Source organism: Pongo pygmaeus, chromosome 8 (assembly GCF_028885625.2).
Source record: "Pongo pygmaeus isolate AG05252 chromosome 8, NHGRI_mPonPyg2-v2.0_pri, whole genome shotgun sequence".
NCBI lineage: Eukaryota > Metazoa > Chordata > Mammalia > Primates > Hominidae > Pongo > Pongo pygmaeus.
The window spans coordinates 38536191-38608279 of NC_072381.2; the positions used below are offsets into that span (position 1 = coordinate 38536191).

Below are 72089 nucleotides of genomic sequence, written 5' to 3' on the forward strand. Positions count from 1 at the left end.
TTTGTCTGGCATCTCTCTCTAATGACAGTTCATCCTGCAACTGATGAACCCTTGCCTGTGCTGTGAGCAGAGCCTCCCTGGCTGCTTAGAGCGCAGTTGGAAGTTGCCAGCCAACCACGGCTCCTTCCACTCTAGTATCTGACACTTGCTCAGTCAAATACCCACCCTGAAAAAACTCTTCCAGATCCTTCAGCATTGTCAGGGTGTCCCTGTACTTATGCAGTGGGGCCCATCCTTCAAGGATAGCGGCTATTTTGCTCAACAACAAAGTGGATGGACAGCCTGGGATTTCTCCCATGGATTTCCCCTTCCCTGATCTTAGTTTTATTGTGTTCATAGGCTACTTGTTGTGCCAAACTCCTATTAACTTCAATAGGGAAGGAACCAGGTTCAAGTAACCAAAGAAGAGTCTCAGAGCCAGCAAAAGAGATATGAGGTTTAACAGAAGTTTAAATATAGAGGTAAGAGTTCAGAGGTGGCAGGCTGGAGCAGAGCCAACTTATGTACAGAAAAGGTTCAGTGGCAGCAGGCTAAACATTGCCTTACATACAGTCCAGTGGCAGTGGGCTGGACAAAATCTTCACCTGATAGGGTGCTGGGCTGGACAAGATAACAAGATAACTGCACTGCCCAGTGGTGGTGGGCAGGAAAGGACAGTGACACCTTCTGGTACACACCATGTCCTTTTTGTAGCCTTTTATGTAAATGATGCTCTTCACACCCATGTGAGCCTCCTCAGGGTGCTTTCTTTCATTAGCAGAATCTTACCCAGGGTACTGCACTTCTGTTTTTGCCATTTCATGGAAAGAAATGGGTCATAGTGTTGCCTCCACTTACTCTTGGGAGCTTTTTCAGTTTTCTTCTCTTATTTTACCTGCTGTGAAATTCTCTCAATTGACACCCTCAGAAATATGTTAAGGAAATATTTACTGCCTATTCAGTAGTAGGTGAAATGATCTCTGTAAACTTCTCAACCCATATCTAAATGCAGTTCACAAACTATAAATCGAATTGAGAACTTTTATTTTTAGGCAATATTTGTTTGCATTTTAAATTACTTTCTTTTGTTAGTTTTGATTTCTTGGAGATGTTTTAAAACTGAATTATTCCCTTACAAAATAAATTATAATCTATTATTTAGTCTGTAATCAATTTTGACATTGTATCTGTTTAAACTTTGTGAAAAAATAAAACATGCAGGCCCAGCGCGGTAGCTCACACCTGTAATCCCAGCACTTTGGGAGGCCGAGGCAGGCGGATCATGAGGTCAGGAGTTTGAGACCAGCCTGGCCAATATGTTGAAACCCCATCTCTACTAAAAATTAGCTGCGTGTGGCAGTGCGCACCAGTAGTCCCAGCTACTAGGGAGGCTGAGGCATGAGAATCACTTGAACCCGGGAGCCAGATGTTGCAGTGAGCTGAGATTGTGCCATTGCGCTCCAGCCTGAGTGACAGAGTGAGGTTCCATTTCAAAAACAAACAAACAAACATACAAATATGTTTTTATTACTATTCTAAGTTGCACTTATGTTTTATTTTATATTATAAAAAGCCTTTTCAATTATTACATAAAATTGTCATGCTTCATTTTGGCGTTTTTAGATGTGTTATTTGTATTTAAATAAGTTATTTATGCATCTGTAGTAATGTTTTTTAAACCTTATTTGTGAAGGCTCTGTGGCTTATGCCTGTAATCCCAGCATTTTGAGAGGCTGAGGCGGGTGGATCACCTGAGGGCGGGAGTTTGTTACCAACCTGGCCAACATGGTGAAACCCCATCTCTACTAAAAATTAAAAAAAAGCTAGGCTTGGTGGCAGGTGCCTGTAATCCCAGCTACTTGGGAGGCTGAGGCAGGAAAATCACTTGAACCTGGGAGGCAGAGATTGCAGTGAGCTGAGATTGCACCACTGCATTCCAGCCTGGGCAACAAAAGCATGAAACTCTGTTTCAAAAAAAAAAAAAAATCATTTAAGGGCTATTTTTGTTCTTAAACAAGATGATGAATCTAATCACTTTCTATGTTTAGCTTTAGTATAACAATATAATAAACAAATTGTACAAATCTAAAAATAGAAAGCGATTTTACTTAATTATCTTGTCCAGTGCACTGCCCTTGGACTGCATGTATATTCTTGTGCATCTGTGATGAGTGTTCTGAATATGACAGGTTTATCATGACACCCTGTTCCAGTGCAGAAGCTGGTGGCCTTTTTGTCAGATCTTGTGAAACAGTGCAAGTAACAACAGCCATACTCATGCATGTTCTCTTGTGTTCTTCTATGAGTCAGAGAATTTTCTCTGCATAGGGTGGCCACATAATAGAGTTTCAATCAACGTGATTTAAAGAGAAAAAACACCTGGGGAGAATGTAATCTGAACTAAAAAGCAATGGTTTCTATTCAAATGTTCTATGTCCTCTTGGCTTGACATTTCCTCTTTGCTGCTGTGTGGAATGTGGTTTGATACCTGTTGGTGAAGCAGCCAACATGGGGTTCTAAAAAATTAAGTGTGAGCACAGTGACTAAGTACACACATAATCAGAGAGAAAACAGAAAAACTAACTGGTACCTTGTAAGGTCATTGGGCTATTTTATCAGCCCGGAGTTGCTACTATTCACAGTGTACATAAGACAAAATACAAATAATATTTTCTGACACTGTACACCAGTCTTTTTTTATATCTATGAACAAAAAGTAATAGAAACAGAAAAAGATAAATTATTATATTTTAGTTGCACCAATGTGAAATGTGTGAGCATAACCTATTACCCAACTTTAAAAAAATCTGTTTCCACAATGGACACTTTACTGTCCACTGTAGACAGGCTGCATAAAAACAGAGCATGGGCTGTGAAAGAACCTAGGGATTTCTCACCTAAAGACAGGGTGGAGTGAGTGCAGTTGAAATGCTCATCACATCTGACTGGTTAACTGTTTCCCAACCTTTCCCAGTGCTTCTCATAGAATAAGGGTCATGTGATTAGATTTATCAAAAAACTGCATGGGAGTGAGGGAGATCCCTGCCACCTGTTGAGGAGAGAGGCCTTTTCTCCTGAGGTTAAAGATTAACCCCCCACTCTAACCACATGTGCTATCTATAGATCTTAATCTATCATGACCCTTTCACGTAGATCCGTTAGATTTGTAAGCCCTTAAAAGGGCCAAGAACTCTTTCTTTGGAGAGCTTGGTTCTTATGACGCAAGTCTGCCAATGCTTCCAGTTGAATAAAGCCTCTTCCTTCTTTAACCCGGTGTCTGAGGGGTTTTGTCTGTGGCTAGTCCTGCTATATTTCTTGGTTCCCTGATCAGGAAGCAAAGTGATTAATGGACAGTCGAGGCAGCTCCTTAGGTGGCTTAGGCCTGCCCTGTGGAGCATCCTTGCAGGGGACTCAGGCCAGCTTGAGTGATGCGGATCCTGAGAGTGCTCCCAGGTAGGCATTTGCCCCGGTGGAACCCTTTGTCAGAGCAGTGCACAGTAAGCCCCTGTGGAGGATCAGTGCAGTGGCTGAACACCAGGAAGGAACCAGCGCTTGGAGTCTGGACATCTGGAATCCAGTAGGACCGGTCCTGGGAACTTGCCCACTCCATTTGAATGGAAGGATGGCCTGATCACTCACGATGTGCCCTTATTGGTACTTTGGTCTCAGTATTGATTTTGATTTGGCTTGACTTGTTTACAAAAAGGAAAGTGAAGGTGAGTGAGTGCTTGAGTTTGAGATGAGTGAGGTGAGTGAGTGACCCCTTAACCCTTTCCTTCTTGTGGTGTGAGTATTGTTTTGTCTCAGGAGGAAGATGGGTGGAACACAAAGTAAGCCCACTCTGCTAGGAACTATGTTGAAAAATTTCAAGAAAGGATTTATTGGAGACTGTGGAGTTACTATGACCCCAGGAAAACTTAGAACTTTGTGTGAGATAGACTGGCTGGCATTAGAAGTGGGTTGGCCATCTGAAGGAAGCCTAGACAGGTCCCTTTCAAAGGTTTCAAAGGTAAGGCACAAGGTAACTCATAAGCCAGGACACCCAGACCAGTTTCTGTACATAGACACTTGGTTACAGCTGGTTTTAGACCCCCCACAGTGGTTAAGAGGACAGGCAGCAGTAGTACTAATAGCAAAGAGACAGATAGCCAAAGAAGAATCCCCCTCCACCTGCCAAGGGGAGTCAGCTCCTAAAGTCCTGTCCAACCCAACATCAGAGGATTCACGGCAAGAAAAGGTGCCAGTGTTCCCCCACTTTCACCAAAAAGGAAGGCCTCCCACTCCTGAGCCCACTGTGCCTGAGCTTCCACAAGGCCTACATAACCCTAGGCCACCCAGAGTGGAAAAGAAAGGATGCAAGACCTCGGGAGAAACCCCTCCCTTGGCAGCCCATTGGAGGCCTAGAACTGGGATAAAAATGCCTCTGAGAGAGCAACGGTATACTGGGGTAGACGAGGATGGGCATATGGTGGAAAGGCATGCCTTGGTGTACCAACCCTTGGCCTCTGCTGATCTCCTCAATTGGATAAACAATACCCCATGCTATACCTAAAAGCCTTAAGCTATAATTGATTTGCTCCAAAGTATTATCCAGACCCACAACCCCACCTGGGCTGATTGCCACCAGTTGCTCATGTACCTCTTTAACACAGAGAAAAGGCAGAGAGTGCTCCAAGCAGCAACTAAGTGGCTGGAAGAACATGTTCCAGCTGATTACCAAAACCCCAAGAGTATGTGAGGATCCAATTATCAGGAACAGACCCCCAGTGGGACCCAAATGAAAGACAGGGTATGCAAAGTCTAAACCGGTACAGGGAAGCCTTTCTGGAAGGGTTAAAGGAGGGAGACTGTAAGGAAATAGGATATTGGAAGGACAAGTGCCCCCAGTTGAAAGGGAAACAAGGTGACTCTGAGCAGGAAGCTTAGACAAGGATGAAGGGGCCTAGTTCAATCTGGCAGAAAGGTTACTGGACTGAGGGGGACAGGGCTCATGTGCCCCCAAAGAGCCCATGGTCAGGATGAGAGTCGGGGGCAAGGACATTGAGTTTCTTGTTGATACTGGTGCTGAACATTCAGTAGTAACCACTCCAGTTGCCCCCTTAACCAAAAAGACTATTGATGTAATCAGAGCCACAGGGATTTCAGCAAAGTAAGCTTTCTGTTTGCCCCAGACCTGCACTGTTAGGGGGCATGAAGTGATTCACCAGTTTCTGTACATGTCTGACTGCCCCTTGACTTTGCTAGGAAGGGACTTACTTAGTAAGCTGATAGCCACCATCTCTTTTACAAAGCACAGCTCTTTATAGCTAAAGCTACCTGGAACGGGAGTCATCATGGTCCTTATGGTTCCTTGGGAGGAGGAATGGAAACTCTTCTTAACTGAGCCAGGCCAAGAGATAGGACCAACTCTGGCTAAGTGGTCCAAAGGTGGGTGGAAGACAACACTCCAGGGTTGGCAATCAACCAGGCCCCCGTACTCATAGAATTTAAGCCTGGGGCCTAGCCTGTCTGGCAAAAACAGTAGCCAGTTCCCAGAGAAGCTCTTGAAGGTATCCAGGTCCATCTCAAGCACCTGAGGGCCTTTGGAATTATAGTCCCTTGTCAGTCTCCATGGAACACTCCCCTCCTGCTTGTTCCCAAGCCAGGAACCAAGGACTATAGGCTGGTACAGGATTTGCACTTGGTCAACCAAGCTATAGTGACTTTGCACCCAATGGCACCTAACCTGTACACGTTGTCGTGGTTGCTGCCAGCTGAGGAGAGCTGGTTCACCTGCCTAGACCTGAAGGGCACTTTCTTTAGCATCAGAATAGCTCCTGAGAGCCAGAAACTGCTCACCTTTCAGTGGGAGGACCTGGGGTCAGGTGTCACCACTCAGTACACTTGGACCTGGCTTTCCCAAGGGTTCAAGAACTCCCCCACCATCTTTGGGGAGGTGCTGGCTCGAGACCACCAGAAGTTTCCCGTTAGAGACCTAGGCTATGTGTCGCTCCAGTACGTTGACAACCTCCTGCTGGGACACCCCACAACAGTCAGGTGTGCCAAGGGAATGGATACCCTGCTGTGGCACCTGGTGGACTGTGGGTATAAGGTGTCCAGGAAGAAAGCTCAGATCTGCAGACAGCAGGTACATTACCTGGGATTTACTATCTGACAGGGAGAGCGCAGCCTGGGATCAGAAAGAAAGCAGGCATTTGCAACCTACTGGAGCCTAAGACCAGAAGGCAGCTGAGAGAATTCTTAGGAGCTGTGGGGTTCTGCAGGTTATGGATCCCAAACTTTGCAGTACTGGCCAGGCCCCCGTATGGAGTCACAAAAGGGGGTGACAAGGAACCTTTCAAATGGGGTTCCCAACAGCAACGAGCTTTTCATGAGTTAAAAGAGAAACTCATGTCGGCCCCAGCCCTGGGGCTGTCTGACCTGACAAAGCCATTTACGGTACATGTGTCAGAGAGAGAAAAGATGGCAGTTGGAGTTTTGACCCAGACTGTGGGGCCCTGGCCGAGGCAGGTGGTCTACCTCCCTAAACAACTAGACAGGGTTTCTAAAGGTTGGCCTCTGTGTTTGAGGGCCTTGGCAGCAACTGCCTTGCTAGCACAAGAAGTGGATAAGCTGACTCTTGGGTCAAACCTGAACATAAAGGCCCCCCATGCTGTGGTGACTTTAAAGAATACCAAAGGACATCACTGGCTAACGAATGCTAGACTTTGTACCAAAGCTTGCTTTGTGAAAATCCTTGCATAACCATTGAAGTTGGCAACAACTTGAGCCCCGCCACCCTACTCCCCGTATCAGAGAGCTCAGTTGAACATAACTGCATAGAAGTGTTGGACTCAGTTTATTCTAGCAGGCCCAACCTCAGAGACCATCTTTGGACATTAGCAGACTGGGAGCTGTTTGTGGACGGGATCTCCTTCATCAACCCACAAGGAGAGAGGTGTGCAGGATATGCAGTGGTAACCCTGGACACTGTCATTGAAGCCAAATTGTTGCCCCAGGGCACTTCAGCCCAGAAGGTCGAGTTCATTGCTTTAATTCAGGCCTTGGAGCTAAGTGAAGGTAAGACTGTAAATATTTACACTGATTCTCAGTATGCCTTCTTAACCCTCCAAGTGCATGGGGTCTTATATAAAGAAAAAGGCCTATTGAACTCTGGGGGAAAGGACATAGTGTCAGCAAGAGATCCTGCAATTATTAGAGGCAGAGTGGAAGCCCCAAAAGGTGGTAGTCATGCACTGCAGAGGACACCAGCGAGCTTCCATCTCGATTGACTTGGGGAACTCTTGAGCTGACTCAGAGACTCAAAAAGCAGTGTCCACCCCCTACTGGGCATCAGTCACAGCCCGCCTGTTCCCTCAGCCACCTTAGTTCATCAAAAGACTTCAGCACAAGTGTATTACATGAATCACTATCGATCTGTCTCACAGGAAGACCTAGGTAGTGAAGATGAGAGTGAGAACTCTTACTAGTGAGTGAGGTTCTCAAAGGGGGGAATGGAGAGAGAGAGAGAGAGAGAGAGAGAGAGAGAGAGAGAGAGAGAGAGAGAGAGAGAAAGAGAGAGAGAGAGAGGCCATTTCTCCTGAGGTTAAAGATTTACCCCCCACTCTAACCACAGGTGCTATCCATAGATCCCAATCTATCACGACCCTTTCATGTGGACCCCTTAGAGTTGTAAGCCCTTAAAATGCCCAGGAACTCTTTCTTTGGAGAGCTCGGTTCTTGAGAAGCAAGTCTGCTGATGCTCCTGGCCGAATAAAGCCTCTTCCTTCTTTAACCCTGTGTCTGAGGGGTTTTGTCTGTGGCTTGTCCTGCTACACTGTGGGTCAGCTTCCCTGGAAGGTCACTCACCCACAGTGGATCACTATACATTGGTGTTATATTTCATTTGCAGTCCCTGGTAAACTGGGGTGGGTGGGGGGTGCTGTCAGGATGCTAGTGGGACCATGATAGTAACATGGAGGTAGCCTTGGACACAGGCACAGAGTGAGGTGGCAAAGATTCTCTCTGGTCACCAGGGAGTGGCTGGACAGCTGTGGGTGAAGGCTCAGGTTTGACTCCCTAAGGGGCACTCCAGTTCTCTCCGACCCTGCCCTGGGGCTGGACAGCCCCCATATTCCTGTTGGTGGTGCCAACTTCATGCCATCGGCTGCCACCCCTTTGAAGTTCCCCCTTTTAAAAGCCTTGTTCACTGCAGAAGAATTGGAACATATAGGGAGATGAAAAGGATGAAAATGAAAGAATATAGCTCCTCCTGTTCCCATCAGAAGACACTGCCAGAAGCCTCAAGGTGTGTGTGCCATTTGGGGTCTGGCCTGGGATTAAGCGCCATGGTCTTAGCCTGTGGGCTGCCTGCCATCCCAGCTCCTCTGTGCCTTTGATATGATTTGGATGTTTGTCCCCTCCAAATCTCATGTGGAAATGTGACTTCCAGTGTTGGAGGTGGGCCTGGTGGGAGGTGAATGGATCATGGGGCCAGATCCCTCATGAATGGTTGGTTTAGTGTCATCCCCTTGGTGATGAGTGAGTTCTCTCAAGCTTTAGTTGTTTAAAAGTCTGGGACTTCCCCATTCTCTTGCTCCCTCTCTTGCCATGTGACATGCTGACACCCCTTGCCTTCCACCATGATTATAAGCTTCCTGAGGCCTCACTAGAAGCAGACTCTGGTACCTGTACAGCTTACAGAGCCAGGAGCCAAAATAAACCTCTTTTCCTTAAAACATGTTTTTAAACACCATGTTTGCAAATGAGTACGATTTGACTTCTTCCTTATTATGATAGATGTTTGTATTTATTTTTCTTGCCCGATTGCTCTGTCTACATCTTATAGTGCTATGTTGAATAAAAGTGGTTAAACATGACTATCCTTGCCTTGTTCCAGATCTTATGGAGAAAGTTTTCACCTTTTTTCTGTTCAGTATAATGTTCACTTTGGGTTTGTTATATGTGGTCTTTATTATGTTGAAGTACTTTCCTTCTATAACTAATTTCTTGAGAGTTTTTTTTTCATAAAGAAATGTTGGATTTTATCATTTGTTTTATCTGCATCTATTGAGATGATCATATGATTTTTATCCATTATTCTGTTGACGTGATGTATTACATTTGTTGATTTGCAAGTGTGACAACATCCTTGCAGCTCTGGGATGAATTCTACTTGATCTTGGTAAATAATCTTGTTGATGCACTGTTAGATTTAGTTTGCTAGCATTTTGTGGGGATTTTTGCATCTATGTTGATCAAGAAGCCTGTAGTTTTCTTTTTTGGTTGTTTCCTGGTCTGGTTTTGGTATATTTTCAAGCAGCCTGTCTTGGAGCTCACTGATTCTCTTTTCTATTTGATTTATGCTGTTGTCGATGCCTCCTATTGCATTTTCCATTTGGTCCATTGTGGGGTTTTTTTAGCTTAGGATTTATTTATATTTTTAAATTATTTCAATCTCTCTTAACTTTCATTGATAAATTTATGAATTATCAATCTGTGATTTTTGCAGTTCATTGAGCTTCCTTAAAACATCTATCTTGACTTCTCTGTGAGATTACACATCTTCTTTTCTTTGGAGTCAGTCTCTGGTGCTTTATGTTCTTGATTTCTTGAAGTCATCGTTTCCTAAATGTTCTTGATCCTAGTGGGCATATGACAATGCCTGTGCATTGAAGGATTCAGTATTTATTTCAATTTTGCATTCCTACTTTCTTTGTACTCATTCTCCTAGAGATCCTGAGCAGGCTGATTATGATGTCCCATGTGTCTGTGGTCACCGGTGCCCTAAGCCAAGGTTTGCCACAGGTCCCTAGTTGGCATATTGCACTTTTTCAGCATTAGAGGACACTGAGACCAGGTTTGCCCCTGACCACATCTTCTGTTTCCTTCTGGCCCAGTGGAACCAGAGAAAGTCCTAAAGATGATAGTCCTTCCTATTGGTTCTGCAAGTTTCTCCCTGGGACAAGAGAAAGTCCAGAAGTTTTGTCAGTGGTCACCAGCCTGAGAGGCACCACGGGGTTGTGACCAGTGCAGTGCCTCACCATGGCAGGCCCAGCACTGGGCTCCAAAGCAGTGTCTTCTGCTTGCTTCTTTTTCCTTCTTTCAAGCAGACAATGTCTCTCCCCATGCTGTGCTGCCTGAGGTTGAGGGAGGAATAGGCCTGTGGCCACCAAAGCCAGCATAACACTCTGTCAACTCAAAGCCCATAGCCCCAGAAACAAGCACATCCTAGGGGTCAGTTAAGATCCACACTGTTACATGTTGCCTGCTACTGAGGTCTATTCCTACCTGAGGCTGTGGCTTCAGAAGGTCAGTGGTGATGTGGATTGGCACCTGAAACTGAGCCACTGGGGCTGTGGGGCACCACCTGTTGCTCCAGTGGATCCAGCTGCTCTGTCTATGAGCAACGGACTGGGGCCAGGGGATATCAGACTTTGGCCATGTTTGGTTTCACCATTGTGTTCCTGCACTGAGTTTCAAGGAAAATTCTCTCCTTCCCCCAGCAGATGGAGCCACTCTGCACTGTGCTGCCTAGGCTTGCGGGAAGAATGATGAAGGCAGTGCCTTGGACGCCAAAGCTGAAGCTAATCAGGGTCACACTCAAAGCCCAGCTGCCAGGACCAGGGCAGCCCTTGAACAGTCCCCAGGCCCACACTGTCAGGGCCTGCCTGCCGCTGAGGTTCATTCCTGGGCTGATGCCACTGTAGAAAGTCAGCAGTGGTGTAAGCTGGAACACAAGGCAATCCCTCTGGGGCTGAATGTTTCTGCCCAGCACTGGCATGCGCCTGGAGGCTCCATCTCTAGGCCCTGGCTCAACAATATGGAAACATCATTATTACCTTCTGGTGGGACAGGACTTTATAAAACGCCTGGGGAAATTCTCATTAAAAATGATATTTTAAAAATCTGTATTAGCAAGCAGTCCACCAGCTGAAAGATTTGCACTATGTGGTAATATTATGCATGTTAGAACTCTAAGAGAGTTAATAGAACAATTTAAAACTTTAAATAAAATCAACTCAGAAAAGCAGCAGTTGTCTTTTGTAGCACAGTTTACTCAAAATTTCTTAAAAACTAAAAGTCCAAAATACTAAAACAAAGCTAAGATTAGGAGATGGGATTCAGACAAGTCATTAATGTCCAATCCTGATCTGAGGACCAGGTGACAAAATTTCAAACATTTTCAACAGAGATTATATTTTTAAGGTCTCAGACAGAATTTTAAAACTACCAACACAGTTTTCAAGGTTATAGTCCAAACAGGCAAAATAATTGGAACCACCTACAAGACAAAGGAAATGGAGACAAAACAATAACCAGATTACACAAAATAATTCATTTAGACAACAACCTAACTCACAACAATAATAAATGATTCGAGACACTCAAACACCCAGGTATCAAAAGAGACAAACAGAATATATACCCAAACAAAGGATATAATACAAGCTGTTCTGACAATCATGGGGTGGTCATGGTCTCCACGATATAGAGGTCCAATAGGAGGATAATTATCCTTCTATATATTAGTCATTAATAAAGAAAATGATACCAATATAGATAATACTACTAATTTCTGTACCTTTCTTATAGATATTGGTGCTCAGCTTTCTTTTTTCTTTTTTTTAATCTTTTTTTGTTTTTTTTTTTTGAGATGGAGTCTCACTCTGTCGCCCAGGCTGGAGTGCAGTGGGGCAACCTCAGTTCACTGCAAGCTCCGCCTCCTGGGTTCATGCCATTCTCCTGCCTCAGCCTCCTGAGTAGCTGGCACTACAGGTGCCCGCCACCACGCCCAGCTAATTTTTTTTGTATTTTTAGTAGAGACGGGGTTTCACTGTGTTAACCAGGATGGTCTCTTATCTCCTGACCTCATGATCTACCCGCCTCAGCCTCCCAAAGTGCTGGGATTACAGGCGTGAGCCACTGCACCCGGCCGGTGCTCAGCTTTCTATACTTAAATTTGCTTTCTCTCCTATATCCAGTGACAATAAGGATAAAATAAAGGTTGTGGGATTGGACAGCTCTGTGGTAGACGGAGAAATAACTGCACTTTCTATTTGAAAGATGCGACAGAACACCATCACAGATAACAATGACTTACTACCTGTACTAGAAAACATATTGAGAATGGACTGGATTTCTTTTATAATGCATTTACTCAAGACAGACCAATTAGGAGAAATAAAATTTAAGTGTTATTTTACTTCAATAGACACTACAACCTTACCAAAATCATTCAAAGTGACTTTTATACCACAATCCCCTTTGAAGGTAGGACATACTAAGATAAGACAAAAAATAATGAATTACTTGAGGAGAAAATGACTGAACCTGCATTTTCTCCATACACTTTCCTGATCTGGCCAGCTAGGAAATCTGACCGACTCTACGGATTCACAGGATACTTATTTGCATGACAAGGAAAATTGTATCAATTCACTAGTTTACCATAAGGACCCCTAAATAGCCCTGTAATTGAACACAGTATGCTCACAAATCACTTCAGTGATTTAAAACTTAATCCTCAGGTGATTTTGTATATTGATGTATTGATGACACTATCTTGATAAACATAAATTAAAACAATTGGTAGAAGACAAATTAAAACTTATCAAATTTTTTATCTTTCATCCTTCAGAGGGCCATAATATTCCTAAAAATTTGACTGATGTGTCTGGAACTGGAGAAAGTACAAGGTCCAGAGACATCAGTCAAAATTTTAGGAATATTATGGTCCTTTGAGGGATGAAAGATACCACACTCTATCATGAATAAGATTTTAGGAATAACAGAAGCTACTACTAAAGAAGAACATCTCAGATTAATTGTACTTTTTGTGTATTTGTTTGTCTTTTTTTTTTAATAGAGAAGAGGTTTCTCCACATTGCCCAGGCTGTTGTTGAACACCTGGCTTCAAGGGATCCTCCTGCCTTGGCCTCCTAGAGTGCTGGGATTAGAATCGTGAGCCACCACACCCAGTCCCTTAATTGTACTTTTGGGATATTGTACTTTTGGGATATTGTACTCTTTGGAGACAACAGATGCCACACTTAGAGATTGCTTTGCAACTTCTTTATAGGACAACTAGGAATTTGTCACAATGTCAATGGGAACAGAACAATCACAACCTTTTCAATAGCTTAAAGATACTGTTAGGCAATTTCAGAGTCTTATAAAGTGTACTGAGGCAATAATTATAGATTAGAGGTGTTCTACACAAGATTATGCCTCTTGGTCACTTTGGACAAAAATTAATGGTAAAGATATACCAATGGATTATTTATAAAGAAACCTCTTATTCTACATACAAATATTCTACTTTAGAAAAATTGGAATGGGTAGCTTATGAGCCCTTTGGCATACGGAACCTATTACAGGCAAAGCAGGCATCACAATAGGAACTCCAACACTTCTATTGCCATTGGTGCAGTTAACACCTGAAAGTATTGCAGGTGCAGCTATTGATGCAAAAACACTTACATGGTACATTGAATGGTACATTCAGAGAGAGATGGGAAACCTGATGGCAGGTGAAGCTTCTTCACTGAAAGAATTTCAGAACTTTCTGTGGTAGACTTCCAGAGATATCACTGAGGGAGGAACAAATCCAGTATCTAACAGGGCAATGGGGGTTCCTCCTGGTCACCTGAAGTGTCTAACACTTGGTTTACAGATGCATCAGCCTCTGCAGCCTCAGGATACACCCTCAGGAAGGCAGGAGCTGTCAGGCCAGCTGAAGGACCTTGTGGCAGTTCTGTCAGCAATCAGAAAATCATCAGGAGAAAGGCAATCTGATAAACACGTATATGCTGACTCATGGGTAGTGGTCAGTGGGATAGCTCTATAGGCATCTAAGCAGAAAATTAATGATTGGAACATGAATGGAAGACTTTTATGGTCTGTAGAACTATAGAAAGAATTAGAACAGCCTTCATGCCACTTAAAGACATATGTCACCTATACAGATGCACACTAAAAGGAAGAAAATCCAGAATCCAAATTTCATAATAGGCTTGGCATGGTGTGGCTCATACCTATAATCCCAGGACTTTGGGAGGCTGAGGTGGGCAGATCACATGAGGCCAAGAGTTCGGGACCAGCCTGGCCAACATGATGAAACTGTCTCTACCAAAAAATATGAAAAATCAGTTAGGTGTGGTGGCGCATGACTGTAATCCCAGCTACTTGGGAGGCTGAAGCAGGAGAATTGCTTGAACCTGGGAGGTGCAGGTTTTCAGTGAGCCAAGATTGCACCACTGCACTGCAGCCTGGGGGACAGAGTGAGATTCCATCTCAAAAACAACAACAAACAAACAAACAACTCTCATAATAAAGTAGATGCGTTGACACACAAAATTACAATTAAGATAGTAAATGACTCTTAGCAAATAAAAAATAAAATATATCCAAGAGACCAGTTTGCTCTTCATCAGCATTCAGGATGTCAGGGCATCATTGCCACAAACGGTTAGTTCAAAAAGCACAATATACAAATTAATACTAAAGAACTTTAAGAGTTAATTAATCCATGAATCACACACAAAACTGGTAAAAAAAAAATACCACAAAATTTATCATCTAATGACAAAGACAAACCTATGTACACTAACCAAATTGTACAGATTGATCTCATAGGCTGTGCCTAAATCAAATAGCAATCAATATTTTTTTGTACGATAGTAGATACATAGGATGAGGATTGGCAATCTCATCACCACATCCAGATGCAAAAAATACTTGTAACAGTTTACATATTTGGGTGGCACTTTTTGGTCCCCAGTAATTGTAGAATTAGTCAAGGATCCCACTTTACAGTTTGTGAAACACAGTTACATGCTAGAAATCGACATATGATCTAACTTTTACTTACTCTATAATCTAACTGCATCAATCTACATAGAAAGATTTAATGGATTATTAAAATAGCTCACAATATTAACTAAAGACCATGATTGAAAAGGATGTCATAATACATTATGAGAAGCATTGGTATTTGTCAGCAGCAAAGAGAAAGCAAATACTCCACCCCTTACTAACTATATAATAAGGGAGAGATATATATGATACAACATACACTTATCACCTCCAATTTACCAATAAGGAAATATAAATATATTGCTAAAGGCAAGATACCTAGAAAGATGGAGGCATTAGCCTACTCCCACCCAAACACCCTATGTGTGAATGGAGGATAGGGTGATGATCATAACCGGAGTTATCTTCTCCCCTTCCCCGAGGAAGAAGGAGCAACACCCGACGAGGGTCAGAATGAACTGGCTGATTTATGGGACTGGGAAATGATTACAAAACTTAGTATATAATTTTGTAGCACTTTATTAAAAGGGTATGGGAGATTGGGTGGGTGGGGATGAGTTCTTGGATTATTCTCTTAAGAGAGAAAATGGTAGGATTAATGGACTGTGGATCTGGACAAGGTAGAATGCTCAAAATGGAGGTGTTTGTACAAGTCATCGAACAGAATAGGACGGCCCACTCAGTCACTTTGCCAATAATTCAGTGGAAAAAGTGTAGTAGCTCAGACTCAGGCCTTCTAAGAAATAGGGGTAGAGACAAGCTCAGCTGCGGTTATCATAGCAACTGATACCTTAATAGTAACAGTGTTCTTAGAAGAGCTTATTTGTCTGAGTGTGCACCACCTTCAGCCCCAGACAGTGACTGTTGTCCTGTCTGCCATTGTCCCTGCCCCATCCTCATGCCCATGCTCATACCCAAACTTCCCTGATTTTATCTCATTCAGAATCTTATGGGAAAGATCCATGAGGAAAAGTGTATAGAGGGCAGTCCCAGGACAAGTCTAATCTCATACTCAGATATCTTACCATTGTAAACACTTTGCCTAAGATACTAACTCAGTGTTACTCATACAAGATTTCCTGTGGATCAGCGGCCTGGTTTACTCTAAGATGAAGGCCCTAGCCTTAGTCCCTAAATCCACTAGCCAGGTTGATGTATTCGGGTGCACTCGACTCAGTCATGTCATTCAAATGCAGAAATCTGTTGTAAAGATGGAGCATCTGACAGAGGCTCAGGCATCTCTCCATTAAAGGGCTTTCTTCTACTCCCCCATCACCAGGCTGCAGCTTCCAAACTGCAGGAAGATGTCTAAAACCCCTCCTGTTGGGAGCAAAAACAGTATCCTACACTCCCTATGAAGAAAACCTTTCTAAAACAAACGCTTTGAGAATCTTTGACTTGGAGGCTGACATTTTACCTTATGTCTTTCTCCTGGGGGTGGCCCAGTCAAAGGAAGATAGTACACAGGGTATTTGGTGTCTTGGAGTTCATAGTTCAAAGGCAAGACTGAAGAAGTAACTGAGGCTTAGTGGGTGGTTTTGACCCTTCAGCCCTGGATTATGGGTCCAGCACCCTCCTGTCATGCAAGCTTTTACCATGCATCCTCATGGTCCATTCTTCCACCTGCTTCCCAGGGAAATCCTCGGTCAGATACCACACACCCATGGCAGTAGCCTGGTCTAGTGACTTAATATACTGCCTATTGTCCCAAAGGAATGAGGCTGAGGAACAAAATGTGATGTAAAGAGTTTACTTGAGCCAAAATGAGGACAGCTCCCTGGAACCCAGACCTAATGTAACCTTGGATATGAGCTTTCTTAAACCCTTGTTACAAGCAGGCTTGTAAAGGCAAAAAAGGGGGACAGGAAGTGCACTGATGCAAAGTGGTTTGTTATGGATTTTCAGCTGGATTTGGTAGCTAATGCCTGTAATGCCAGCACTTTGGGTGGCCAGGGCAGGAGGGTCACTTAAGTCCAGGTGTTTGAGATCAAGCTGGGCAACATAGTGGGACTCTGGTCTCTACCATTAAATAAATAATTAAAAAATTAGCTGGGCATGGTGGCATGTGCCCCTGTGGGGGCAGTTTTATTAACATGGCAGTGATATGAATATACCTAATGCCACTAAAATGTATGCTTGAATATGATGAAAAATGGTAAATTCTATATGATGTATATTTTACCACAATTAAAAACAAACCAAAGAAACACCCTCTCTTTGACTTGGAGTAAAGGAGTTTTGGGGTTTGTTGAAGAGGGTCACACACAGTGTGATAAATCCGTTAGCAATTCAGAATATCTTCCTCTTCTCAAGGGACCAAGAAAAAAGTGAATAGAAATTGTGAGTAACAATAGTTTCTGTGATTAAGAATGAAAGGTAGGGAGAAGGTTAGCTAACAGCACACCCTGTTCACCATTCACTGCATTTGCACTCTGAGTTAGTGTGAGTTCTGGAGTCAGCTGTCTTCTTGAGTCAGTGTTTTTTGGGTAGTGGGGGGTTAGAAACATTTCTGAGCAACTGAAGCTGTTACTACATCTGTTGGAGGGGCCTGGTAGACTGTGTGTGACCCCAAGGGTGTGCAGAATCGCACCGAATGTAAACATTTTGGTGCTGATGGGGTTCATGACATGTGACCCCAAAACATTGCCCCTTGGAATTTGAGAGCACAGCAGAAGTGGTAAGGTCACTCTCACCCTCCCCTCACCTTTCTTCCCTGAAGCAGATCATAAAACTTGGTAAACACACTTCCAAAATAACTTGAGGAAGTGCTCCTCTATAGTGTTTATAAGTCAGTTCTATTACTTTTAAATTCAGAGATTATACTATAAATAGCAGATGTCAATTGACTACATAAAGTGATTAAAATGATACATTTTATGGGATGTATATTTGACCACATTTAAACATGTTTTCATTGTGGTAAAACAAAACAAAACAAAAAACACATCCCATGAAATGTGCCATCTGGGGGCTCTGGGTGAATGGGAGAGTGAGTAGTACCCGGTGCTGCGGCGGGAGCCGCATGAATGAGAGAGCCTGGCCCAGGGAGATGTGGTGCAACCGGTCAGGGAGCCGTGGGAACGCGGCGGGGCTGAGACTCAGCGCCGTAGGACTGCTCTAAGAGGAGCCTCGCCGTGCAGGAGCGTGTGGCAGCGGGACGAGCATGGAGTTTGCTGAGGCCTGCGCTGCTTGGGCGGTGACAACCATGGCGGTGAGGACGGGCACCGCACTGGGGGTGAAGCTCCATAGCCCAGCTGAACTCTAAGGCTCAAGATTGAAGAAAGATAAGGGACATGGACTAATCTGGAAATAAGGACATCTTTGGAAACTGTTTTCATCCACAGTAATCATGTAAAGTGTCAAGTGGAATTGATTTCTTCATCTTATTCTGCTTCTTGGGAAGAATATGGCTTCAAGGATTTTAAGTTCCCTTTAGTTTTACATGAACCCGATAGGAAGCAGAGCCCCTAAAGGGCTTGGGAATAACAAGAAGCGATTGAGGACAGGGAAACTTGCCCTCTGTTTTCCTTCCCCCTTCAAACAAAAGGATTTACAACTCCAATTATAACAGCTGTCGTTCAGCTGTAGCCATCAAGAGAAAAATGAATTAAATCACCATTGCCAGACTCTAAGCCCTGGTAAAGTTGGGGTGCGGGGGTGGCCGCATTGAGAAGCCTGCCTGAAAGAGACAAAGACTGCAGGAAATGCGGCTTCTCTCTAAAGTTGGAAGGGACCTCAGGTTCCTTCTTGGATTGACATAGAAACACAGGGCATACCTCTTTTAGGCACAGCTCACATTTTGTGGAGTGTTGTTGAGAAGGGAGTGTAGTCTCTGCAGAAGAATTTTTCCTTGCCTAAAGTTTTCTGCCAAATCCTGATATTCTCCACTTCTTTCAGAGACCTGCCTGCATCCAAGAGCTGTCCCTTGATCTTCCTGACTGTCTGTGTTCTCCACCTGCAGCCATTTGCATGGGTACAGCCTACTACTTGTCTCCATGTTTTAAACTGTACAAGTTGTGTTTCCTAGTTTCCCTTTTTGCCTTGTTCTGCGGATATGGTTTTCCATCATTTGGAATCTCCTTTCCTCCTCCCATGTGCTTTCCTTCATTTGAGTTCTGTCAACTTTTTTGGCTTTATCTGGGAGGGGCAAGGGTGATCGTTTGAAATTTTCTGTGTCCCTGGTTTCCTTCTGCATTCCTCTCTGTTTCTTCTGTCATCCCATTTTCTTGTCTGTTCTGCTGCTGTGAGGGCCTGGGCTATGTGGCAGGGCAGATCTCCCTTCAGAGCTCCAATGTGCCTGCAGAGATTCCAACCCAACAAGTATGTTCTGGTCTCAGCAGCCACTATGGTCCTAGTGGGAGCTATGACACTCTTCTTTGCCTTTATGTGTCCAGGACTAAGCCTCTGTGTGTCACCTGCAGTGCCCATCTACAGTGCAATTTTGCTTCTCTGTGTGCTGGCCAACGTCAGCATGGCCACCTTCATGGACCCAGGGATTTTCCCCCTAGCTGAGGAAGATAAGGACAAGGAAGATGATTTCCCAGCTCCCTTTTACAAAACAGTGGAGATCAAGGGCATCCAGGCACACATGAAATGGTGTGCCACCTGCCACTTCTACCATCCCCCTCAATGCTTCCCCTGCAGTGTCCATGACAACCGTGTGGAGGAATTTGATCATCACTTCCCTGGGTGTACAACTGTATTGGTCACTGAAACTACCATTATTTCTTCCTCTTCCTCCTTTCCCTGGCAGCTCACACTGTGGGTGTGTTTGCTTTTGGCCTCCGTTATTTCCTCTACCACACAGAGGAACTCTCAGGGGTCTGCACGGCTGTCACAATGGCAGTAATGTGTGTGGCTGGCTTATTCTTCATCCCTGTAGCTGGCCTCAAGGGATTTTACATGGTGCTGGTGAATAGGGTACATAGAACCAACCAACAGGTTGTGGGTAAATTCCAGGGAGGTGTGAACCCCTTCACCAGGGCTGCTGTAACAATGTTAGCTGTGTTCTCTGCAGTTCTCCAGCACCAAGGTATTTGGGGGGACCAAAGAAAGAGAAGATAATTGTAGTCAGGCCTCCCTTCCTTCAACCAGAAGCTTTCAGATGGGCAGACAGCTGTGAAGATCATGGATAATGGCCTCTAGGGAGAGCTGAGTAAAACTAAGTGTAAGCGAAGCCTGGAAATAACAGAGAGCAAATCTGCAGATGCTGAACCTCCATCTCCTTCTAAGCCAGATCTGAGCTGTCACATGGGGCTGCCACCACACCTCAGGCTAGCTACTAATGAGGATAGCAGCTTACTGGGCACAGACAGCTCCCTAGCACCTACCATGTCCAAGTATCGGCCAGCTAACAGTAGCAGCAGTACATCAGCTGCATTGCCACATTCTTGCAGTGCCAAGTTGAGTTGTGGGGATGGCTTGAAGGAGCCAACCTCAATTGTAGAGAGTAGTGGTCATCCCAGCTACTGCTCAGAGCCCAGTGTGGAGCCAGAGAGCTTCTGTTCTACTGTTGCAAATGTTTTCACTTCAATCCACTATCCAGTGGCTCATGGTCCTCCAGCCTCAAGTCGGCCCAGGGGTCAGGCTTTGAGCTGGGCCAGTTGCAGTCCATTTGTTGAGAGGGCATAACCTCCACTTCCTATAAGAGCTTGGCCAACCAGACACGCAGTGGAAACCCACCTTACGACAGCTTGCTCGTACCTTCAGACAGCCCTGGTTTTGAGTCAGAGAAGGCAGGGCTTGAACCAGACCCACCTTTAGGCTATACCTTTTCCTTCCTGTCAACCAACCTGGCCCTGCGACAGGATGCTGAGAGGCACCCACATTTGGTGCCAACTGACCCAACACACCGAGCACCTTCCCCAGTCCATTACAGCAACGTCAGGCCACATTGCAGTTTCCTCCAGGAACAAGAGAAGCTGCCGTGCCAGTCACCCCCACTCCCAGGCCGTGAAGAAAAACCAGGCTTGGGGCACTCAGCCATTCAGTCAAACCAGGCTCAGGCCATGCCCCTCGTACTAGTTCCTCCTTAGATGATTCAAAGAGATCACCTTTGGGCAAGACTCCACTGGGACACCAAACTGTCCCCCATTTTGGCAAGCCAGATGGGCTAAGGTGCCGAGGACTACGGTCCCCTGAACCAGGCCCAGTGGCCCCATACCTGGGCCGATATTTGTCTTACAGCAGCCAAAAAGCCCCACCTTATGTTTCTGAGACGAAGAGGTAGCCTTGCAGACATGACTGACACCCAAAGATGAAGTAAAGCTAAAGACTGCCTACAGCAAATCCAATGGGCAGCCAAAGAGCACAGGATCATCTTCCCCTGGCCCAGGCCAGCCACCTCTCAGTAGACCCACGAGGGGAGGAGTCAAGAAGATATCAGGGGTTGGTGGGACCACCTACGAGATTTCTGCAAGAGCATTCAGTGCCTCCCCTCCCAACCCCTCTGGGCCAGGGGGCCACCTTCCTTCCCTCAAGGGGCTCCCCTCCCCACATGGGCATTTTTTAAACCACCGATTCCCAAGAGGATGAGGATACTGGGGTAGCAATCCCCCTTTTATCTTTTAAGATCTTCCCTCCCTTAATCCCTGGACCAGACTCAGTGGATATTTGTGCAATTGCTTGCCCTGGAGGGAACCAGATCTTTTTTTTTTTTTGAGACAGAGTTTCGCTCTTGTTGTTCAGGCTGTCAGGCTGGAATGCAGTGGTGCCATCACAGCTCACTGCAACCTCCGCCTTCTGGTTTCAAGCAATTCTCCTGTCTCAGCCTCCCAAGTAGCTGGGATTACAGGTGCCTGCCACCACGTTCGGCTAATTTTTGTATTTTTAGTACAGACGGGGTTTCACCATGTTGGCCAGGCTGGTCTTCAACTCCTGACCTCGTGATCCGCCTGCCTCAGCCTCCCAAAGTGCTGGGATTATAGGAGTGATCCACCGTGCCCAGCCGGAACCAGATAATTTTTAAACCTGAAATAATTTTTTATTATTGTTACAGATCCTATTTTTTTCCTCTTCTGCATTACCTGGTGCGTGTGTACATATATATAAAATACAAATCAAAGAACTTGTATATCTATCCGGGGATGGGAAAATGACTGAGGTATGTGAATACGGAGGGATCTTACTCTTCCCACTCCTCAGACCAGCAGGAAAAGAGGAGAGACATCAAAGTCTCCCTTTTCCCCATGGTTTCCTCTCATTTGTCCCAGTTACCAACCAAGGAAATAGCATCCCCTGTTGGTGCTAAGTGTGATTAAGAAAGAATCCTGGGGAGAGGTGAGTCTGGGATCTTGAAAAGGAGAGGGAAGGACTTGGAGAGGACAGTTAATTTTCTAGGCTCATTGGCCTTTAGTTTCTCCAGGAAAGGAGTCAAAACTTCAAGACACTGGTGGTAGTGTGGGGAGATCAGGAAAAGAACTTGGCTAGCTCAAACAATATTGGATAATCCCCTCCTTCTGGGAGAAGGATTAGAATGGGCTTCTTCAGCTAGCACATCTAAGCCTCCCCTAGCTTACACAGTTTACTTGATTTTAAAATTTAAGGCCAGGAGAGAAGAATCCAAAAAGCACTATTTCTCATCACATGCCAAAAACTGGCAATAGAGAGAAGGAGTGGAAGGTCCTGGCCCCTCCAACTGTCCCTTGGGGGTTACTCCTTAGCCCACCTCACTACGGTGCTAGGTAGAGGAGATACCTGGGTTCTAACCTCTAAATAGGGGAGACCCCAGTCTCCACAAAGAGGCTCTTTTATTTTTTATTCTGGTTAGCCATTTTAAACCAACAAGGAATAAACAGAAACCCCAGAAAAAAATGTGTCATCTTAGCCATTCATAAGCATAGAGTTGAGTGGCATTGCGTGTATTCACATTACTGTGCAGCCAATCTCCAGAGCTCCTTTCATCTTGCAAATGAAACTCTATACCCGCTGACCCACTGAACTAACAATTCCCCATTTCCCCTTTCCCCCAGCCCCTGGAAAACACATTCTACTTTCCTTTCCCCAACTTGGGAGGCCCTAAGAAGCACAATGACTTGTCCAGGGTCACATAACTAAACAGTTGGAGGAGCTGGAATCCAGCTCTGTATCCTTAAGGCTGAGCCTTGGCTGCACCCAGACCTTTTTCAGGGTCTGTGGGGTGGGCTGTGTTGCTCTGACTATGTTCAGGTGTGGACAAGGCATTGGTGGGGGGAGTGTGCACTGTTGGGAGCCCACAGAGGGCTTTGGAGAGGTCTTGTGTGAGGAGGAATCTCAGGAATGTGAACCCTGAGAAGTAAACTCGCTTCCTTGATAATAGGCTCTGAACAGAGTATGGAATCCTGGTAACCAGGCATCCACATTCCAGAGACAGCCCCCTATCCAGCTCACATGGCCAAAGATACTCAAAGGAGGCAGATCATTTTTCTGCTCTTTCTCAACTGTCCAAGGCCCTCGACTCAGGAAATCCTAGAGAGAGGGTTTTTTTCTAACGATGCAGATGTTTTCTTGGGGCTCAGGCATTTTGCCAGAAAGAACCCTAATGTAACACCAGATGGCAAAGGGTGGTCTAAGCTAGACAAGGCCACGGCCACTCTGATTCCTCCTGGACAGCCACACATTCACACATTCCATTCTTCTGTGTGTGTTTTGGGGTGTGTTACACAGGGCTGGCTCATCCTAGGCAGGAGAAACTTGTTGGGGTGTTAGAAGCCTGGTGGGGCACTCATGATCACACCCCAGGGCTCAAAAATATCTTTTAAATTGATTTTATGGCACATTTCTAATTTGAATAGAGGCTGATTCATTCTTTGTTGTTGTTACTATTTGTGTATTTTATCAATTATTAGTACTAAAGATTCAAGATTGATTGTAGTGTATATATAGAACACACATTTGCCAAATTTTCTGAATGTTAGTCTAACAGTTTTCATTCTAAAAGTTGAAATTTTTCTACTTTTCTGTTTGCACTCATGCCCCCTATGGCAACTACAGTTCAAATTCCTAGACTGAAGTCCTTTTCTGTTTCTTCCTCCTTCCTCTTCTGGTCCAGGCTTAGGCCTCCCACTGTGTGTATGGGAGAGGCCCGAGGCTTCTGTCTTAGCCTTTTTTTTTTTTTTCTGAAATGCTTCTGATGTTAACTGTTGATTATATTCACAAAATGTTTCTTCCTTAATAAGACTGTTTTATTTTTATTTTTTTTGGAGACAGAGCGTCCCTGTACTTCTGAGGATAGGGTGCAGTGCCTCTTCATGGGCAGGATCATGGCTCACTGCAGTCTTTACTTCCCAGGCTCAAGTAATCCTCCTGCCTCACTCTTCTGAGTAGCTGGGACTACAAGCATGTGCCACTGCACCTGGTCAGAATTTTTTATTTTATTTGTTTATTATCTTATTTATCATTATTAATCATCAAGTGATTTATTCAAGGAGAGTCTGATGTGACTATTTTTTTCTAGTTTAATCTTTTGATTGAATAAAGAAACTAAATAACTTTAATAGTCTTAATTCATTGTTTTATTGCTATAATAAATGCCCTTTAACTTGTATGAATGGCTAAGTGCCTAAATTTAAATAAATACTATTATATTTATATTTTTGCATGTGTGTCACAGATAAAGACTAGAATTAAGGTTTCTATATATTTTATTTTTATTTTGTCCAGTTTTAAAATAGCCTAATTAAATAATATGAAAAGACTTAATAAACCTGGTTAGCTCCTCTACTAAACCTCTTTTCCTTGTATGTCTTGTGTTAATGTTTAGGCCTTACATACTCAATACTATAACCCAAATTGTTTCCTCTTACCTAGAGGCTATCAAGCTCCAAATAGTAATAGAAATAAAACCACACACAAACGCACCTTTCTTCCAAAAACTTATATGCCTTGTGTTAATGTTTAGGGCTTAAAAATACTCAATGCTATAGTTCAGATTGTTTCCTCTCACCTAAAGGCTACCAAGCTCCAAATAGCCATACAAATAAAACCACGCATAAATGCACCTTTCTTCCAAAAACCCTTAAACCAGTTCCCCAAAAATCCCTAGCTGCTGTTCCCCACACAACACCCCTTTCCAGCAAAATTAACCAAAAACATCAATGCCCAATCTCCCTAACAGCAATTAAAGTCTCCACTCCTGAGAGGGGACTGAAAGGAGTTAGTCAGCTTGCCTTAGGTAGATAGCAAGGGAAGGGTCCCCAAAGAGCCCCTGGCCCACTGGTCAGTGCCTCATTCCCACATAATATAAAAAGCAGCCTGGGAAAAACATCAAGCTGCAAGCACCAGTAAGGGAACTAGCATGGGAGTTGTGCCTAAAAACATGCCTGTAGGTGCACAAATAAAAAAAGTCTGGCTCATTCAAATAAAAACTTGCAAAAATATCTGACTCACTCAAATAAAAACAAACAAACAAAAAAAAACAAGGCCTGGCATAAAAATGCCTTTGTCTTTTGTATAGTCATTGGGCTTCCCCCAAAAAGTGTCTTCTCCTTTTGTAGGCATGGGCACAGTAGGCTCCAGCAAGTTCTGGTGGACACTTTCCTTTTGCTTTTTTTAAACTGTAAGTCCGGTCTCTATAAATCATCACTTCAGCCCCTAATTGGTCCTGGGCCAAGCAAGGTCCCAGACCAAGCTAAGTCACACATTCTCCAAAACAGCCCACAAACTAAGCACATTTCTTCCCCTTTCCAGTCCATAAAATCCCCAAAACTGGCCTCATAGTGGGCAACCCTTTCAAGGCCCCATCTCTGTTGGCAAAAAACTTTCTTCTTTCACTTCTTAAACTTTCGCCCCAGCCTCACCCTTGTGTCTGTGCTCCTTTACCATCTTAAATGTAAAACAAAAAAGTCCAGGTATTATCTCAAACAACATAAAACTGCTACATTTTGGTGCATTAGTAAAACTACACCACTAGTTCCTTCTGAGGGGATGGAGTCCTTCAGACAGTCCTGCACCAGGCAAGTCATCAACTGAAAGAGTAACAGAGGCACTTGTGACTGGTTGTTCCAAACAGAGAACGGCAGTCTGTTGGAGGTGATAGAGCTTTGCTGATGGCAATGATTTCTCATCTCACCAGGAACACACCATAGGCCCCAGGAACAGGTTACAGTGTGTATGGAACCAGCAGAAATCTCATCCATCAGACCACAGCACAAGATGCTCTTGTTCAAATGTTAAATGTCCTTTCTTCACGTGTAGAAACACCAGACCTGGAGGAGGCAAACCTGTTCAGAGGCAAAGCCTCCACTGCATGTTTGTAGGTTTCAGTCTCCAGTGAGACAGCATGAAGCCCACATCCCTTCTTTCACCCCTGCTGCTTTTTACTGTACATTACATTTACATATATGTTTCATTATAGTTTTTCACCTTTGTATCCATTGGTCTCTCAGATTACCCATGAGTCAACACCACACTTAAAATTTTCAAGTCTTCATAATAAATGAGAGAAAAAATCACTCTTTTTCTTTTCAGAGTTTTTATGAATATTTGTATTTGTTTATTCTCTTTGCAATAAAATATCTGTCTGAAGAATAGAGTTAGATTGTAGGTATATTGGGATGAAACTCAATTTATAAAATTTTAAAGCATTTTTGCCCTCTTCTTACTGTTGAATCTTCTTTTGCAAACTTGCCGTGTCATTACTTTTGATTTGTACAAATCTATTTTTATGTTTTTAGAACCATTTTATAGAAATTCAGTATTTACTCAATTTTTAAAAATATAATTTTCTGTGAAATCCAATGTCTCTTTTACATCTATAAACGCATATGACCTTTTCATTAATTCTATTAATTCTATTATATTAATATATTTTGTAATGCTGAGTTGCACTTGCATTCCTGGCATACAGGTGCTTGATCATGGTATAATATTTTAATGAGTGGAAACAATGATCTCTAATATTTTAAAATTTTACTTTTATTTTAGTATGTCCTATTTGTCTGTGATATTCTCCATGGCTCAATCTGGATAATGTTCTCATATCATCCTTCTGTGCTCTTTCTAAATCTATTGGGAAACTTGATTCTTTTATAGTTCTTGAATTATTTAATTAGCATTGGTTTATTAATTTGTTCATTAATAGAATTTCTCTTTGGATAATATTAACTTGGTGCTTTTTCTTCTGCTTGAGGGTCTCTTTGATAAATGTCTTTATTTCTTCTATGGATATTGTACAGCTTAGAATCACTTTCTGTATAAGGGTAAATGTTGATAAAATATATATTCTTAGAACATGCATTATCTACATTTGCATATTCATTTTCATTGAAATGCACAATTTTGTCCCTATTTATTTTTCATATCAATATTTGACTTCAAATTCTTCTCTATACCTGTGGTCACATCTTTCTCAAACGTATTTTTATCCATTCATTACAAGGAATATTTTTAAAAATACAAGTGAACAGTCCCATTAAACGATACATAGGGCAAGGTTTGAGAGATTTCTCAGTTCAGGAGCTTCTATCCCCTGGGAGTCTTGGTGAGCCACCCTCCTGACACATGGATGTGCTCCTGTTTATTAGGTCTTGTAGTCATATTCTTGAGTTTTTACGGAGACTTCATCTTTTAGCCATGATTGTGTACATCCTTGGCCATTGGTGATCAACTCAACCTTCTGCCATCCCCTTTCTGAAGGTGGGGGTGGGGCTGAAAGTTTCAATCCTCTAATCATATGATTGATTTCCCCGGCAACCAGTCCAGCATTCTGTGATTACCTAGGAGCTTTTCAAAAATCACCTAATTAACACAAACAGTGTGGTTAAAAGAGATTTATTATGAATAGCAAAAATGCATTTTTCACCTTTATCACTCTGGAGCTGTTTTGGAGCTATTTCAACAGAGGAAAATAGGTTCAAATATTTTAACAAAATATAATCTTATTGTTCTAGTCACTTACGGAATTAAGAGGGATTTAGGAGCCTCACAAGAATTTTAGAAGCTGTGAGCCAGGAACCCTGGACGAAAACCAAAATATTTATTTTATGATACCATAATCTTCCTTCCTGCTAAACTGGATGGTACTCAAAATGATGCCCTCTGTAGTTTGTCTCAATTATAACGTAGATATTTGCTTTCTAAAAATCAAAGTTATTGACAATGTGTCAACTGGGAACTCACTCTGTATTTGGACAGATGGCACTTTGTTCATAAGGCATACCCATGATGGGCTTCACTGTGCAAATGACCTTTTCTAAATTGGGAAGAATTCCAAGATTTTCTGAGATACAATTTATGATACCCACATAGGTTCCCACAGTCAAATTCATGGACTCAGAAAGTGGAATGGTGGTTGCAAGATCCCGAAGGCAGTGGTGAATGGAGAGTTGTTCAATGAGATAGTTTCAGCTTTGCAACAAAACCCCACAAATTAAAAACAGTTCTGGAAATTGGTTTCATAATGTGCATGTAGTGAACACTATTAAAGAGGACACTTAAAAAAATGGGACAGGGCTAGGACCGTAGTCTGCTTAAGTGCAAACATCTTGGCAGGGACAATCCTTGGCAGAAGTCAGGACAGTTCAACCACTTTCCCTCCTGGCCCACCGTCGGTCAAAGTCAAGGAGGCAGGGTCATGCGAACTGTCCAATCAGCACCTCCACTGAAAAGACACACGGGGTCATACTCTGCATGCGCAGTGAGGAGGTCACTGTTCACTCTGGCTGTGTGGAGGTCACAGTTCACTCTGGCCTCTGGCGTCATTGTGTCTCCCTGCTGCTAAGGACCCTAGGTGGCTCTGAGTCATCAGTTGTTGCATCGTGACCTGCAGGTACTGAGAGATCCATAGAGAGGACTCTAGGACACCCCCAAAACTGGAAAATGGTGAGTAGGTGGGGCCGGGTGTTCCAGGGTATGGGACTGGTTGGAACTTAATGTGGCCATGCAGCCACAGCCGCCACATGGTCAACTCCAGAGTCTACAGTTCAAGGCCACCAGTGACACAGCTTGACCCTTGGTCTCCTTTGTGGGGAGTGGGCTGGCAGCCAGGATCCTGGACGCCCTGTCCCATCCCTGCTTCCGGCTACCTCCACCGGGCCCAGAGCCCTCTTTAGGCACTCAGTGCCTGCAGCACAGGGTCTCCCCAAGATGTGAAGTGCCTACAGGGAGTCATCAGGAGGTGGGGTTCCTGCACTGGAGAATCCATTTGGGGCAGAACCCTCAGGTGAATCCAGAGTTCTCTTACTTGTGAGAACTGAAACCTGGGAGGGATCATTTCTTTGCTGCCAGGGTACAAGAGCTCCCAGAGGTCTTTCCTGGCTCTGCAGCTGCCCCAGCCCTCATCACCAGCTCACAGCTGTCAAACTTGAGGATGTATTTCACTTTCTGAATGTGGCTTTTCCCCTTTCAACTGTGGGGAAAGAGGTTCCTTATCTGGACTGATTAGAATGTTTGTATTTCTTCCCTTTGGTTTATTTGATCAAATATTGCCACCCCTAATTCTAGTTTCCTTTAGCACTTGATGTTATTTTCTTGTATGAATGTGTACGATGTTTAATTTACTGAAGGAGGAAGGAATGTAAGTTGACTGTGAAATGTTAGTACGACAAGGAAATCCTGGAACAAACAGAATTTTTGTTCTTTTTAGGAAGAGAAACTTAAGATGTCAGACTAGAGAATCTAAGTTCTTACATATATTTTTCTTTCTTTCTTTCTTTCTTTTTTTAAAGACAGAGTCTCACTCCATCACCCAGGCTGGAGTTGAGTGGAGTAATCACCACTCACTGCAGCCTCACTTTCTGGGCTCAGGTAATCCTCCTGCCTCAGCACACTGAGTAGCTGGGACTACACTACTACACCCGGCTAAACACAAACATTTTAAAATATCACTTTTGCATGTGCAAAAAGGCCTTAGAAAATTTTGAAATTTTAAAAACTCTACTATTCATTAGGTAATTGAACTTCTATTTTAACTGTCATGAGGAAAGCTACTAAAAGCAAATATATATCCTTGAAAATCCTAGCACATAAAGGGGTTGATCCCCAACCCCCAATGTATTATATTAATAATATGCTACTCGTTTCTGAAAATAGGTATAATAGGAGAACAAACTGTGATACGCCTTGTAATTTGAGTTAGGAATTTGAAATTTTTTTATTGATTTTATGGTTTGCAATTCCATAACCCTTAGTGTTTAAAAGATCAAGTCCCAGAATGAGTTTTTGTGTAGAAAAGTTGCATTTTAAGATTTTTAATTAAAAATAAAGACCACTGAAAGTAAAATGTGGTTTATATAAATGTTTTTCTATTTAAAATAAGTGATGCATGTAGAAGTTTTCTTAAAAAATCATAAGCTAGGGCCGGGCTCTGTGGCTCATGCTTGTAATCCCAGCACTTTGGGAGGCCAAGGCAGGTGGATCACGAGGTCAGGTGATTGAGACCATCCTGGCCAACATGGTGAAATCTCGTCTCTACCAAAATACAAAAATTAGCTAGGTGTGGTGGCATGCACCTGTAGTCCCAGCTACTTGGGAGGCTGAGGCAGGGGAATCGCTTGAACCCAGGAGGTAGAGGTTGTAGTGAGCCTAAATTGTGCCACTGCACTCCAGCCTGGCAACAGAGCAAGACTCCATCTCAAAGAAAAATCATAAGCTAGGAAAAATCTATATTAAGAAGAATCACTACCAGCATCTCCTGGTCCACTCCAGTGCTCTGGTGCTCTGGCTTCAGCCAGATGGCTAGCTTACATAAGTCATTGAGCATCCTTACTGTGCTTCTTTACATAAGAACAAGCAATTGTGAATACATATTTTTCTTAGCCATGTTTGATCTTTTAATGAGTAGTCACACTCCACGTTTTTTGATATCTGACGGATGACAATTTAAATATGCACCGCACCTGGACAAGGAGATGGGAACCCACCTGGGGTGGGCTCCCTCAAGAGAATTTCAGCAGATGCAAAACACACAAGCCCCTGCCTCATTGCCCTGGCCCCACCCAGTAACCACAATAAATACTCAGGCTGGCCTTTTTCCTTGCTCCCTCAAGCCATTTCACGACTGCTTGAGAGGTCTGTCCTGCCCTCCCTGAGACTTCAATCATGTGGGCATAAGCTTTTTCATACCCTCTCAACCTGCCATCAGTGTCGATATGAGACCCACACATCTGCAGGTGCCAATAACTATTGGTGCCATCTGCATGTTGCCCAGTCATTGACCACCGCCTTGTGGGTCTGTCTTCTCTTTGGACTGCTAAGCTGCTCTGCTGCCCGACGTCTCACACACATCTCAGCTGATATTCTTACTTGCTGGGGAGCTTGTGTTTTGAGCTCTGCTGCTCTCCATGGCATTGCTGTGCCATTCCTAGCAAGACTGAGTTCTATAATACCTTGGCATTTGGGAGCAGGAGTATGAGATTGGAGACCATAAAGTGGCTGTGAATTGATGTCTTTGCTAGTATTTATCTATGTATTTTAGAGTGAACCTGTGACTTTTACTGGGCCTTGGTCCCAATCTAAACAGTGTTGGCAGCCTTAGCAATATAGTGAGACCTCATCTGTACACAAAATTTAAAAATTAGCCAGGCATGGTGGCAGATGCCTGTTGTTTCAGCTACTCAGGAGGTTGAGGTGGGAGTATCATTTGAGCCTGGGAGTTCGTGGCTGCAGTAAGCCATGATCATGCCACTGCACTCCAGCCTGGGTGACAGAGTGAGACCCTGTCTCAAGAAAGCAAGAAAGCAAGAAGGGAAGAAAGCAAGAAAGCAAGAAAGAGAAAGAAAGGAAGATTGAAACCCATTGTACAAGACCTATTTAGTGAAGAGGTGATTATCTCCAGCACATCTCCTTTTAGTAGCCCAATTTGTCCTGTTCCTAAACCTGAAAAGAATAAATGGATCTTCATAGTGGATTACTGGATTACTGTAAAATCAATGATATGGTTGCACCCATTAAGCCCTATACCTACTACTTAACATAATAGAAATAACTGAATCCATATAATCAGCAATTGGTACATACTTTGCTATCACAGATTTGGCTAGGTCTGTTCTGATCAATTTCTTTCCAGCTTTGTTTAACCTGATGTTTCCCTTTACTTTGGACATGATATGCTTCTATCTGGTTGCCCTGAGGGAACCTCAAAGGCCTTGCCTTTGTACACAGTCTCTGCAAGCAAGATCTTAACTCAATCTTTGCCTTTGCCTAGAGTGACATCTAGTTAAAATTCTTAGAAGTTACTTGATAACCAGAGAGCTGCTCCCAGCCTGACATCCTGTGAAGAAATAGCTATTGTTCCTATTGGCACCCACAATATCTTTGAGTTTTTTATTTATGTTCTGGAGGCAGCATAGTCCTACCCTACAGATTTTATTTCAGCCTATTTATGCTGTGACTGGCAAATTGGCCCTTTTCGAATGGGCACACCTAGCACAATGACTGTGGATTCTGTTCTGATTGCCATACAGCAGGCACACCTGTCGGTGACCTCACAGACTCCTCTATAGAGGCCTTAGCAACCTCCTTCATGCCTCCTAGAGTTACCCATGATGTTCAGAAGTTACCACAGGCATCTGAGGCAAGAAACTGCCTTCAGCTCAACAATAAACGCCATTAGAACTGCAGTTGCCACCTTGTACTGGGCTTTCCTAAAAGTGGAAGCTCTTCTAGGACCAGAGCATGTGACTCTACTCAATTGCTCATTATGCTTTGGAAACAGCACCCTGCACAAGGTCTCCTTTTGACATTATAATGAAGTCCAGTGTTGGCCTCCAGCATGGTTTCCCTGCAGGAGGCGATGACTTCCTTTCTCAGTCCTTTGCCAGATGCCACAGTGCTCAGGGAGGTCTTCCCTCTCCTAGACCCCTTGCTACCAAGTGAACAACAGTGGGGAGTTGTAGACTTTGCAGATGACATCACCATATTTGTACATCATGGAGCTCTCATATGAGAGTTGCTGCATTTTATCCTTATATTGGGAGGGACATGATAAGGGACCAGATCCAAGAGTGGGCACAACTGACTCAACATCAGGCAGTTACCTTAGCACTGGCCAAAGTAGATGTACAATTTTCCATTTCTACCATCAGAGAATGAGGATTGCTATTGTTTTGCATTTTCATCCTCATTTGGTGTTCTCTGTGTTTGGAAAATTTAGCATTTCTTTTTTTTTTTTTTTTTTTTTTTTTTTTTAGACAGAGTCTCGCTCTGTCGCCCGGGTTGGAGTGCACTGGCACGATCTCGGCTCACTGCAAGCTCCATCTCCCGGGTTCACACCATTCTCCTGCCTCAGTCTGTTGAGTAGCTGGGACTACAGGCGCCCGCCACCATGCCCAGCTAATTTTTTGTATTTTTAGTACAGACAGGGTTTTACCGTGTTAGCCAGGATCATCTCCATCTCCTGACCTCGTGATCCACCCACCTCAGCCTCCCAAAGTGCTGGGATTACAGGCATGAGCCACCATGCCCGGTGGAAAATTTAGCTTTTCTATAAGTGCGTAGTGATGTTCAGTTTTATTTGCAACTCTCCAATCTTATGGCATGTGATATTGACCATTATTTTTTCATTTGCCTTCTGAATCTTTTTGTTTTTAGACATAGGATCTCACTCTGTTGCCCAAGCTGGAGTTCAGTGGTGTAATCATAACTCACTGCAGACTTGATGACCTGGGCTCAAGCGATCCTCCCACCGCAGTCTCCTGAGTAGCTAGGACTACAGACATGCACCACCACACCCGGCTAATTTGTTTATTATTTTCTGTAAAGACAGTATCTTGCTATGTTGCCAAGGCTGGCCTCAAGTGATCTTCCTGCCTTAGACTGACAAAACACTGGGATTATAGGCATGAGCCAGTGCACTAGATCTTGTTCTGATCATTTGCCCGTGTTTAATTGGGTTGTTTGTCTTCTTGTTGCTAAGTTTTAATAGTTATTTTGGTATTTTGGATGCCAGGTGTTTATCAGATTAGTGGTCTGCAAAGAATTTCTCCAAGTCTGTGGCTCTTATCACTATCTTTCACGGAGCAAGAACATTTTTAAAAAATGACATGAAACTTAACAATTATCTAAAAATTCATCATCAAACCCAAGGTCACATAGATTTCCTCCTATATTATCTTCTGGAAGTTTTATAGTTTTGTATTTTACCATTACGTCTATGATCTATTTTGAGTTAAGTTTTTGTGAAATGTGTAAGCACTATGTGTTGGCTACTTTTTTATGTGGTTTTATACTATTTTCAGCACTAGCTGTTGAAAAGACTTGCCATTATTGAATTGCCTTTCGTTCTTTATCAAGGATTCGTTGATTATATTTGTGTGAGTATATAGGAAAGTAGTTGACTTTTGTACAGTAAACTTGTGTACTTTAACCTTTTTTTAAAACTTTTTCTGTTTGCTGTTTTTCTTTCTTTCCCATCTTCTACTTTTTCTACCTTCTTTGCTTTTATTAAGTGTTTTACTTGATACCATTTTCTCTCCTCTTAGTCTATTATATTTTGTTGTTTTTTTTTTCAAGTTTTAGTGAATGTCTTTGAGTTTGCAGTATATATTTACGACAAACCGAAATCCTTTTTTTTTGAGTAACACTATGCTAATTCACCGGTAGTGCAAGTACCTCATGAAAAAGTATTCCCAGGCCTGGAGCGGTGGCTCACGCCTGTAATCCCAGCACTTTAGGAGGCTGAGGCGGGTGGATCAAGAGGGCAAGAGATCGAGACCATCCTGGCCAACATGGTTAAACCTCGTCTCTACTAAAAATACAAAAATTAGCTGGGTGTGGTGGCACGTGCTTGTAGTCCCAGCTACTGGGGAGGCTGAGGCAGGAGAATTGCTTGAACCCCGGAGGTGGAGGTTGCAGTGAGCCGAGATCACACCACTGCACTCCAGCTTGATGACAGAGAAAGACTCCATCACAAAAAAAAAAAGTATTCCTAATTACTTTCTCCCTTCCTTTGTAACATTGCAACATTGCTGTTATACATATCTTTTATCCATAAGCTGTAATCACCAAATACATTGCTGGTGCCAATATTTTGAATGAGCTCTCATCTGTCAGATGAAGAATATGAAAAACAAATTCTATTTTACCTTCATGTGTTTCTTCTCTAATGCTCTATTTTTTAAAAAATCATTTTTCTTTTTTCTAAGAACAAAAAAGTACACAAGGCAAGTGCACAGGTGCCAAATTATTATTATTTTTTGTCTTAGAAAACCTTTATTCTTTGGTTTTTAAGGGTATTTTTAACCTCATACGGAATTCCTCGGTTTTTCTTTCTTATAATTTTTTAAATATTTCACTCTAATGCCTTATTGCTCGCATAGTTTCTGAAAAGAGTCTTACGTAAGCCTCTTTTTTTTTTTTTTTTCCAAACTGGGTCTTGCTCTGTCACCCAGGCTGGAGTACAGTGGTGCAGTCATGGCTCAATTCAGCCTCAACCTCCCAGGCTCAAGCCATCCTCCCACCTCAGCTTCCTGAGTAGCTGAGACTACAGACACATGCCACCATGCCTGCCTATTTTTTAAAATTTTTTGTAGGGATGGGGTTTCACTATGTTGCCCTAGTTTGTCTTGAACTCCTAGGCTCAAGCAGTCCTACCACATTGGCCTCCCAAAGTGCTGGGATTACAGTCATGAGCCACTGTGTGTGACTTGATATAATTCTTATACACATTATACTGAGGTGTTGGTCCCCTCCCCCATAACTTCTTTTAAGGTTGTTTCTTAGTCTTTCTTTGATTTTTTTTCCCACTTTGAATGTGATATGCCAAGGTGCGAATTTTGAGCCAGTTATGTTGCTTGTCATTTTATGAGATTCTTTGATATGTGCTTTGGTGTCTATCATTAATTTTGAGAAATTCTCAGTCATTATTGCTTCAATTATTTCTACTGTTTCTCTTTCTTCTGTAGTTATTACTATTGTATTTGTTACACTGTCTATACTTTTGTAAGAGTTCTTGGATATTCTGTTTTGTCATTTTGTTCTTTTATTTTGTTGCCATGTCAGTTTTGGAAGGTTATACTGACAGTTCTTCAAGATCACTGACTCTTTCTTTGGACATTTCCAATGATTGGTAATGCCCTTAGGGCATTCCTCTTCTTTGTTGCAGTGTATTTTATGGTCTTGAATGTCCTTTGATTCCTTTTTATAACTTTTATCTCTCTACTTCAGCTACCTTTATGTTCTTTCGTATTGTTCACTCTTTCTATGAGAACCCTTAGCATGTTAATTATACTAGGTTTAAATTTCTGATCTGATAATTTCAACCTGTCTTCTATATCTTAATATGGTTCTGGCGTTTGCCCTCTTCTGTGTTTAATTTTTATTTTATTTTTTTAGTATTTCTTGTGATGTTTTTGTGGAAAACTGGGCACAATATGCTGGGAAAAAGAAACTGAGATAAACAGGACTTCGCTGTATCATTTTAGGTTTATCCTCCTGGGGTTAGGCTGTTTACTATTTTCAGTAGCTGTAGATGTCAGAGGATAAACTTTCTTTTTTTTTTATTTTTTATTTTTTGAGACGGAATCTCGCTCTGTCGCCCAGGCTGGAGTGCAGTGGCGCCATCTCGGCTCACTGCAAGCTCCGCCTCCCGGGTTCACACCATTCTCCTACCTCAGCCTCCGGAGTAGCTGGGACTACAGGTGTGTGCCACCATGTGTGGCTAATTTTTTGTATTTTTAGTAGAGACAGGGTTTCACCGTGTTAGCCAGGATGGTCTTGATATCCTGACCTCGTGATCCGCCTGCTTCGGCCTCCCAAAGTGCTGGGATAAACTTTCTTTCCTTGCTTTCTTTCCTTGCTTTTCTCTCTCCTCTCATCTTTGGGGTTTCCTAGACACTTCTTTAATAAAGTCTAAATTGTGCAGGAAGAAACAGTGCAATATTCTTTCATGATATCCAACTATTTTTAAACAGAAATCCTAATGACACACCAGTAAAGTGTGCATTGAGAAGAAACATGTTATAGTCCTGTGACTTGATCTTAGTCTTTTAATGAGCCTGTGCCCCTGAGCTATGATGTCATGAGGTGTAATAAGAAAGACATTTAGTCTTTGTGTGTGGCTTTTAGCACAGAGTTTCTAAATCCCCTGGAATTTCATGTGTGATACAAGTGATAGGATTCACTTTAGTTGTAAAGTAGCTACTCTTGGAGATCCTAGAAAAGTTTAGGATGAGGACTGGTGACCAGAGTAATACTCTTGAATTTTCAGCCTTAGCCCACAACCTTAAGGGAGAAAATAGCAGCTGGAGATTCAGCTAATTACTGGTGTCCAATGGCTTAATCAGTAATGTCTATGAAATGAAGCCTCCATAAAAGCCCATTTTGGGGCTCTGAGGTTGGTAAACACATGGAGGTACTAAAAGGGTGGCATATCCAGGGAATACATGGAGTCATTCCACCTTCTCCCCATACTTGACAAAGGCACCTCTCCCATCTTGATGTTCCTGAGTAGTATGCTTTGTAATCAACTGGTGATACAAAATAAAGCACTGTCTTTAGTTCTGAGAGATGTTCTAGTGAATTGCTGAAATAAGAGCTATTGCAGGAAACCTCCAGATTTGTAATTGGCAGAAGTGAGTAGCATGGGCACCCTATTTTCTGGCTGGCATCTGACATGGGGAAATCTTGTGGAACTGAGCCTTTAACCTGCAGAGTCTGATGCTAATGCTGGGTACTTAGTATTATAATTAAATTAAATTAAATTTTAAGACATCTAGTTGGTATCAGAGTTGGAGAAAGTGCTGTTGGAAAAAACACCATTTTTTTTTGTCAGAAAGACAAAAAAACTGCTGCTCACCTTCACACATGCTTGTCAGTCTCCCCAACCAGGTCATGTAAAGCTTTGGAAAATATCTAGTAGGTTAGGCTTTGTTGAAATAGATTCACTTGAGGACAGGCCTTCTCAGGAAGAACATTATATCGTAGGAATATTACAAAATGGGTGCTTTACCTATCTAAAAAATTTGGAGACAAAACTTTGTCCTTGGTCCCTTAATTCTTTAATAAATGTAAGAAGAATGATTGATTTTATGTTTGTCTTTTATTTCCTGAATGTGAAGGACAGCTTCTGGGTTCCTTACTTTTCTGACCAGAGTTAAAAGTCTGTGACTTCATTTTGTGGATGTTTAATGAATAGCAGCTTTAAAATCTCATTCCTTTTTTTCACCATGTACTCCACATCTACTTGAGTAGGAATAAAGCCTGAGTTACCCTCATTTGTTGCTGGCAAGAAATCCAGTCACATCATCCGTTGCCTCTGTGCTTGAACTCCCACACTATTTCACTCCAAAAGCTCAATAAAAATCCCCAGAAAGGCTCCTTTTCTTGCTCTCTTAAGCCATTTTGCAACTGCTTGGGAGCCTCCTCTGCTTTCCTTGAGATCTCAAGTGTATGAGCAATGAACCATTTCATGAATATAGGGATTTTGTGAAGGTCTAAATTGCCATATGTTTTTCCTCATGACTAAGGTCCAACTTGTCAGTAACTTCCCGGGCCCATCAAATGGGATACAGAGAAAAAGGAAAAACTGACATTATGATAAATATTACACAAAAAATCAAATAAATACTTCTGCAAAGAATATTTTCACTCAGCCAGGTAGATTTGAGTATTTGTAAGAAGCCCTTCAAAACTATGTGGACAGTGGCTCCTTGTTACAATTTGGCTTCCCACAAACTTCTTGGCCTGTCATGTTTATTGATGGATATAGAAGAGCAAGCTTACAGTTCTTAAAGGTGTATTTATTTATAAAAAATGTCATCCAGACAGGGCATGCATGGTGGCTCACACTTATAATCCCAGCACCTCAGGAGGCCTAGGCGGGCAAATCATTTGAGGTCAGGAGTTCGAGATCAGCCTGGCCAACATGGTGAAACCCAGTCTCTACTAAAAATACAAAATTTAGCTGGGTGTGGTGGTGTGTGCCTGTAATCCTAGCTACTGGTGAGGCTGAGGTGTGAGAATCACTTGAATCTGGGAGGTGGAGGTTGCAGTGAGCCAATATCATGCCACTGCACTCCAGCCTGGGAGACAGAGCGAGACTCCATCTCAAAAAAAAAAGTCATCCATATTTGACCCCGTGTTATATGAAATGCTGAGTTATATCATGTGTGATAAGATAGAAAATAAAAGAGTTTATCTCACAAGGAGTTGATGGTCTTCCAATTTGTTTCGTTTGTTTCATTTCTTCAAAATGGTCCTAATCTACCTTTAGAAAAGAATAAGGTTTCAAGTTATCACAGTGAAAAGATATCAGTAATTTTGATGTGATCAACATGATAGTTTGGAATTTATGAAGAAGTGAGTGTGGACGGACAGTCAGAATTCTAACAACCAAGTCATACACTAAATGTTTGGAGACCTCAGATTTGTATGTGAACCTAGGAAATGAGTATGGATACTCAGAACTGTCCTTCTAACCATCCTGCTGTGCACATATGTGGTATGTTTTAAGACTCGGTATCCTTTGAGGATGTGGCTGTGAAGATTACCCTGGAGGAGTGGGTGTTGCTAGACTCTTCGCAGAAAAAACTCTACAGAGATGTGATGCGGGAAATCCTCCAGAACCTGGCTTGTATAGGTAAGAAGAACAACATTTTTCTCTACTTAATTATGTAGTGAACAAGTGTTCCTTGCTCCACAGATGTGTTCCAAGATTTGAGATGTGGAAAGGGAGTTCTTTGGTGATTAAACCAGACAGAGACACAGTTAATTATGAACCTAGAGTGGTATAATTTTTTGTAATTCCTAATACTTCATAAAGGTGTTTCTGGGTCTACATTTTAGGGGAAAAGAGGAAAGACCAGGACATTGAAGATAACTATAAAAACAAGGGAAGAAAACTAAGGTGAGTTGCATTCACTAAAATAATTAGTGATCCATGAGAGAGTTTCAAAAATAAGCAAGCAAAACAATAAGCAAAGGTTCAAATATATTCATTACCAGAAAATTTTTACCAAAAATGTTTTCTTCAAAATGCCATACACGTTCAGGGTGTGAAAAATAAATCACTTTGAAACATTAAGAAACCATGTCACAGCTGGGCATGGTGGTTCACACCTGTAATCCCAGCATTTGGGGAGGCTGAGATGGGAGGATTGCTTGAGGGCAGGAGTTTGAAACCAGCCTGGTCAACATAGCAAGACTCAGTCTCTACAAAAGAAAAATTAAAAAAAAAAAACAGATGTGGTGGTTTGCACCTGTAGTCCCAGCTACTTGGGAGGCTGAGGCAGGATAATTGCTTAAGCTCAGGAGGTTGAGGCTGTAGTGATCTATGATTGTACCACTGTACTCTGGCCTGGATGACAGAGTGAGACCCTGTCTCAAAAAAAAATAGCAACCATGTCTGCAAATATGGCCATATCAATAATAGCTGTAATTAAGTTCTTTTCTAGATCATCATGTATATTAATTTGCAAACAATTCAGAGATGGCAAATAATCTAAACTTTTAAAAAATGGTTAAAATACAATTCTAATACTTACTCATAAATATAAAGTCATTAATAAAAGCTATTAATAATGTGCCACTCACTTTTTACGGAGGTCATGTGGTTGAGAGACTCTGTGAAATTAAATATGGTAATCAATTTGGAAAAACCACAAGCTGGATGACAAACCTTAATATGAATAAGAAAACTGTTACTGGAGCAAAACCACATGAATGCATCATGTATGAGAAAGTCTTCTTGCATCATTCATCCCTTAATAGGCATGTGAGAAATCATGCTAGACAGAAACCAAAGGAGTATCAGGAATACAAAGAGGCCATATAAATGTAAAGAATGTGGGAAAACCTACAGTTAATCACAACTGCTTTCAAAACCATGAAAGAACTCACACTAGTGAGAAATCCTATGTGTGTAAGAAATGCAAGAAAGTCTTCCTTTATTATGCAACATTTCAGGCACACATAAGAATGCATCATGTAGCGAAGTCTTGTGCATGTACAGCATGTGGGGAAGCCTTTCAATATCACAATTTACTTCAAATTCATAAGAGAACTCACACTGGTCAGAAACCCGACAAATGTAAACAGTGTGGAAGAGCCTTTATGTGTTATAAACATTTTCAAAGATATGAAGGGACTTATACTGGAGAGAAATCCTATAAATGTAAACAATGCGGTAAAGCCTTCAGTTGTTCAAATAAGTTTTGAATGCATGAAAGTAGTCACACTGGAGAGAAACCCCATAAGTGTAATCAATGTGGTAAAGCCTTCCATTTTTTATATTACTTGCAAGTACCTGATAGAACTCACACTGGAGAGAAACCCTATGAATGTAAACAATGTGATAAAGCCTTCAGGTGTTCAAATTCTCTTTGATCACATAAAAGAACTCACACTGGAGAAAAACCCTATAAATGTAAACAATGTGATAAAGCCTTCCTTTCTTCCAATCACATTCAATTGCATGAAAGGACTCATACTGGAGAAAAACCTTATAAATGTAAACAATGTTGTAAAGCCTTCAGTTGCGCAAATTCTCTTAAATATCATGAAAGAAGTCACTCTGGAGAAAAACCATATGAATGTAAACGATGTGATAAAGCCTTTACTTGTTCAGTTTCCCTTTGAGAACATGAGAAAACTAACACTAGAAAGACATCATATGAATGTAAACAGTGTGGTGAAGCCTTCAGCTACTCAAAATCTCTTAAATATAATGAAAGACATCACTCTGGAGAAAAACCATGTGAATGTAAACAATGTGGTAAAGCCTTTACTTGTTCAAGTTTCCTTCAAGAACATGAGAGAACTCACACTGGAGAGAAACCATATGAATGTAAACAATGTTGTGAAGACTTTACTTGTTCAGGTTCCCTTCAAGAACATGAGAGAACTCACACTGGAGAGAAATCATATGAATGCAAACAATGTTGTAAAGACTTTACTTGTTCAGGTTCCCTTCAAGAACATGAGAGAACTCACACTGAAGAGAAACCATATGAAAGTAAACAATGTGGTAAAGTCTTCAGTTACTCCAGTCAATTTCGATTGCATAAAAGAACTCATACTGGAATGAAGCCCTTTTAATGTAAACAATACGGTAAAGCCTTAATTTCTTCCAGTCCCTTTCAAGGGCATGAAAGGAGTTACTGGAGAGTAAGTCTAAGCATATAAATAATGTTTTAAAGCCTTTAGTTCCAATTATTTAGGACGCATAAAAGAACTTATATTGGAGAGAAACTGTTTGAATATAAACATTACTTTAAAGCCCTCAGTTGCCTGTTTCTTTGGAAAGATGAAAGAGCTTATGGTGGTGAGAAGCTGTATGAATCTGAACATTGTGATAGAGCTTTCAGTTGACCTAATTTATTTCAAAGATGGACTCCTGCTGTAGTGAAAGCTTCAAAAATGTGAGAAAACCTTCAACTCTTCTGTAGGGTATGAATATATGAAATAACTGAGAGTGGAGAGAAATTCTATGAATGTAAGAAATGTAGAAAGGATTTCACATGATTTGAGCACATGAGTATGTGTACTGCAGAGAAACCCCATAAATGCAGAGAATGTGGGAAATTCATCCCAGTTCATTTTGAAACCACGAAAATATTCACACTCAAGAGCAACTTACTGAATGTAAGCAACATGGGAACATCTTCAATTGCATGTTCAACCCCTTTTCTACCACCTTGGGGACCTTCTTAGGAAGAATTGAAGGACAGCAGAAGGACTTGAGCCCCAACAATCCTTTCTTAGAACCCAGTTTGAAGTTGGGAAATACCATCTAGGGCAGTACCTACCCTCAGCTCACAAACAAGTGAGAGGGCCCCAAGAAGCTGCCTTTAAGTCTACATCAGTATTCATCTTTGGGAATGCTGAGGTTCTGAAACAAAGGAGAATCCCACAGTTCTCACCAAGAGGGATCTGCCTGTGGACATCCGGATTCCTGGGCTTCAGCATCATGTCTTTCCAAGGCCTCCTTGAGGTCATTTCTAGCTTGCAGTTTCTCATCTCAAACCTCCATTGTGGATGCTTGCTGGTAAATATGTTTAAAAATTTGCAACTATCTCTCACTGGCAAGTTTCCCTGTGGCAACCCTGGTTGGCTCTTAGGCTCTTCTTCACAGGGCTCAAGAAGCAGTGGCAGACCCTGAATATTGGACACATTCCCCTTGACTACACAATACTCACTGTCCCATAATCACCATATTTGCACCAATTATCACAGAATAGTCTCAAAACTGCTCATGGACTGACAAAGTTATTCCCTGCCATGACTTACCTATAGGACACACTCACACTTCTTACCTTCCCTAACTTTCTTACCCCATGTTTTCTGGCATATTCCACCCTGAGATATTCAGTGACTTAAGTAAGCACTGCTGTGCCCCTTGTCTCAATGCATCCTGCATATTTACTTCTCAAGGGCTGGTTTTGTAGTCTTCCCATTAAGACCACCACTTACTTGGTTTTGTAATAGGACCCACCCTGCAGAGCTCCAGACCCGTGGTTTATGGAAAACGGCATTGTCAAACAAAGTCTGCAACAGTGGAGATGCCTTGGTTCACATCACTCCCAAAATGCCAGGGATACTGAACTCCCAATAAACTACGTCCTAACAATACCCAAAATGTCTGCCTCTGCTAAATTGTGCAGGGAGGGTAAGTGTTGGCCTTTGGTTTGTTGAAGGCATTGCCCAGTGTTAATTGGATAGCAAGTCAGAGTATCCTGCAAGAGAAGTGGCAGGAATAAGAGAAGCTAGGTCACTATGCAAATCGCCTAACAACTTCCCATCTTTGCCTGGGTCTCAGAAGTGATCTTTCACTCATGTAGAAACCTGTAGTGTGAGTTTCCTAGCCCTCCATCCTCTCCATATGTCAGATGTGGGTCAGGTGGCAGCCTTGCAGGGCTTAAGTGAATATGGTAGGGCCTCATGAGGCCATCTGGAGCCAGGTCTTCTGTAAATGAGACTGCAGTGGAGGTGATGGCTACTGAGAAGAGCACAGTGGAGGGCATGGGGGCTGAGCTGTGAGATATACACTCTGCTGCCCTCACTGAGCTCTCAATGGAAAAGGAAACCGACGAAAGGTCAAGTCATGAGGGATATGTTTCTGGAACCATTTATAACAGTCGAGGGACTAGAACATCATTTCCCAATCTATTTCAGGTCCTTTTGCTTCCTTGGACTCCCATTTTGTGCTTTTGTAGAAAATCAATTTTTGTATTCTGTGTGCTCAGGTACTGCAAAAATTTTTCCCTATCACATCAGGCTGAAAAGCCACCTTTCATGGGAGGTTTTGTGGCTAGAAGACTACCTCTCTACCTCATGGGATGGGAGTGTGAACAATTCAGTCTTTGAAAATCAAGTGTATGTGGGTCTCTGATGAGGCTGGTGTAAAACTGTGTATGTAAGTCCAGATATTCAATAAGTGTTCATCTCTGTGTAACAGGTTCTCCAATTGGTGTAGTGAAAAAAGCTCTGCTAATATCTTTGTTCCCTCTATCTGGACATTCTAGAAGACAAGGAACAAGAAAACATGTAAAAATATACCCTGTATTCTGGTGGTTATTTGTAAAGAAGCAGAGAAACCTGGAGAAGGCCTGGGATTTCTGTCATTTTTGAGCCATTGTATCTGTCAGTTTGTGAGTCTGGGTTTGCCCATCTGTACAGTGACAAAGTGCGAATTTATATGTTTATCTGGGGGGTGGAATGTATGCATTTAAAAATCTGGAATGCTTTGTTTTCATTTTCTTGCCTGATTTTCCTGGCAACACCTCCCTTATGACATTGAATACTACTGATCAGAGCAGACATCCTTGTTTCTTTTCTGATCTTACATATTAAAAGTTCAGTTTTTTACCATCAAAATGCTGTTTTAGGTTTTTCATATGTGACTTATAGAAGGTTGAGGACATTGTCTTCTATTCATACTTTATTGTGGGTTTTTATGAATGGGTGCTAAATTTTGTGAAATGTTTTTCTGCATCAATTGAGGTGATTGTACTTTTTCTGTCATTTTGTTAATGTGATGTAGTACTTTGATTTTCAGATGTTGAACTATACTTACATTTCAGGAGTCAATCTCACTTGGTTATGTTGTATAATGTTTTTAATATGTTGCTCAATAAAGTTTGTTGGTGTTTGAGTATTTTTGTGTCAAAATTCGTAATGATTATTAATGCTATTTTCCTTGGTCTCTCAAGCCATTCTGCACCTGGTGGGGGGTCCTGCCGTGCTCTCTCTGAGACCTCACCTATGTGAGTAATAAGGCTCAGTGTGTGTGTGTACTACATAGACATAACTGTCAATATCCAAACCACATCCTTTCAGGTTCCCTTAATTTGTGGTACAGGCAGGATTTCTAGATGTAGATCTCCATACCCTATGTGTGTCTGCCTTGTTCTAGGCTGTCACCCTGCTCTACAGCCTGATGGCCAGTGTGCAGCTGGAGCTGCTACTTGCAGCTCTGTGTTGCATTTTTGAATCATAGCAGGCCTCAGTTCAGGATAGCCAGTGGAGGTCACCAGTTTGCATAATTCCTTGGCCTTCAGGAGCAGGAGTATGGGATTGGAGCCCCCCTTTAAGTCATTCTGATTTGGGTCTTTTGGCTGAGACTTATCTGTGTATTTTGGAATGAAGCTGTGACTGATGCTGGGTTTTGGCCTTGATCTACAGGTCTAGGGTTGGGGATTTGTATTGTTTTATTCTATGCAAGTTGTGGGCCTACTGAGTGATCATTTCAGAAAGAACAGTCACATGAAAAAGACAAAAGGAAGAGAAAGAGAGTGGGTCAGTAGTTGGCATCTTGAGGTCCACACTCACCTGGACCCTTAAGTACTTCTGTTGCCTCTGCTGCCTCTGCTTCTAACTCAGCAAAAACCTGATCCCCCAGGTTGTCAGGGACAACCCTTGTGGCGTTCTTGTAGCACAGTAAAGGTGTTCATTTAAACCTGAATAAAGCCTTGTGTCATTAAACCACACAGAGCATCTATTGTCATACAGGAGGCCTCTAACTGATAATACCCGTTTGAAGATCTGTGGAGGAAAATTTCACACACTGCAGTTGAGAGGACCTTTCCTTCCTTAAAGTATTACCAGTGACCAGAAAACAAAACAGCAAATAAAGATAATAAGGTTCTTCTTGTTTCCTTCCTCCCAACAACAAAAAGCTAAAACAAAAGTCCATGATTGGAACCATTTGGAAATTGAACATATACTAACAGAATTTGAGAAAATTCAATACTGATTCTTGATCAAAAACACTTAACACGGGCTGGACACAGTGGCTTATGCCTGTAATCCCAGCACTTCAGGAGGCCAAGGTGGGTGGATCACCTGAAGTCAGGAGTTCAAGATCAGACTTGCCAACATGGTGAAACCCCATCTCTACTAAAAATACAAAAATTAGCTGGGCGTGGTAGTATATGTCTGTAATCCTGGCTACTTGGGAGGCTGAGGTAGGAGAACGGCTTGAACCTAGGAGGCAGAGGTTGCAGTAAGCCAAGATTGTGCCACTGCACTCCAGCCTAGGCAACAGAATGAGACTGTGTCTCAAACAAAAGAAAACAAACAAACAAACAAACAAAAAACACAATAGGAATAGAATAAAACTACATCAAATTAAAGCCATATATGAAAAGCCCACAGCTAACATACTCAACAGTAAAAGACTGAAAGCTTTTGCTCTAAGATGAGGAACAGGACTAGGATACTCACTCTCACCTCTTCTGTTAGACATATCACTCCAAGTTCTAGCCAGAACAATTACACAAGAACAAGATATAAAAGCCTTTCACATTGGGCAGGGAGAAGCAAAAGTATGTATTTTTTTGATGACAAAATCCCTATGGAAAACTTCTTAAGGATTAATTTTTAAAACTTTAAACTATATAGTCATCCTTCAGTTTTCATGAGGGATTGGTTCCAGGATTGCTCTCACATATTAATGTTTATGGAACCAAAATTGCCTTATATAAAATGTCACAGTATTTACATATAACCTATACATATTCTCTTACATATTTTAAATCTTCTCAAATATTTCTAATACCTTATACAATGCAAGTACTATGTAAATATTTGTTATATTGTATTATTTAGGGAATAATGAGAAGAAAAAGGTGTACATGTTCAGTACAGCTGAAACCATCCATTTTTTGTGTTAATATTTTTGATCTGTGGTTGTTGAATCCTTGAATGTAGAACCCAAGGATATGGAGTGCCACCTATATATGATTTAAGCAAAGTTGTAGTATACAAAATCAGCACAAAGAGTCTGTTGTGTTTTTATATACTATCAATGACCAATCAGAAAAGAAAATTAAGCAAACAATCCCATTTATAATAGCATGTAAAAGAACAGATGCTTAAGAAAAATGGTAACCAAGAAGGCAAGAGATTTATACAATGAAAAGTACAAGGTATTGCTACAAGAAATCAAAGAAGATACAAATAAATAGAAATATTTCTGTGATATTGAGAAATATCTACTTTGCTTTGTTCCTATGTCTTAGGCTAGAGTTCTTAAAATATTTGGAATCTACAAAGTGATAAGCATTTTTTTTTTTGTATACTAATGAGATGACTATTAGTTGGGGGCTTCTGGATAGCCTCAGGATTGTCGTGGTTGCCAGGGGAACCTACCCTGTGATTAGAGGGTTGGAATGTTCGGCCCCACACCAGACCTCCCTGGAGGGGACAGGGACTGAATCTATCACCAATGGCTAATGATAGGATCACTTGGAGATTTCTAGAGGGTGGTGCACCCAGAGAGAGCATGGAAGCTCCGTGCTCTTTCCCATATATCCTGCCCTGTATAGCTCTTCCATTTGTCTGTTCATCTATATTTTTTGTAATATTCTTTATAATTAATGGGTAAACAAGTAAATCAGTAAACTGTTTACTTGTAGTCAGTAATAAGTAACGTATTCCCTTGAGTTCTGTGACCCCCTATAGCAAATTATTTGAACCTGAGGTCATGGTCATGGTAACTCCAAGGTAGAGCTGCTCAGTCAGAATTTGCAGAGGTCCAGATATGTAACTGGCATCTGAAGTGGGGCGCCATGTTGTGGACTGGAGACCTTAACCTGTGGATCTGATGCTATCTCCAGGAAGTGTTTGAATTCAGCTGAATTGGAGGACACCTGCTGGTGTCTGCTGGAGAATCCACTGCAGAATCCCTTGCTTCTGATGTGTGGAAAGAATCCCATATCTGATATATCTGATCACAGAAGTATTCTGTGTTTATTTTGTGTAAGAGTATGAAAAATTGCTATTTTTCTTTATATTCTTAGAGACTCTAATGTTCATAGATTGGATGACCATATTGTTAATATGTCAAAACTGCCCAAAATGATCTACATATTTAATGCAATCTACATTAAAATTTCAATGACATTTTCTTGTAAAAATACTTTCTAAAATCTCAAGTTGTTTCTCTGTGTTTTACTGATATTCTTTGGAGTTTTTTTTCTTCTTCTTATTATTATACTTTAGGCTCTATGGTACATGTGTGCAACGTGCAGGTAAGTTACATATGTATACATGTGCCATGCTGGTGCACTGCACCCACCAACTCGTCATCTAGCATTAGGTGTATCTCCCAGTGCTATCCCTCCCCCCTCCCCCCACCCCACAACAGTCCCCAGAGTGTGATGTTCCCCTTCCTGTGTCCATGTGTTCTCATTGTTCAATTCCCACCTATGAGTGAGAATATGCGGTGTTTGGTTTTTTGTTCTTGCGATAGTTTACTGAGACTGATGATTTCCAATTTCATCCATGTCCCTACAAAGGACGTGAACTCATCATTTTTTATGGCTGCATAGTATTCCATGGTGTATATGTGCCACATTTTCTTAATCCAGTCTATCATTGTTGGACATTTGGGTTGGTTTCAAGTCTTTGCTATTGTGAATAATGCCGCAATAAACATACGTGTGCATGTGTCTTTATAGCAGCATGATTTATAGTCCTTTGGGTATATACCCAGTAATGGGATGGCTGGGTCAAATGGAATTTCTAGTTCTAGATCCCTGAGGGATCACCACACTGACTTCCACAAGGGTTGAACTAGTTTACAGTCCCACCAACAGTGTAAAAGTGTTCCTATTTCTCCACATCCTCTCCAGCACCTGTTGTTTCCTGACTTTTTAATGATTGCCATTCTAACTGGTGTGAGATGGTATCTCATTGTGGTTTTGATTTGCATTTCTCTGATGGCCAGTGATGGTGAGCATTTTTTCATGTGTTTTTTGGCTGCATAAATGTCTTCTTTTGAGAAGTGTCTGTTCATGTCCTTCACCCACTTTTTGATGGGGTTGTTTGTTTTTTTCTTGTAAATTTGTTGGAGTTCATTGTAGATTCTGGATATTAGCCCTTTGTCAGATGAGTAGGATGCGAAAATTTTCTCCCATTTTTTTTTCTTTTATTATTATTATTATTATTATTATTATTATACTTTAGGTTTTATGGTACATGTGCGCAATGTGCAGGTAAGTTACATATGTATACATGTGCCATGCTGGTGCGCTGCACCCACCAACTCGTCATCTAGCATTAGGTATATCTCCCAATGCTATCCCTCCCCCCTCCCCCCACCCCACAACAGTCCCCAGAGTGTGATGTTCCCCTTCTTGTGTCCATGTGTTCTCATTGTTCAATTCCCACCTATGAGTGAGAATATGCGGTGTTTGGTTTTTTGTTCTTGCGATAGTTTACTGAGAATGATGATTTCCAATTTCATCCATGTCCCTACAAAGGACGTGAACTCATCATTTTTTATGGCTGCATAGTATTCCATGGTGTATATGTGCCACATTTTCTTAATCCAGTCTATCATTGTTGGACATTTGGGTTGGTTCCAAGTCTTTGCTATTGTGAATAATGCTGCAATAAACATACGTGTGCATGTGTCTTTATAGCAGCATGATTTATAGTCCTTTGGGTATATACCCAGTAATGGGATGGCTGGTTCGAATGGAATTTCTAGTTCTAGATCCCTGAGGAATCGCCACACTGACTTCCACAAGGGTTGAACTAGTTTACAGTCCCACCAACAGTGTAAAAGTGTTCCTATTTCTCCACATCCTCTCCAGCACCTGTTGTTTCCTGACATTTTAATGATTGCCATTCTAACTGGTGTGAGATGGTATCTCATTGTGGTTTTGATTTGCATTTCTCTGATGGCCAGTGATGGTGAGCATTTTTTCATGTGTTTTTTGGCTGCATAAATGTCTTCTTTTGAGAAGTGTCTGTTCATGTACTTCACCCACTTTTTGATGAGGTTGTTTGTTTTTTCTTGTAAATTTGTTGGAGTTCATTGTAGATTCTGGATATTAGCCCTTTGTCAGATGAGTAGGTTGCGAAAATTTTCTCCCATTTTGTAGGTTGCCTGTTCACTCTGATGGTAGTTTCTTTTGCTGTGCAGAAGCTCTTGAGTTTAGTTAGATCCCATTTGTCAATTTTGGCTTTTGTTGCCATTGCTTTTGGTGTTTTAGACATGAAGTCCTTGCCCATGCCTATGTCCTGAATGGTAATGCCTAGGTTTTCTTCTAGGGTTTTTATGGTTTTAGGTCTAACATTTAAGTCTTTAATCCATCTTGAATTGATTTTTGTGTAAGGTGTAAGGAAGGGATCCAGTTTCAGCTTTCTACATATGGCTAGCCAGTTTTCCCAGCACCATTTATTAAATAGGGAATCCTTTCCCCATTTCTTGTTTTTGTCAGGTTTGTCAAAGATCAGATACTTGTAGATATGTGGCATTATTTCTGACGGCTCTGTTCTGTTCCATTGATCTATATCTCTGTTTTGGTACCAGTACCATTCTGTTTTGGTTACTGTAGCCTTGTAGTATAGTTTGAAGTCAGGTAGTGTGATGCCTCCAGCTTTGTTCTTTTGGCTTAGGATTGACTTGGCGATGCGGGCTCTTTTTTGGTTCCATATGAACTTTAAAGTAGTTTTTTCCAATTCTGTGAAGAAAGTCATTGGTAGCTTGATGGGGATGGCATTGAATCTGTAAATTACCTTGGGAAGGATGGCCATTTTCATGATATTGATTCTTCCTACCCATGAGCATGGAATGTTCTTCCATTTGTTTGTATCCTCTTTTATTTCCTTGAGCAGTGGTTTGTAGTTCTCCTTGAAGAGGTCTTTCACATCCCTTGTAAGTTGGATTCCTAGGTATTTTATTCTCTTTGAAGCAATTGTGAATGGGAGTTCACTCATGATTTTGCTCTCTGTTTGTCTGTTATTGATGTATAAGAATGCTTGTGATTTTTGCACATTGATTTTGTATCCTGAGACTTTGCTGAAGTTGCTTATCAGCTTAAGGAGATTTTAGGCTGAGACAATGGGGTTTTCTAGATATACTATCATATCATCTGCAAACAGGGACAATTTGATTTCCTCTTTTCCTAATTGAATATACTTTATTTCCTTCTCCTGCCTAATTGCCCTGGCCAGAACTTCCAACACTATGTTGAATAGAAGTGGTGAGAGAGGGCATCCCTGTCTTGTGCCAGTTTTCAAAGGGAATGCTTCCAGTTTTTGCCCATTCAGTATGATATTGGCTGTGGGTTTGTCATAAATAGCTCTTATTATTTTGAGATACGTCCCATCAATTCCTAATTTATTGAGAGTTTTTAGCATGAAGGGTTGTTGAATTTTGTCAAAGGCCTTTTCTGCATCTATTGAGATAATCATGTGGTTTTTGTCTTTGGTTCTGTTTATATGCTGGATTACATTTATTGATTTGCGTATATTGAACCAGCCTTGCATCCCAGGGATGAAGCCCACTTGATCATGGTGGATAAGCTTTTTGATGTGCTGCTGGATTCTGTTTGCCAGTATTTTATTGAGGATTTTTGCATCAATGTTCATCAAGGATATTGGTCTAAAATTCTCTTTTTTGGTTGTGTCTCTGCCAGGCTTTGTTATCAGGATGATGCTGGCCTCATAAAATGAGTTAGGGAGGATTCCCTCTTTTTCTATTGATTGGAATAGTTTCAGAAGGAATGGTACCAGCTCCTCCTTGTACCTCTGGTAGAATTCGGCTGTGAATCCATCTGGACCTGGACTTTTTTTCGTTGGTAAGCTATTCATTATTGCCACAATTTCAGCTCCTGTTATTGGTCTATTCAGAGATTCAACTTCTTCCTGGTTTAGTCTTGGGAGGGTGTATGTGTTGAGGAATTTATCCATTTCTTCTAGATTTTCTAGTTTATTTGCATAGAGGTGTTTGTAATATTCTCTGATGGTAGTTTGTATTTCTGTGGGATCGGTGGTGATATCCCCTTTATCATTTTTTATTGCATCTATTTGATTCTTCTCTCTTTTTTTCTTTATTAATCTTGCTAGCGGTCTATCAATTTTGTTGATCCTTTCAAAAAACCAGCTCCTGTTTGTAGGTTGCCTGTTCACTCTGATGGTAGTTTCCTTTGCTGTGCAGAAGCTCTTTAGTTTAATTAGATCCCATTTGTCAATTTTGGCTTTTGTTGCCATTGCTTTTGGTGTTTTAGACATGAAGTCCTTGCCCATGCCTATGTCCTGAATGGTATTGCCTAGGTTTTCTTCTAGGGTTTTTATGGTTTTAGGTCTAACATTTAAGTCTTTAATCCATCTTGAATTGATTTTTGTATAAGGTGTAAGGAAGGGATCCAGTTTCAGCTTTCTACATATGGCTAGCCAGTTCTTAAAACATGTTTCAATGTCTTTGACTGTAAAACCACACATCTTCATCACTTTAGTGTCAATCTCTGGTGCTTTATTTTTCAAGTCATGGTTTTATGAATGTATTTGATGCTTGTGGGCATCAAATCAGCACATTACATGATTAGGTTTTTATTACAGTCTCAGTGGTCTGGCTTTGTTTATGCTTATTCTTTCACGAATTCCAAGCAGGTTGGTTACTGTGTTCTCCTATGGTCACTGCTTCCTTTTCAGCATTAGAGAGCGCTCTAAGCCTAGGTTTGCCACATGTTCAAAGTTGCTGTGTTGTTCTGGCCTGAAAGGACTAGAAGAGGGCTTGAAGTGGCTACTCCAACCCACTGGCTTTACAAGTTTCCCCATGGGACTGGGGCAGGTCCAGAGGTTCTGTTTATGGTCCCCTGGTTGGGATCAGGCACTTTAGTGCTCTGCCCAGTGTGGGGCCCAGCACTGGGCTTCATGGCAACATGTACCTGCTTCCCTCTCCTTCCTTTAAGCAGACACTGCCTCTGTCTGTTCTGTGCTTCCTGGGGTAGGGGAAGGATGAGATTGGCAGTCTCATGGCTACCACAGCTGCTGTAATGCTGGGTCACACCCGAAGCCCACAGCCGGAGACCAGCACAGCACAGAGTGATGCCCAAGGCCCACACTGCTACAGCTGCCTGCCACTGAGGTTTGTTTGTGTCTCAAGGCTGCTGCAGAGTGTTAGTGGTGATGTGGGCTGGGACACAAGACTGTCTCACCAAGGCTGTGGGTCTCTATCTGGCACTGTGGCAGGTCCAGTAGCTCTGTCCACAGGCACCAGCCTGGAATCAAGGCCACTGAGTTTTGCCTAGTGTTGGATTTCACCATGGCCAGCCTGGCACTGGGTTGCCAGGGAAAGCCTTGAGCTCATGTTCCTCTCCTTTTCCTTAGTGGATAGGGTCCCTTTCTGCATTGTGCTGCTGAGGAATGGTGGGGGTAGTCCCTTGGCCACCAAGACTTAGCTGGGCAATGCCCAAAGTTCATGGAAATTGGGACCAGAAAAAAAACCTAGAGAATTTCCCAGGCCAGTGCTGATATGCTTCACCTGCTGCTCAAGTTTACTCATGGCCCAATGCCACTGCAGAAGGCCAGAAGTGATACAAACCAGAACATGAGACTGTCCTGTTGGGGCTGCAGTTTTCCACCAGGTGCTGGGAGGAGTCTAGGGACTTTGTTCATGGATCCTGCTCTGGGGTCAGTACTGTAGGGTTCTCCCTGGCACTGCATTTTACTGTGATAGGCCCAGCGCTGGCCTTCAAGTCAAAGCCCTTCACTGTCATCACTCTCCTTCCTCAAGTGAGCCATGTCCCTGAGCTGCACTTCTTGGAGTTGAGGAAAGGGTGAGGTTAGCAATGGACTATTGTCCTTCCTCCCTATTCAATGCCTCTTTTCTTATTGCTGTGCTAAAATCAGGTACTCTGATCTCTCACCTGGCTTCCTTAGCTCTTGTGAAGGTATTTCTTTGCTTAGTTGTTCAATTTTATTTTTCTGTGGAGGAGATTATTTCTGGAGGGTCCTATTTCACCATCTTGCTTCACTCCTCCTTCAATTAAAGATTATTTCCCAAAATATCCTTCTGATTTTCCTGGAGCTGACTCCCCTGTCTCCATCTTTAAGGGTTTTTCATATTAAATATTTAGCCTTAAATGGCTTTAAGTTTTGGAAGATAAATTTATCTTGGGGAAGGGAGCAGAAACAACACTTATATTCATATAAAAGAGAGGTAGAGGAAAGCTCTGCCCACTTCTCTCCAGGTCTCCAGGGCTGAGTTCTCTTGCCAATGAGCTTAGCTCACTCCACTCAGACCTGCTGGGAAGTGGGCACAGATGATGGAATCAGGACTGTTTACCATTTAAGCCTCAAGGCTTGCTGATGTCTTGTCTCCATAGTTTTCCTTCTCCCCTTTTTCTCCTTTCATAGGAGTTGAGTGATGTAGCTCTGCCTGTGGAAACCATCTACCTCCTACCACCTTCTCCATCAAATCTTCTGTGCTCAGATTTATTTGTAGTGTGTGCTCCTGCAGTCTCCAAATCAACTGAGGTGGTTCCTCTTGTGCCTATTTGGGATACAGACTGACTGGAAGTTTCCAAATGCCCTGTGAGAAGCTGAGTCCATAGGATAGATGTCTTAGTACACCATAGGCTTTCCACAGTCTCTCTTGGTCTCTGTTTTCTTGGCTGGGTATTAAATTCGATAACTGGTGATGAGTGAAAAAAGAGTGACACGGAATTGAAGAATACTTTCTTCACTTTATGTTTTCATGGATCCAAGGCATGCCCCAGCCAACACAGCAGATAAAGCAGGACATTGAGAATTTCAGTGCTCTAGTGGGAGTTCCAGCAGGAGGCACCCAATAATCACTACAGAGTGAGCTCTGAGTATCCTGCTGTGTGGCCTGGTGGCTGGCAGGAGACTAGGAACCTGCCTTTTCTGCCCTGAATGCACACATGCATCTCTGGTGCGTTTAGGGGGACAGCTTGAGGAAGGTAAATTTTAGAAAACTGTGGCCATGTTTGAAAGACTGGAGAGAGCTGAACTCTCTGAAAGGCTTCTATTACTCTATGAGCAGAGAGACAGGAGGAAGCTATAAGACAGATAATCATAGTGGAAGTTGTGAGGATCCAGAGTAAACAGGAGGGAAAGGGAGACTTCATCCTACAGGAAGGGTCAGGCCAGGACCATCCTTCAGCACAGCTGTCCCAGGTACCACGTGCTTGTGAAGCTAAACCTGTCTGACCTCACATTTGGTAATGACACCTGATCTGTGGTCAGATGAGAGAGGCAGCAAGTCCTGACCCCAGGTTCTGTATAAAGTCTGATCAGTTATGCAGAGTGACAAACATTGCATGAAAGGTCAATAATATTTTAATGAATAATATACTGTAGCATTTATTTATTGCATTTTGTTATATAAGAAACACTTTTAGGCCAGGTGCAGTGGCTCACACCTGTAATCCCAGCACTTTGGGAGGCCGAGGTGGGTGGATCATGAGGTCAGGAGTTCAAGACCAGCCTGGCCAGGATACTGAAACCCCATCTCTGCTAAAAATACAAAAATTAGCTGGGGGTCGTAATCCCAGCACTCAGGAGGCTGAGGCAGGAGAACTGCTTGAACCCAGGAGGTGGAGGTTGCAGTGAGCTGAGGTTATGCCACTGCACTTCAGCCTGGGCAACAGAATGAGACTCCATCTCAAAAAAAGAAAAAAAAAAAGAAGCACTTTCTCTATTGGTTCATCTAAAACATTTAATCACACTAAAAGAATTCTTAAATAATTTCACAGATGAGAATTGTGTGTTTCAGATTGGGGAATCATTGGACCATAGTCACAATTAATAAGATGCATGACATGATTGCTTGCATGTGGTTAGTTCACAGATTTAATTAAAATACCTGGGATCAGAGTTTATTTATAGATTTTCAAGTATTTTAGAATCAGCAGTCAGTAGTCACATTTAGCATCTCATTGTAGAATGGTCAGGATATTTACACCACACCTTGTGTCATGTCCTCATGGTAAAGTTTATCATGTATTTAGAGAGTATGCATCTCTGTGAATGTATTTGAAAGGCACATGCCAAGTCAGCCTGGAGAATATTTGACTGGACCCCAAGCAGACCTTGAGCTTTTAATATATACAGCTGCCTTTTCCCAGTGGAAAGGGAGATAGTCCTTGACCATTGCCTGTGGACATTGCCAGAGATGCTGCAGGCTGAACAAGAATGCCCACCATATGTCCAGGAACCAGTGTTCTTCAAGGATGTTGCTGTGGACTTCACCAGGGAGAGTGTGTCCTGCAGAGAAAGCAGCACAGAGGTGCATTGCCGGAGAAGCACAGCCATCTGTGCATGGGATGTCTGTGGCTGACACTTCCACACTCATGTATTTAATACAAAGTCATCCAGAACACTTTCTCCATATTCCACCCTGCCTGTACCCTGATTCCTAGACTTCCTTACGTGTGCACAAAGGAAATTTGTTTATTCACATATTTACTTACTCATTCACTGACTGTGCAATGATGAGGGGGCACTGGCTCTGGGAAGGGAGCTTGGAGAAGGAGGCAGAATGTAGTTTGGGGTTAAGGCTCAGTAATGGAAGAGAGACTGGAAAGGAAAAGCTCTGCTTAGCCTCCCCTGGTGATGCTATGCTCACCAGGGGCTGGCAGGACCCGCGGGTTTGTGACCTGAAGGGGAGGGTCAGTTCAGCCACATACCCAAGGCAGGCACCTAATGTGTGGGCTTCACTAGGATGGAGGGTGTCCTGAGGACAGCAATAGAAACAGCGCTCCTGTTGTCTCACGCTGGAGTTTCTTGTTCTCAAATTCTCCTGTCCCAGTAAACAACATAGGACATCCTTCCCACATGCTGAGTTCCTCCCCTTTTGGCACAGGAAGGGGCGTGTTGATTTGAAGCCCTAAAATAAATATTCTCAGCATTCAGGACTGACTTGTCAATACTGATTATACCTAAGAAAGTATCCTGGAGGAAGAGAAAGGAAGGAAGAGTCAGAAATGGCACTTTTCCTTGCAGAATCATGGGTCTGTCTCCATCCCGCAGTGCCGTGTTTAGGACTTGCTCATCTTCTCCGACTCTGCAGTGTCCTGCCTCACACATTTGCTCACGTTTACCGAGGGCCTGGCCTCAGCACTCTCCCATCTCCATGTCACAGCCACCCAGTGAAATGAAACCTGTGAAGAGCTTCTGCTTGGGGGATCATCCTTGGCAGTGCTCCACCCCAGACTTATGGTGGCAACAAGGAGTGGGTCCTGTGTGGTCAGTGGGGTTGGGCTGCAGCGATTGTTCAGGGTCCACATCTGGATGCACTGTCTGCTCTTCGTGGTCCAGGATTAAAGAAATTGCACACATCAGTGCTGTATTAACGACAAGAAGAGCTGGAAAATTCAGGACAAAGAAGATTTTTGAAAAGGAACGTTGTCTGCCTAATGCTGCAATGCACTTGAAGCTAAACCAAGTGAATCAGTGTAAGTTTGGCTTTAAACTAGTAATTATAATTTTAGAAATACAATGGAAAAGAATATTCAAAACCTGATACTAGTGAAAAATGAAGGTTCCATTACATTTAGATAATAAAGGGTGTTTTTTTCTATCATTGCTTTAAAACAGTTGAATCAACCTAAACATCTAATGGTAGAAAGTTGTTTAAATCATTGACAGCACATCCATCTCAATGAAATCTTGTTCATGGAGTGACTCTCATGCATCTTTTGTTTTAGGTTAAAGAAATTTAAAATTCTGCTGAGACCTTGGAGCAGACAACTTTCTTAACTATCCAGAGGTTGAAGCCAAATTCTAGTTATTAAATATTATTTTTCTTGTAAATAATATTTACATTTATTTTGTGGTAAAATTCTTAACAATGACACAGCTTTGAGACTAAGGAGTGAAACACCCTTCCATGTCACATCCTCCACTACCAATCATTGTCTTCACCGGGAGCCACTGTCATCATGGTACTATACATTAAAATATTTGCTTTTAAGATCTGTGTTGGAATATTTTCTTAGTTAGGACATATGGGTACTATACAATTTTTTATTTTTTTATTTTTTATTTTTTCCTCCCATTTCTGTGTTTTTTTTAAATTTTATTATTATTATACTTTAAGTTTTAGGGTACATGTGCACAATGTGCAGTTTAGTTGCATATGTATACATGTGCCATGCTGGTGTGCTGCACCCATTAACTCGTCATTTAGCATTAGGTATATCCCCTAAAGCTATCCCTCCTCCCTCCCCCAACCCCACAACAATCCCCAGAGTGTGATGTTCCCCTTCCTGTGTACATGTGTTCTCATTGTTCAATTCCCACCTATGAGTGAGAATATGCAGTGTTTGGTTTTTTGTCCTTGCGATAGTTTACTGAGAATAATGATTTCCAATTTCATCCATGTCCCTACAAAGGACATGAACTCATCATTTTTTATGGCTGCATAGTATTCCATGGTGTATATGTGCCACATTTTCTTTTTCTTTTTTTTAAAGTTATTATTATATTTTAAGTTTTAGGGTACATGTGCACAATGTGCAGGTTAGTTACATATGTATACATGTGCCATGCTGGTGTGCTGCACCCATTAACTTGTCATTTAGCATTAGGTATATCTCCTAATGCTATCCCTCCCCCCTCCCCCCACCCCACAACAGTCCCCAGAGTGTGATGTTCCCCTTCTTGTGTCCATGTGTTCTCATTGTTCAGTTCCCATCTATGAGTGAGAACATGCAGTGTTTGGTTTTTTGTCCTTGCGATAGTTTACTGAGAATGATGATTTCCAATTTCATCCATGTCCCTACAAAGACATGAACTCATCATTTTTTATGGCTGCATAGTATTCCATGGTGTATATATGCCACATTTTCTTAATCCAGTCTATCATTGTTGGACATTTGGGTTGGTTCCAAGTCTTTGCTATTGTGAATAATGCCACAATAAACATACGTGTGCATGTGTCTTTATAGCAGCATGATTTATATTCCTTTGGGTATATACCCAGTAATGGGATGGCTGGGTCAAATGGTATTTCTAGCTCTAGATCCCTGAGGAATTGCCACACTGACTTCCACAAGGGTTGAACTAGTTTGCAGTCCCACCAACAGTGTAAAAGTGTTCCTATTTCTCCACATCCTCTCCAGCACCTGTCGTTTCCTGACTTTTTAATGATTGCCATTCTAACTGGTGTGAGATGGTGTCTCATTGTGGTTTTGATTTGCATTTCTCTGATGGCCAGTGATGGTGAGCATTTTTTCATGTGTTTTTTGGCTGCATAAATGTCTTCTTTTGAGAAGTGTTTGTTCATGTCCTTCGCCCACTTTTTGATGGGGTTGTTTGTTTTTTTCTTGTAAATTTGTTTGAGTTCATTGTAGATTCTGGATATTAGCTCTTTGTCAGATGAGTAGGTTGTGAAAATTTTCTCCCATTTTGTAGGTTGCCTGTTCACTCTGATGGTAGTTTCTTTTGCTGTGCAGAAGCTCTGTAGTTTAATTAGATCCCATTTGTCAATTTTGGCTTTTGTTGCCATTGCTTTTGGTGTTTTAGACATGAAGTCGTTGCCCATGCCTATGTCCTGAATGGTAATGCCTAGGTTTTCTTCCTCAATAAAATACTGGCAAATCGAATCCAGCAGCACATCAAAAAGCTTATCCACCATGATCAAGTGGGCTTCATCCCTGGGATGCAAGGCTGGTTCAATATATGCTAATGAATAAATGTAATCCAGCATATAAACAGAACCAATACAAAAACCACATGATTATCTCAATAGATGCAGAAAAGGCCTTTGACAAAATTCAACAACCTTCATGCTAAAAACTCTCAATACATTAGGTATTGATGGGATGTATCTCAAAATAATAAGAGCTATCTATGACAAACCCACAGCCAATATCATACTGAATGGGCAAAAACTGGAAGCATTCTCTTTGAAAACTGGCACAAGACACGGATGCCCTCTCTCACCACTCCTATTCAACATAGTGTTGGAAGTTCTGGCCAGGGCAATTAGGCAGGAGAAGGAAATAAAGTGTATTCAATTAGGAAAAGAGGAAGTCAAATTGTCCCTGTTTGCAGATGACATGATTGTGTATCTAGAAAACCCCATTGTCTCAGCCAAAATCTCCTTAAGCTGATAAGCAGCTTCAGCAAAGTCTCAGGATGCAAAGTCAATGTACAATTTTTACTATTATAAAGAATGTCACAGTGGATTCTGTTGCATGGTAACCTCATGGCAGATGTCAGGTTTTTTCTGGGTTGGGCAACTTGAAGTGTGAGTGTGGGGCCAAATGTTTTGATAGATTCCGGCAAGATGCCTTTCACAAAGCTGTAAAAATAATCTCTCCCACCAAAAATGTGTGCTTTCCCTTCTGCTTTAACCTATACTTAGTATGACATTCTTTTAGGTTTTTTTTTTTTTTTGGTTTTTTGAGACAGGATCTCACTCTGTCACCCAGGCTGGAGTACAGCAATATGAGCATGGTTCACTGTAGCCTCAATCTCTTGGGCTCAAGTGATCCTCCCACCTCAGCATCCTGAGTAGCTTGAACCACAGGCACGTGCCTCCATACCAGGATAATTACACACTCTTTTTTAAGTTGTGGAAATAACATATTTTCTTTTGTATTCCTATTTCTTTGACTATATGTAAGCCTGGGGTTCTATGTGTGACGTTAATTTTCATTTTTGGGTCAATTTTTTGAGTCATTGTTTATTTTGTTTTAAATAGTATTAAGGTCATATTGTTTGGTGTATGTTTTGTATTTGATGCATTTTGAAGTTTAAGATAATACATCGTATTAGTCTGTTCTCACACTGCTAATAAAGACATATCTGAGAGTGGGTAATTTATCAGGGAAAGAGATTTAATTGACTCACAGTTCCACATGGCTGGGGAGGCCTCACAATCATGGCTGAAGGCAAATGAGGAGCAAACTCATGTCTTACATGGTGGCAGGCAAGAGAGCTTTTGCAAGGGAACTCCCATTTATAAAAGTGTCAGAGCTCATGAGACTTATTCACTCCCATGAGAACAGTATGGGGGAAACCACTCCCATGATTTAATTATCTCCAGCTAGCCCTGCCCGTGACACATGGGGATTATCACAATGCAAGGTGAGATTTGCGTGGGGGCATAGCCAAACCATATTATACATATAAGTTTCTATCAAACTTGACAAGCCCTCCATTTTGTTTCCTTTTAAGATAATTTTTTCTCTTGATTAACACATAACAGACTTTTTATGTTGATTTCTGGTTTAAAGTGCACTGAATTTGTGTCATAAAGATCTTTATTTTACTACCTTTTTTGATCCAAGGATTTTATTTGTCTTAAAACATGTCTTTTTGTGTCATTCTGTAAAGTTTTATGAATTTTCGCAGGCCTAGACATGTCTTGTAAATGTATATTTTGGTACATTTGATAATCAAGATAGATGTTGATTATCTATGTTATGCTGCTGTTATTCCTGTTGTTCATCCATTATTACTACTGAAGAGTAGTATGTTGACCATGCATTTACCCAATTTTCTGGATGTTGTGATTCTAACAGTTCATGTTCTGAAAGTTAAAATAGATTTTCTTGCTTTTCTAGTTTACATCCATGTCATCTGTGAATAACTACAATTCAGAGTCATTGAATCAGCTTCTTTCCTGTTTTTCTCTTCTTCGTTGTTTGGGTTCCTACTCAGGCATCTCACACAGTGGTGAATTGTCAGAGGCCAGTCCACTCCATCTTTTAACTTTACCTTTATTGAAATACTTCTAATATTTTCTGTTGATTAGTATATTTGCAGAATCTTTCCTTTTTACTAAGAATTTTTAAATTATGCTATTTTGCATGTGTAATCATCAAATATTTTATTCTAGGATCTAATATTGTAATTTTTCCTTCTGTAATTTTTTGAATTAATGAATAAAGTTTGAATTGTAAATTATTGTTTCATTAGTAGAATAAAATTCAACTTATATTAATGGCTAAGTTTAAATGGATTACATTGTTTATATTTTTGTTTGTATGTCTCTGATGGGGATTAAAGCTAAAGCGTCCCATATGTTTTATTTTTATTTAATATGGTTTTAAAATGACCAAATTAACAAAATAAACAATCTTACAATATTCACATCACATAGACACTATATCTGATGTAAAATTTATGCACACTCATGCTGAAATAAATCAGATCTTATTAGGTTCCCGATAAAGGCCAGGATAATCTTTAAATTTAAATATAAATATTGGTTAATTATATTTCCTTCTTATTCTTAATATACTCTGTATTAGAGAACTTTAACATTGACAGCAAAATTAAACAAAAGGTATATTGCTCTCATGTACACCATACCCCTCTGGAAGGTATCAGAATCAAAATGGTGTCACTAAGATTAAGAAAACCTGGACAAATAGAGCCAAGAAGGCCATCACGAGAGGACTGTCATGTTTATATGTCTGATAACAAAAACTATCAGAAAATACTTCAAAAACCACAACCTTGCACAAAGGCCATTGCAGCCTTACACGGAAAAGACATCTGCAGTGACACTGGCCCAGAAACTGCTGGTCTAACCTCAGACTCATCACCCTTGTTACTGATCTTTGTAGCCAAGGATAATTAATTCAAAAACAATTATGTAATCCTCCACATTAAAAAAATTTGTTCTTCTTTACCTCTATTAATATGCAAATGGTTTACTATGACATTTACATTCTCATTACAATGATTTATTCCCAAGTAAATATTTTTTACTTTAGAGACTCTTTGTTTGTTGTTTAGGTTTACACATATGGTGTCATAAATGGGACCTGAAAAGTTTGCTATTGGAAGGAATTGGTGATTCTTGGAGCATGCATGCAATCTTCACTTTATACCCTTTAGTGCTCTGCTTCTATACGTCACCCTTTCTGCCCTGGTGAGTCTTCTTTCAGTTTAAGCCTCTATTATTTGATACATGATTTTTGGTATTGTTGAGGTCTTGTTTGAATAAGGCTCCTTTAATAAAAGACCATATATCCCTCCTAGCATAATGAAAGCTTTTTTTGGCATTTCTGGTAAGTCCTTTCTGCTATGAAGACAAATATCTTTCTGGATTGTGTACTCTTGGTTTCTACTGAACTTACCTTCTGTTTCTGAAGCATTTATTTCTGGTTTGCACACATAGTTTAATATTTTGTTTGATTTATACAGCAAGGTTATAATTTATATGAAGGTTTTTATCTTGATTTCCTTTGAATTTGTTTGACATTTCCCCCTTGCTTGTTTCCAAAAAGTGACACTAGGTTAGTTGCCACTATCTAAAAACTGGTCTAACCTCCTGGCTTTTTCTTACAAGATTTATAGAATTTCCTTTGCTTTCTAGATATTAATAAGAAACAGAATGGGATTCTCAAACATTAAGATATGCTAGGTTTTTTGGACTCCTCATGGCTACATTGTATGACCTTTCTTTTGGACATTTTAAAATAAATAGGCAAAATTACATCAGGAAAAATTTGGGGCTTAAATGGTTACTATTTTAAAAACTCACAACTATAGAGTTAACGTATGGAGTACTCTAGGTTCTCTCTCTATTTTTTTCCTGCCTACTCTGTATCTGCTTGCTTTTCTACTGTTATTGAGATAAAACTCACTGCTTATGGTATTCTAGCCAAGGTTTTTTAAAAAGGAGGCCTAAAATGCTTTCAAACTAATGGCTTTATAAAACAGCTCCATGGTAACCAACAACCTAGACACCTTTTATAAATAAAAATTTGCCTAACTAACAACTGTGTACAAGGATAAAACACTTAATTGGACAATTAATGATCTAAACAAAATAGAACTAAAGAATTATTTTTAAAGTTTAGATTGGCAGATCAAACAGGTCAAAATCTTGATGTTACAGCAATAATATAAGGTAATTCTGTCCAGCATAAAATTTTCACTTTTTCTGCCACATAGAGACCAAAAGGGAAAAGCCAAGGAATATACCTATGTTTGCTAATCAAGCAAACCAGTCCATCAAACAAAAGATAGATGTGTTACTAATTCAAGGGTATATGGAGATTTTTTAAAGTACAATTCAGTCAGTCCTCATTAAAATATAAACAATTGGAAATTTAATGCTAAAGTCATTTAAAAGTAAAAAAGGTGGGGGGAGGGAAGAAAAAATAAAAATGGCTTCTAAAAAACAAAACTGTCATGTATATTGCTTTACACAAAATTTAGTCCATAGCCTTCATTAGATTACCTATTGGAGCAAATAAAGTTTAGCCATGTGAACAGATCCCAGTTAGAGCATATTACTATTCACCAGAGGCTGGGAAAGATGTGTGTATGTATAGGGGTGAAGAGAGATTGGAGAATGGGTACAAACACGGCCAAATAGAAGTAATAAGTTCTAATGTTTGATAGTAGAGTAGAGTGAGTATAGTTTTCAATAATGTACATTTCAAATCAGCTAGAGGTGAGGACTTGAAATGATCTCAACACATAGAAATAATAAATGATCATAGTGATGAATATCCTAAATGCCGAGTTGCTCATTGCCCATTCTATACATGCAATAAAATATCATACATACCTTCATCAATATGTACAAATATCATGTAGCATAAAAAACAGAATTTTGGTTGGACATGGTGGCTCACGCCTTTAATCCCAGCACTTTGGGATGCCAAGTTGGGCAGATCACTTGATGTCTGGAGTTTGAGACCAGCCTGACCAACATGGTGAAACCCCATCTCTACTAAAAGTACAAAAATTAACTGGGCATGGTGGTGCATGCCTGTAGTCTCAGCTACTCGGGAGGCTGAAGCAGGAGCATCACTTGAACCCGGAAGGCAGAGGTTGTAGTGAGCCGAGATCGCGCCATTGCACTCTTGCCTGGGTGACAAGAGCGAAACTCCATCTCAAAGAGACAACAAAACAAAACCCACAGAATTTTGATTCAATTCTCCAACTAGTGAGTTTGTATTACTATGTTATGACTAAAATCCTAAAATTAAAGCTTTAAGATCTTTGTTTGTACATGTGGATGTGTTTATGTATACGTGTCTATATTATGTTTTATGTTGTGTCAAAAATCTGGTGTCGCTGGCCAGAAATTCCTTAAGAATAAATGGACCCTCATAGAAAATATATAGTAATTAACCCAAATGCCTTTTAGTCAAATGACTTAAGTATATCTTCAAAAAATAAATTGCTTTAAAAATTATTAGTAAATGAAAATGAACACATTTTCAAAATTGTCACCATATGTTTTTTCTGAGTTTACTCGTAAAACAGTTTAATATTTGTGTCTGATAAGTGAGTTAAGGTGTTAGGATTTGACAAGAAGAATTATGTAAAACTATCAGCCCAGTCTAAAACAGAATAAGTTTTGTTTACATACTTTTTAAATAAGTAACACTAATTTAATATTGGTTTAATGAAAACAAGTGTGTCTTCTGAGTTATTGTCAAAATACCCACATATTTAAGTTTCTTACATTGGTGAACATCTGATAATTATATGACATAAAAATGATTAACAAAGAAATAATCTGAAATGGTAACTGGCTTTTTCTAATATCCCAGTTCTCATGAGTAATCTAGGTACACTGTTTAAATAAATAAATTCGATAAATGTAAAGGGGGTATGCACTTTTTATGTGAGCTGACATTTTAAATCAGTGTGCTGAATTCTGGCTGGGTCAGAATGGGGTACAGGGTAAGAGTACCCCACTTTGTAGTAGCTCATCCCAGAGTTCCTACACTGTTGGTCCCTCCCTGGACTGTTTTCAAACTCTTACCAGCTCTGCACCTGTGGCAGGAAGGAGGAGTCCCTCAGCTACATCTGTACTAGGAAAGTCACCAACTGAAAACACTACTGAAACAATATGGCACTGTCCCCAAGGTTTTCTAACCCAGCAAGGGGATCAATAACAGGTTATAAACTTTTGGTCTCAGCAGTAACGTCTCAAATCAACAGGGAACACACTGTGAGCCCTAAGAATAGGTTACAATGTATTTTGAGTCAGGAAAGAGCTCATCCATGACCATAGCCAAAGATAATCTTGCTAGAGTATTAAATGACCTTCCTACACATGTGAAAATGCCAGATCTGCATTGAATCAAACACGTTGAGAGACAAGGTCTTTGCTATGTATTTGTGAGCATCAGTCTCCAGTGAGACACAACAAGCTTGCACCTCCTCTTACACCCTGGCTGCTTTTACTGTACAGTACATTTTTATATGTTTTATTCTTTTTGCAAAATTTGTGTTCCATTGGTCTCAGAATATTCATAAGTCAATTCCACAAAATTTTACTTTCCAAGTTCTGAAAACATATGATATGAGAACTTGCTCTATTTTTCTCCTTAATTTTCAAAGATTTTTTGTTTATTCTTTGCAATAAACTTGTATCTCCAGAACACAATCAGATAGCATCTATACTGGAGTCAAACTCAACTTGTAAACTAATGACATTCTAATACTGTTGAATCTTCCTTCCAAAATATGCAGTGCCTAAGCAAAAATCATTTCAGGATCTTTGGTGGGGGATCAATTTTCTGGCCGGAAACTTCTGTGGTGTTGTTGCAGGAAACTGAGGACCGGAGAGACTGATATGGAGAACAGGAGGATTGTTTATTTTAGGTATGCACCGGCTCAGTGGACTCACATCCAAAAACCTGAGCATTGAACAAAGACAGAGCAGGGTTTTTATAAGCGGTCTTACAGAAGCAAAACAAAAGTAGTTAATCATACAGTGACGGGTCGCATAATCTATAGCATAACATAACTTGTGACCCTGCAGAGCTAGTGACCTTGTAGCTGCGTTGACAGTAAAACAAGAACCGGCTAAATACAGACTTTTGTAAAACATAATAATGCTTAAGAAGCCGGGGAAAAGAGTAACAGTAAAAGAATCTTTCTCTTTTTTTTTTTTCCTTCAGCCTTGCTCTGGAAAGGGGGTTGTCTGGAGGCCATTCCTTTGGCCGTGGCTATTAGGACTGCATTATCTTTTTTCTGTCCTTGAAGTGAGCCTGTTAGGCAGAGGAAAATTTGTTCTTTTCTTTTTCTCTTTAATCCTTGCCTTGCCACATTCTGGACCTTAGCTTTTACTTTTCTTGGAGTGAATAAATGCAGTATTATTATTATTTTTAAATTTCTGCCTCAGTTCCCCCATTTGATGCCTTTTATGAGAGAAGTTTAATAGAAGGCATCATTATTATTTAGTTCTGCCTGAAGAGGTAAGTTTTCTTTTTTAGACAAAGTTTGATATTTATGGAGAGCCATTAGCTGAGTGGTAGTTTGCCTAGCTACTATTGTCTTTATAGTTGATTGAATGTTTCTAACAAGGAGAGGTAAGAGATAAGGGAGGATTAGGCAACTTCCTAGTATGGCTAAAATCACACCTGTTAAAGTCTTGAATCCTTCCAAAAATGAAAACCAGCCTCCAAAGAGAATATGGAGACCACTTTTTCCAAGTTTGAGCTGGAACATGGGTTAATTTTCTTATTCTTGCAGTTATTTCCATAATTGTCTTTTCATTGTCATCAATTTCCAGGTAGCAATTAGTTAGATTGAACTTTTCATATATTCCTCCTTCCTGGGCTAGGAGGTACTGTAAAGCTAATTTGTTTTGATAGATAGCGTTTTTTTATTTTTGTGGTTTGCTGGGCTAGTAAATCTAATGCATTTGCTGTTTCATTAGTGATTATTTTAAGTACTGTCTGAAACTTTATGATGTGGTTAAGCATGTAAATAGGAGTGCGGTATTCCTATGACCTATCTGGTGCCCAGGTAGTTGGCCTAGAGTATTGAATTATTTTTTTCAGGGGGCCAATCTGTGTTTTTTTAATTTTCAATTTTTATATTTCTCTTTATGTCTGCATTTTTTTTCTCTTTTTTTCCTTTTTTTTTTTTTGAGATACAGAGTCTTGCTCTGTTGCCCAGGCTGGAGTGCAGTGTCACGATCTCAGCTCACTGCAACTTCCGCCTCCTGGGTTCAAGCTATTCTCCTGCCTCAGCATCCCAAGTAGCTGGGACTGCAGGTGCGTACCACCACGCCCAGCTAATTTTTTGCATTTTTAGTAGAGATGGGGTTTCACCGTGTTAGCCAGGATGGTCTGGATCTCCTGACCTCGTGATCCAACCACTTCGGCCTCCCAAAGTGCTGGGATTACAGGCGTGAGCCACCATGCCCAGCTGTTTTTCCTTCTAACTTTATTACAAACAGGCTATTTTAAAGTTTCTTCCTGTTGCAGTGGGAGTAGGAAGAAAGATTGCCTAATTGTTCCAAGCACACAGGCCCCTGTCCATTTAGCTGGCAACTGTCAATATGCTCATGATCCACAGATTCAATAAAGACCAGAGGGTGCTTGCCAAGTATTTGGAGATTCAAGCTGACCCCAAGTGTGGTTCAGAGAAGAGAAATGGGAGAACGGATTTGGATGAAGTGCTTTGTAGTCATTTCTGCCCCGCTATAAAGTTTTTCCTGATGTTTCATTATAATATTCCTGTCCCAAGCAGGTTAGTTCTCCTACTGGGTTTGTCAACACCTTTTCTCAATGAGCAACACAGTATTTCCCAATAATAGAAGTTTTTAAGAGCGAGACACTTAAACTTATGGGTGTTAGTTTGGGGAAAGAGTCAGTTAGAGTTAAAGTTATGTTGAGACATTAACTTTTTTGCTTTCTAAGGCCATTGGTTTTCCATGTTAGTCCTTTCATAAACATAACACGAGGAAATGCCTAGGCTGTCAGGAATGTTTTTAGCCAGCTGAGCAAATAGGTTTTTGGCTAAAGGAGGAGGCTGTGGTAACTTCTGGTTTATATGTTTAAAGAATGACTTAAAGACTTGGAATTGCTGCTGGGCTGACTGCTTGGTTTGAGTCCTTTTTATAATATACAAAGTTATTTTAGCTTTTTGACCATAGCTTTGTAATGCCATGGAGTAACTGGTAGTCCATATAGGTAGATTTGGCTTTAAGACAGTAAGCTTTACAGGATTGCAAGTTCTTGTTTTATAATCCAGTTTTGCTGGTACTTTGATGAGCAAGACTGGCTTTGGCCTTGGTGATGACTGGTCAGTGAACTATGCTGTGCAGTTCCAGCAAGCTATTGCTAGGGCCTTGGAGGGACAAACAGGGGGTGTACATAAAATTTTGTACTGGCAGTTTGTATAGTACCCTGTAGGACCAGAGATTGTGAGATAGGTTGGGTTTATGGATGTTAATTGACAAATATTAAAGTATATGGATATAGTTCTCCTCCAGGGAAGAGAGGCTTGGGTTTGACTTATAAGACTTTCTTCCTTTGACCAGGTATGAATTTTAAACCAAGCCCCAGGTAAAGACTTAGGGTCATAGCATATATAAGGCTGGCCATTTTCTGGGTCATAAATTGAATAGGTGATTCAATTTATAAGTACCTATTCAATCAGAATAGGTACTTATTCAATCAGAATAGGTGATTCTGATTATAAGTACAAGTTTCTAAGCGAGTCCTTGTACACTTACAATAAGTATAGTACAATAGGGTTCTAGTCATATTGTTCCCTGATCAAGTAGTATGTGTACAGTGGGGACACATTTCTATAGGTGTTTCTTCTAGTATGGCTAAGGGGGGAGACACAGCAAAACAATGTACAGCATACTTATATCCAGCAAGGAAAAAGAGGTCCTTACCTGGGGCAGGAGGTTGAACATAGTGACAGAACAGTAGGAAAACAGTTAGTATTACAGAAAAACTACTAGTCCTAAGATTTCTAACTACATTTACTTGCTTGATGAGTCCTCAAGCTTTAGCCATGCATAGACTAGTCAGTTTCTGGTGTGTGACTAGAGCAGGGCTTGTTGTTTCCTCAAGCTTTAGCTGGTATAGACTGGTCAGCCTCCGAAGTGACCAGAGCAGGGCTGTCATTCTCAGCAGCAGCTTGGTCTTGTCTCAGGATCAGCTGGCTTGGGTGATTTGGGTCCTGCTGGCTGGTTCACTCATCCTGAGCTGCTGGCTTCAGCCCACTGTGGTGTATCCAAGGCACAACACTTGCAACTTTAACAGCAGTGGGAGTGGATCAGATTATAATATGGGACCCATCCCACATGGGTTCTAGAGAAGTTGGGTTCTACTTTTTAACTTAAGCAGAGTTACCAGATTTAAAGGGATGTCAGGTTTATAGGCATTTTTTCACGTACCAAATTATGAACACTTTGCATGGCTATTTCTAAAACCTGCATTTGTTTTCTTAAAGTTAATTTCTCTAGTTTCTGGAGATCACCTTTAATTTGACTTATGATTTAGGGGTGGCCAACTGAAAAAAATTTCACAGGGTAAATACCCAGTTTGTTTGATGGGGGTGCATCTGACTTGGAGGAGGACCATAGGCAAAACTTGATTCTTTCTTAGATGAATTTCCTGGCAGTAATTTGCAGTAGCTGCTTGAGTGTCCATTCATGCATTCCACTTTTCCTAAACTTTGCGACCAATAGGCTGTATGTAACTTCCATTTTATCTTTAATAGTCTTGTTAAATCTTGCACTATTTCAGATACAATGCCGACCCATTGTCTGACTTTAAAGTTAGAGGCAGCCCACACCTGGGGATAATGTCTTTTAGCAGTACTTTAGCCACTTTTCATGCTTTTCCTGTCCTCGTGGGGAAAGCCTCAACCCACCCTGAAAAGGTACAAACAAGCACTAGCACGTACCGATAGCTTCAGGCATGGGGTAATTTTGTAAAGTTTATAAGCAAGTTTTCACAAGGCATGGCTTCTTCCCCTGTTCAGTTTCCCAGAGGAGGGGCTCTTTTTCTTCCCCCTTTGTAACTTCATATAGTGGCTTGCCATCAGTGAGAAATTCGAATCCAGATACGGCAGAAGTCTGCTTCCTTTAACTTCTAATGTGACCATGGGCTCCTGGAAGCCTAATGAGAAGGTGCTTGGTCTGTCCTAGTTTTTATATCTTTCAGCCCCTGCCAGCCCCGATTAGATCAGTATCTGGTTCCTCTAAGGTGCGACAGCTTTTAGCTGGTGACTTCTTTATACCACAGCCTTTATTACTCTCTTTATTACCTTCTGGACATGCATCCTTCCAGTGTCCTTTCTTTTTTGCATCTCACATGTTGATTTCTTTCTAGCCTTGTCTGGTTCTTGAATTCCTCCCTAACATGACCTCTTCCATGTCTATGTCCATGTCCACGTCCTCTCACATTGCTAATTTTTTCTTCTATAAGGGCTACTGTCAACAGATCGGCCTTTTTCCTAAGCCTACGTTCTGCTTCCTTTTTCCTTCCTGAGTTCTGCTCCTACATGGCCAGAGGGGCTGGGCAATGGAATGAAACCCGCCCCCATGCATGCACTGCGGTCTGTCTTTCCTGTTTTTTTTCTAATTTCCTTTTTTACTTTCTTCTTTCCTTTTTCACATTTACTTTTACTTTTCCCTTTCCTTTCTAACACTCTTATTTTCTCCTTTCCTTTGCTCTTCTTCTGGTGCCAGTTCCCACTCCCCTCTTTTTCCAGATAGAGCTGGGCTAGAGAGAAGGACTTAGCCCTTGGCAAACCTAGCTTGTTACTTTTGTTTTTTCCCATTTTGTTCCCTGGTAATAGTTAACGTACACCTTGGTGGCCACTTTCATAAGCTGGGTGGCATTCATGCCTGCAGCTTCCACTTAATGTCACCCTGGGCTTGCCCTACAAATGCTGTGTTCACCATGTACTGATTTTCAGCAGACTCAGGGTTAAATGGGGTGTAAAGCCGGAATGCTCCACAGAGTCTCTCATAAGACTGACTTAGGCTCTCGTCAGCTCCTTGAAGCACTTCTGAAATTTCCCTTATATTAACTGCTTTCTTTCCACCAGCTCTTAGCCCCTGCAGAAGTGTCTCTCGGTACCTCTGCAAATGCTGAAGCTGAGTTGCATCCTCTGGGTCCCAGTTGGGGTCTGCTTCTGGGAACTGGCCTTGAGCATATGCCTGAACATTCACTGCATCTGCTGGTGCATGGGCTTCTAGCCAGTGGAGAGCTGCTTGTGTCATCCTCTAGCACTCCTCACTGTTAAACAAAGTTAGGAAAAGCTGCCTGCAATCTGGCCAGGTTGGATTATCTGTCAGAAAGATGGATTGCCTCACATTTATAAGAAAGAGCTTGGTGCTTCTCCATGTAGGAAGGTGTGCAGTGTTTCCAGTTTAGTAGATCAGTAGTTGAAAAGGGCTGGTAGATGAAAGTCCGTTGCCCCCCACCCCCCAGATGTGGTCCTGGTCATCATAATAG

General features: G+C 41.4%; 1 pseudogene; it reads left to right on the forward strand.

Moving 5' to 3' along the window:
- Window positions 1–19066: 19066 nt before the first annotated feature.
- LOC129044993 (palmitoyltransferase ZDHHC5-like) lies at window positions 19067–41721 on the forward strand (annotated as a pseudogene).
- The last annotated feature ends 30368 nt before the right edge of the window (window positions 41722–72089 follow it).